A 72,089-nucleotide genomic window follows, 5' to 3' on the forward strand; every position below is an offset into this window, starting at 1 on the left:
CAAAAAGGAAAAATTAAAGATGTCTTATGTTTTTCATGACTACCATTTTACACCTCTGATGAAACTGAATCAAAATGGCCTCATCATTATTAGTCATCATTTGTACACACTCTTACTATGCAAGTGGATTGAAAAGGTGTACGTGTAGAATACTTACTCTAATCCTTCAAGGAATTTATTATACAGAAGGGTAGAGAATTGAGAACTGTCACATATTAGAGTGTTTGTATTGGAAATATCGATACTGGTCTATAATTATCTATTTATCTATCTGTCATCTATCTAGTTGTGCATATGAAAACATATGAACCTATATGGTATTAATAATTATTAAATAATAAGTTATTTGTGCTACATTTTTATTTGAATGGCCTGAAAGAAAGTTCATCATAAACTCACCTGAACTCTAAATAGCAAGAATCTTGGGGACATGAAAATTTTCTCTTTTCAAGTATTCTTTTCATGATTTTGTATACTCATCAAACAATGAAATCATAATTTTAAAACAATTTCATGTGATTTTTTTGCATGAAAAAATTATATCTGAAATATATTGTTACACAGAAATTTAAATATGCATGTATGAGGAATAAAATCATGGTTGAAAAATATAAAGCTGAAGGCTCAGCCTCATATCCTTTTAAGTGTAGTGACACAGAAATGTCTTAGATACACAGAGAAGGACTTAGAGCACTTTTAAAACTTGAGCATATTATTTAAAATATAATTTATTATTACTAAAAAAGAAAGTTATTTCAAATCTTTATTTAAAAAAATCTCCACGGGGGAGGAGCCAAGATGGCCGAATAGGAAAAGCTCCGGTCTACAGCTCCCAGCGTGAGCGACGCAGAAGACGGTGATTTCTGCATTTCCATCTGAGGTACCTGGTTCATCTCACTAGGAAGTGCCAGACAGTGAGCGCAGGTCAGTGGGTGCGCGCACCATGTGCCAGCCGAAGCAGGGCGAGGCACTGCCTCACTTGGGAAGCGCAAGGGGTCAGGGAGTTCCCTTTCCGAGTCAAAGAAAGGGGTGACGGAGGGCACCTGGAAAATCGGGTCACTCCCACTCGAATACTGCGCTTTTCCGACGGGCTTGAAAAATGGCGCACCACGAGATTATATCCCGCACCTGGCTCGGAGGGTCCTACGCCCACGGAGTCTCGCTGATTGCTAGCACAGCAGTCTGAGATCAAACTGCAAGGTGGCAGCGAGGCTGGGGGAGGGGCGCCTGCCACTGCCCAGGCTTGCTTAGGTAAACAAAGCAGCCCGGAAGCTCCAACTGGGTGGAGCCCACCACAGCTCAAGGAGGCCTGCCTGCCTCTGTAGGCTCCACCTCTGGGAGCAGGGCACAGACAAACAAAAAGACAGCAGTAACCTCTGCAGACTTAAATGTCCCTGTCTGACAGCTTTGAAGAGAGCAGTGGTTCTCCCAGCATGCAGCTGGAGATCTGAGAACGGGCAGACTGCCTCCTCAAGTGGGTCCCTGACCCCTGACCCCCGAGCAGCCTAACTGGGAGGCACCCCCTAGCACGGGCACACTGACACCTCACACGGCAGGGTATTCCAACAGACCTGCAGCTGAGGGTCCTGTCTGTTAGAAGGAAAACTAACAAATAGAAAGGACATCCACACCAAAAACCCATCTGTACATCACCATCATCAAAGACCAAAAGTAGATAAAACCACAAAGATGGGGAAAAAACAGAACAGAAAAACTGGAAACTCCAAAAAGCAGAGCGCCTCTCCTCCTCCAAAGGAACGCAGCTCCTCACCAGCAACGGAACAAAGCTGGACAGAGAATGACTTTGACGAGCTGAGAGAAGAAGGCTTCAGACGATCAAATTACTCTGAGCTACGGGAGGACATTCAAACCAAAGGCAAAGAAGTTGAAAACTTTGGAAAAAATTTAGAAGAATGTATAACTAGAATAACCAATACAGAGAAGTTCTTAAAGGAGCTGATGGAGCTGACAACCAAGGCTCGAGAACTACGTGAAGAATGCAGAAGCCTCAGGAGCTGATGTGATCAATTGGAAGAAAGGGTATCAGCGATGGAAGATGAAATGAATGAAACAAAGCGAGAAGGGAAGTTTAGAGAAAAAAGAATAAAAAGAAATGAGCAAAGCCTCCAAGAAATATGGGACTATGTGAAAAGACAAAATCTACATCTGACTGGGGTACCTGAAAGCGATGGGGAGAATAAAACCAAGTTGGAAAACACTCTGCAGGATATTATCCAGGAGAACTTCCCCAATCTAGCAAGGCAGGCCAACGTTCAGATTCAGGAAATACAGAGAATGCCACAAAGATACTCCTCAACAAGAGCAACTCCAAGACATGTAATTGTCAGATTCACCAAAGTTGAAATGAAGGAAAAAATGTTAAGGGCAGCCAGAGAGAAAGGTCAGGTTACCCTCAAAGGGAAGCCCATCAGACTAATAGCGGATCTCTCAGCAGAAACCCTACAAGCCAGAAGAGAGTGGGGGCCAATATTCAACATTCTTAAAGTAAAGAATTTTCAACCCAGAATTTCATATCCAGCCAAACTAAGCTTCATAAGTGAAGGAGAAATAAAATACTTTACAGATAAGCAAATGCTGAGAGATTTTGTCACCACCAGGCCTGCCCTAAAAGAGTTCCTGAAGGAAGCACTAAACATGGAAAGGAACAACTGGCACAAGCCACTGCAAAATCATGCCAAAATGTAAAGACCATCCAGACAAGGAAGAAACTGCATCAACTAACGAGCAAAATAACCAGCTAACATCATAATGACAGGATCAAATTCACACATAACAATATTAACTTTAAATGTAAATGGGCTAAATGCTCCAATTAAAAGACACAGACTGGCAAATTGGATAAAAAGTCAAGACCTATCAGTGTGCTGTATTCAGGAAACCCATCTCACATGCAGAGACACACATAGGCTCAAAACAAAGGGATGGAGGAACATCTACCAAGCAAATGGAAAACAAAAAAAGGCAGGGGTTGCAATCCTAGTCTCTGATAAAACAGACTTTAAACCAACAAAGATCAAAAGAGACAAGGCCATTACATAATGGTAAAGGGATCAATTCAACAAGAAGAGCTAACTATCCTGAATATATATGCACCCAATACAGGAGCACCCAGATTCATAAAGCAAGTCCTGAGCGACCTTCAAAGAGACAGACTCCCACACATTAATAATGGGAGACTTTAACACCCCACTGTCAACATTCGACAGATCAACGAGACAGAAAGTCAACAAGGATACCCAGGAATTGAACTCAGCTCTGCACCAAGCGGACCTAATAGACATCTACAGAACTCTCCACCCCAAATCAACAGAATATACATTTTTTTCAGCACCACAGCACACCTATTCCAAAATTGACCACATACTTGGAAGTAAAGCTCTCCTCAGCAAATGTAAAAGAACAGAAATTATAACAAACTCTCTCTCAGACCACAGTGCAAACAAACTAGAACTCAGGATTAAGAATCTCACTCAAAACCGCTCAACTACATTGAAACTGAACAACCTGCTCCTGAATGACTACTGGGTACATAACGAAATGAAGGCAGAAATAAAGATGTTCTTTGAAACCAATGAGAACAAAGACACAACATACCAGAATCTCTGGGACGCATTCAAAGCAGTGTGTAGAGGGAAATTTATAGCACTAAATGCCCACAAGAGAAAGCAGGAAAGATCCAAAATTGACACCCTAACATCACAATTAAAAGAACTAGAAAAGCAAGAGCAAACATATTCAAAAGCTAGCAGAAGGCAAGAAATAACTAAAATCAGAGCAGAACTGAAGGAAATACAGACACAAAAAACCCTTCAAAAAATTAATGAATCCAGGAGCTGGTTTTTTGAAAGGATCAACAAAATTGATAGACTGCTAGCAAGACTAATAAAGAAAAAAAGAGAGAAGAATCAAATAGACGCAATAAAAAATGATAAAGGGGATATCACCACCGATCCCACAGAAATACAAACTACCATCAGAGAATAGTACAAACACCTTTATGCAAGTAAACTAGAAAATCTAGAAGAAATGGATAAATTCCTCGACACATACACCCTCGCAAGACTAAACCAGGAAGAAGTTGAATTTCTGAATAGACCAATAACAGGATCTGAAATTGTGGCAATAAGCAATAGCTTAGCAACCAAAAAGAGTCCAGGACCAGATGGATTCACAGCCGAATTCTATCAGAGGTACAAGGAGGAACTGGTACCATTCCTTCTGAAACTATTCCAATCAATAGAAAAAGAGGGAATCCTCCCTAACTCATTTTATGAGGCCAGCATCATTCTGATACCAAAGCCTGGCAGAGACACAAGAAAAAAAGAGAATTTTAGACCAATATCCTTGATGAGCATCGATGCAAAAATCCTCAATAAAATACTGGCAAGCCGAATCCAGCAGCACATCAAAAAGCTTATCCACCATGATCAAGTGGGCTTCATCCCTGGGATGCAAGTCTGGTTCAATATACGCAAATCAATAAATGTAATCCAGCATATAAACAGAGCCAAAGACCAAAACCACATGATTATCTCAATAGATGCAGAAAAGGCCTTTGACAAAATTCAACAATCCTTCATGCTAAAAATTCTCAATAAATTAGGTATTGATGGGACGTATCTCAAAATCATAAGAGCTATCTATGACAAACCCACAGCCAATATCATACTGAATGGGCAAAAACTGGAAGCATTCCCTTTGAAAACTGGCACAAGACAGGGTGCCCTCTCTCACCACTCCTATTCAACATAGTGTTGGAAGTTCTGGCCAGGGCAATTAGGCAGGAGAAGGAAATAAAGGGTATTCAATTAGGAGAAGAGGAAGTTAAACTGTCCCTGTTTGCAGATGACATGATTGTATATCTAGAAAACCCCATTGTCTCAGCCCAAAATCTCCTTAAGCTGATAAGCAACTTCAGCAAAGTCTCAGGATACAAAATCAATGTACAAAAATCACAAGCATTCTTATACACCAATAACAGACAGAGAGCCAAATCATGAGTGAACTCCCATTCACAACTGCTTCAAAGAGAATAAATTACCTAGGAATCCATCTTACAAGGGATGTGAAGGACCTCTTCAAGGAGAACTACAAACCACTGCTCAAGGAAATAAAAGAGGATACAAACAAATGGAAGAACATTCCATGCTCATGGGTAGGAAGAATCAATACTGTGAAAATGGCCATACTGCCCAAGGTAATTTATAGATTCAATGCCATCCCCATCAAGCTACCAATGCCTTTCTTCACAGAATTGGAAAAAACTACTTTAAAGTTCATATGGAACCAAAAAAGAGCCCGCATTGCCAAGTCAATCCTAAGCCAAAGGAACAAAACTGGAGGCATCACACTACCTGACTTCAAACTATACTACAAGGCTACGGTAACCAAAACAGCATGGTACTGGTACCAAAACAGAGATATAGATCAATGGAACAGAACAGAGCCCTCAGAAATAATGCCGCATATCTACAACTATCTGATCTTTGACAAACCTGAGAAAAACAAGCAATGGGGAGAGGATTCCCTGTTTCATAAATGGTGCTGGGAAAACTGGCTAGCCATATGTAGAAAGCTGAAACTGGATCCCTTCCTTACACCTTATAGAAAAATCAATTCAAGATGGATTAAAGACTTAAACGTTGGACCTAAAACCTTAAAAACCGTTGAAGAAAACCTAGGCTTTACCATTCAGGACATAGGCATGGGCAAGGACTTCATGTCTCAAACACCAAAAGCAATGGCAACAAAAGACAAAATTGACAAATGGGATCTAATTAAACTAAAGAGCTTCTGCACAGCAAAAGAAACTACCATCAGAGTGAACAGGCAACCTATAAAATGGGAGAAAATTTTCGCAACCAACTCATCTGACAAAGGGCTAATATCCAGAATCTACAATGAACTCAAACAAATTTACAAGAAAAAAACAAACAACCCCATCAAAAAGTGGGTGAAGGACATGAACAGACACTTCTCAAAAGAAGACATTTATGCAGCCAAAAAACACATGAAAAAATGCTCATCATCACTGGCCATCAGAGAAATGCAAATCAAAACCACAATGAGATACCATCTCACACCAGTTAGAATGGCGATCATTAAAAAGTCAGGAAACAACAGGTGCTGGACAGGATGTGGAGAAATAGGAACACTTTTACACTGTTGGTGGGACGGTAAACTAGTTCAACCATTGTGGAAGTCAGTGTGGCGATTCCTCAGGGATCTAGAACTGGAAGTACCATTTGACCCAGCCATCCCATTACTGGGTATATACCCAAAGGACTATAAATCATGCTGCTATAAAGACACATGCACATGTATGTTTATTGCGGCATTATTCACAATACCAAAGACTTGTAACCAACCCAAATGTCCAACAATGATAGACTGGATTAAGAAAATGTGGCACATATACATCATGGAATACTATGCAGCTATAAAAAAGGATGAGTTCATGTCCTTTGTAGGGACATGGATGAAATTGGAAGTCATCATTCTCAGTAAACTATCACAAGAACAAAAAACCAAACACCGCATATTCTCACTCATAAGTGGGAATTGAACAATGAAATCACATGGACACAGGAAGGGGAATATCACACTCTGGGGACTGTTGTGGGGTGGGGGGAGGGGGGAGGGATAGCATTGGGAGATGTACCTAATGCTAGATGTCGAGTTGGTGGGTGCAGCGCACCAGCATGGCACATGTATACATATGTAACTAACCTGCACAATGTGCACATGTACCCTAAAACTTTAATAAAAAAAATAGTGATAACGATTAAACAGTATTTCAAGATGTCTACAAATCTGTAATATGACATGAAAATATCTGCGATACCTGTTGATGACAAAATCAGAGATACTGCCACTGTCTTTTGTTTACATTCATAACTGAAGGAAGTGCTAAATTTCTTTTAGAAGTTAGCGAAAATAAAGGAGTAAATTTGTCTTAACTAAAAAAAAAAAAAACTCCACAAATCCCCCTGCAAAACAGCATTTTAAACATTAAAAAGCATAAAATGGTAAAAGTATTTTTATTTTTAGTATTTTAACATATTCAGTATCAAATACTATTAAATGCCTACTTTGCCACAGCTTTATGATAAATGCTATTCATATACTCATGGACAAAAGAGTTTTTTCATTTTTTCTGGAGCCAGGAGCAAGAGATAAATTAAGCAAGTATAATAAGCAGTCATGTGTTTATATACACATAACATATATGTATATCATAAATTGCAAATTACAGTTATATATTTCTTCTTTAATAATATTTGATTTCCTTAAACATGTTCCAGTTCTGAGTTTTTATGTATAAATTTTATTCATTACTACCTTGATTTGGTAGACATTATTCTATTTCTGTACCTTTTTCCGTAAATTTCTATTTCAGATTCTATTTCAATGGATTTAAAATGTTATAATACCACTAAAATACAATTCTCACTTTCATTGAAGCTATTGTTACCCAAATTTTATATTAATTTCTATTTTGTTACTCCAATATTATAAAAGCTATTTCTTCTGCAATTGAAGCACAAGCCTCACTTCAGAAACACATAAGTAAATTGACTATCGCAAGAACAAAAAAACCAAACACCGCATATTCTCACTCATAGGTGGGAATTGAACAATGAGAACACATGGACACAGGAAGGGGAACATCACACTCTGGAGACTGTTGTGTGGTGGGGGGAGGGGGGAGGGATAGCATTAGGAGATATACCTAATGCTAAATGACCAGTTAATGGGGGCTGCACATCAGCATGGCACATGTATACATATGTAACTAACCTGCACATTGTGCACATGTACCCTAAAACTTAAAGTATAATAATAATAAAATAAAATTAAAAAAAACAAAGAAAATGTCAAACTTCTGCCTATAATACTCAGCCATGGTTTTCTGAAACAACAAAGTTCAAAAAGAGCCATCGACCTGATGGCCTTTTGACACACAATGATGGATGCAATGTATCTACTACTTTACTGCCAGAATGTTCTCCAAGAGAATGAAACAATCAATGAAGAATAATAAATCTAAACTGGGTAGAAGGTTTGCTTGTTTTAAATGTATTAAAAGAGAAACAATGGGTATCTCACTTCTTACCTTAAACAAAAATCAACTTAAACCTGAGACCTGAAACCATAAAAATTATAGAAGATAACATTGGAAAAACCCTTCTAGACATTGGCTTAGGCAAAGACTTCATGACCAAGAACCCTAAAGCAAGTGCGACAACAACAAAATGAAGATAAACAGGTGAGACTTAATTAAACCAAAAAGTTTCTGCACAGCCAGAGAAACAATTAGCAGAGTAAACAGACAACCCACAGAATGGGAGAATATCTTCACAATCTATACATCTGACAAAGGACTAATATCCAGAATCTACAAGGAACTCAGACAAATTAGCAGAAAAAAAAACCTAATCCATTCAAATAATGGTCTAAGGACTTGAATAGACAATTCTCAAAAGAAGATATAAAAAATGGCCGACAAATATATGAAAAAATGCTCAACATCACTAATGATCAGAGATACGTTAATCGAAACCAGAATGCTGGTGCTGGGCCGGGCGTGGTGGCTCCCAGCTCACGCCTGAAGCCCCAGCAGTTTGGGAGGCTGAGATGGGTGGATCCCGAGGTCAAGAGATCAATGACCATCTTGGCCAACACGGTGAAAACCCATCTCTACTAAAAATACAAAAATTAGTCGAGTGTGGTGGCAGGCACCTCTAGTCCCAGCTACTTGGGAGGCTGAGACAGGAGAATCACTTGAACTCAGGGGGCAGAGGTTGCACTCCAACCTGGCAACAAACTCTATCAAAAAAAAAAAAAAAAAAAAGCCATGCCACCTTACTCCTGCAAGAATGGTCATAAGCAAAACATCAAAAAATAATAAATATTGGTGGGCATGTGGTGAAAAGGGAACACTTTTACACTGCTGGTGGGAATGTAAACTAGTACAGCCACTATGGTAAACAGTGTGCAGATTTCTTAAAGAACAAAAGTAGAACTACCATTTAATCCAGCAATTCCATTACTGGGTATCTACCCAGAAGAAAAGAAGTCATTATATAAAAAAGGTGCTTGCACATGCATGTTTATAGCAGCACAATTCACAATTGCAAAAATATGTAACCAGCCCAAATGCCCATCAATAAGTAGATTAAGAAATTGTGATATATATATATATATATATATATATATGAATACTATTCAGCCAAAAAAGGAAAAAAAAAATGGGATTCACAGAAACCTGGGTGGAATCAGAGACTATTATTCTAAGTGAAGTAATAATGTCAGAATGGAAAACCAAACATCGTATGCCCTTGCTCGTAAGTGGGAACTAAGCTATGAGGATGCAAAGGCATTAGAATACTACAATGGACTTTGGGGACTTGGGAGAAAGGGTGTGGGGCATGAGGAATAAAAGCCTACAAATTGGACAGTGTATACTGCACAGGTGTTGGGTGCATCAAAATCTCACTAATCACCTACCTCTAAGGAACTTACTCTTACAATCAAACACCACCTGTTCCCCAAAAACCTATGGAAATAAAATAAAATGAAATTTTGTGTATGCATATCACATATTTTTTAACTTTTTTCACAGGTTCATTGAGATATAATTTATATATTATTTAATTCACTCATATAAAGTATAAAATTCAATTTTTTTAGTGCATTAACTGGGTGGATACGCAATCACCACAATATAATTTTAGAACATTTTCATGCTCCTTAAAAGAAACCTTGCACCCATTAGCAATCTTTCCCCATTTTCCCCACTCTTTCTTTAAACCCCTCCCAGCCCTAGGCAACCATCCATCTACTTCCTAAGGATTTGCCTATTCTGGAAGGATTTGCCTATCCTGGACATTTCATGTAAGTGGAATCATAATAATATATAGTTACGTGTGACTCACTACTTTCACTTACCATGTTTTCAATGTTTATCCTTTTTGCAGCATGTATTAATACCTTTTTCTTTTTCATTGCCAATATAATATTTTATGGACAGACCACATTTCATTAATCTGCTCCTCAGTTGATGAACATTTCTGTTGTTTCCTACTTTTTGTTGCTATAAATACTTGTATGCTACTTTTTGTGTAGGCATTTGTTTTAATTTTTTTTGGTGTATACACAGGAGTGAATTTACTGAGTCACGTGGTAAATCTATATTTAACCTTTTGAAGAACTGTTTCCTTTTTCTGCATGTTGCTTGCCAATTATCCCAGCACCATCCATATATTGAATAGGGTGTCCTTTCCCCACTTTATGTTTTGTTTGCTTTATGAAAGATCAGGTAGTCTGATGCCTCCAGATTTGTTCTTTTTGCTCAAGATTGCTTTGTTTTTTTCAGCGTCTTTTGTGGTTCCATACAGATTTTAGTACTAATTTTTCTGTTTCTGTGGGCATTGGAATTTGATAGTGGTTCCATTTAATCTGTAGATTGTTTTGGGTAGCACTGAAATTTTGACAATATTATTTTTTGAATTCATAAATATGGGATATTTTTCTATTTATTTATGTCACTTTCAACTTCTTTCATCAATGTGCTATAATTTTCAGTATACACATCTTTCACACCCTTCATTAAAATTACTTAGTATTTTAATTACTTATATATTTGTTTTGATGCTATTATAAATGGAATTACTTTATTAATTTATTTTTCAGATAGTTTGTCATGGGTGTATAGAAACAAGAATACTATTTGTATGTTAATTTTGTAACTCTCAACTTTACTGAATATGTTTATCAGCTTTAATGGGTTTTTTTTGGTGGAGTCTAAGATTTTCTTTATGTTAAGATTACAATTTCAGAAAACAGAGACAATCTCACCCCTTCCTTTGCTATTTGGATGCCTTTCATTTCTTTGCCTTGTACAATTACTCTGGCTAGTAGATTACATATAATGTTTTCAGTATTTGTAATTTGACATCAAATCCATCTGTTGTAATACACTGATTTTCACTTTTCAACTTGGAAACCTGGACATGTATCACTACTCTCTCTTTCTCTTGGTCTAGTCCTTATTAAAAAAAAACCTATCAAGGTAAACCAGGATAATTATTTTTCTATAAAACAATTTTAAAGGCATTTAAAAAATTTAACAATTTTTAAACTTTCTATGTCAATGATTTTAAACTTCAGTCTCTCAAAACAAATCCAATACCTTTAGTAGGAAAAATTATGTTAATTCCTACACTATCATTGGGTCTAGCCAAGAGTTGATATTAATAGATATGCTTATTACCTTGTTCTAACAGTTGCAGTGTAAGTCTTGAAAATCAAGTAAAAATTTGTAAAGATTATAATTGCACAAACTCCCTCTCTCATGAGTCACACAGTTAATCCAAAATGTTATTTCTAACTTATAAAGCCAACAAGTTAATATGATGTAGTGTTTAAAAATAACCCTAATAAGTATATTCTATAAATGAAACATTGATACTATTTATTGAATATCTCATATTTATTTACATAGAAACAAAGTAATCAAAAGCATATTATGCAACATTTAAATGACTAAAGATACTTGAGATAGCATTGCTACATAAATGCTGACAAAAGTAAAAATGCCGTTCCCTACATTTGATAAATATATTGTGACACATTATAAGTATTTTAAAGATATATCACTAATGCTTGGGTCAAGTGGGCAAAAATGATTCTAAGTATTTAATTGTGGAAAAATTTAGTACAGGGGATAGTATTCAAGTGATGAAAAAATTTTAAGTGGAACTCAAGAGATTAGAAGCAGCAGGAAGTTTTAATAACGTACCAGGTGCAGCGTATAGGATACAAGACAGAACTGTAGGTAAAGTCTGACTCTTTCCAGCATAGCCAGGAGACATGGCTAATTCCACCTGTCCCCAGGCCTTACCTAGAAATTGAACAGCTCCAAACCAGGTAAACAGAACAATTTTCCAAAGTCAAACAATTTGTGACATTAAAGCACTTCTAAAATTTAACCTCTGACTTAAATTAGACAAAATGGATAAATTTTGATTTTTTTTACCAATGATTTTAACATTGTCTTTATTTCCCAAAGATTACTGAAGTCATGTGAAATAAAAGGCATTAGAGATTCTATTTTTCTGACAAAATATTTAAGAACCTTCCTTTTCTTCTAAGCCAAGTAATTAGGGCTCCTTTATATACACATCACATACACAACATTTCTAGACAGGAAAAGATCTAGCAGTTGTAAGTTTTTCTTTCTCATTTTATGAACCCTAACACAACTTCCACAGACCATCTATGACATGAACTTTCTGACTTTTCCTTTATTTCCCTCTTTCATAATTAGTCATTCTACTTTAGGACAAAAATTTGCCATACAAGATCCTCTCTTATATAACATTTCTTTGCTTCACAACTTTTCTTAACATAAATACATCTTCATATCCACAACTTTCTCTAGATCTCTCTCCCTGACTGATTTCTGATGCCCACCCAAACTTAAAAGGTCAGATAATGCAAAGCAAAACAGAGGAGAGCCTTAGAGTTTGAGAGACCTGTCTGCCTGAAGTTCTTGAGGTTCCATGAGGACAACAGAAGTTTCTCCTAAAATGGGTTTTGTAGCACCTTCTGTTTTTCTTTAAGGAGTCCCAGCCTGTCAGAAATTACCTTAGATCCTCTCATGTGGGCACTGAGTGGCAACAAGACAGACTAGGGAACAGTGGCAACAAGACAGACTAGGGAACAGTGGCAACAAGACAGACTAGGGAACAGCTGGCCACAAGACAGACAACTGAGGAGAAAAACTTAACTACAGTCCCCACTGTAAAGATGGATAAACTGAGGCACCATGCAGTTTAAAAATTCATGTTTACATAGAGTTGGGCTCCACAGCTCACTCTCTTAACCATCCTGTAATTTTGCTGAATCTATGCCCAGTCACTGATGCACCTGTATGGTACCTCATGGCCCCCTTAGAGCTTAGAACCTGGGTTTCATTCCTGCTCTACAGCTATATAATTTAACAATTTTCCTCTGAATTTGTTGGATTCTAACCCTATATTTCTAAAATTTTATTAATATTACTGAATCTTAAAGGGAGCTGTGATGTCTTCAGTCTTTAGAAGTATTAAACCTATAAACAAAGGACTATATGAAGTTAAACTGTGTTCAAATTTCTACATGCTTTAAAACATTGAGGCAACGTATTAAGAGACACACCTAAGAAACTGCAACCAATCTACTCTGGACAAAAATTTAGATACTATCTCTTCAAAATAAGCTACCTAGTGGTATTTATACATATTCTTCCATATATGAACACTATCTTACATGCTCACAGCCTTAAAAATAACTAAAAATGTCAGAATTATAGGCCTTACACATTTCTGTTGGCTTGAAAAATGATACAAAATGCATAAACTTCTAGAGTGGATCAGTTTAAAAAAAGAGTTCATACCAAAGGTAGTAATACTAGGAATCAAAGAGGGCTAAACACTGAAGGTTCTTAAAGGCGAAAGTTAATAAAACCTTGTTTTTGGTTGTGAATCTTTGCCTTACAACGTTATACATGATTCTCCCCCTTTCTTTTTCCTCTTGCAAAGATGTGGTGATAAAACAGGTTTGCTCATGCAGATGACAATACTCTTGAAAATGGTGGCAGAGAAAAAAAATGAAGGGAATATGGTTCACTTAATCATCTCATAAATTAGAACTTATTACCCCTGTGACTCTTCCATAGCTCCAGAAAAAATATGTAAGAGAGATGAAATGGCTGTTTGCTACTAATATTTTATGTGATGCTTCATTTTTTGATTCCTTGAATAACACTTACAATGCATTAGCCCATTTATGCCAGAGGTTGCCATTTTTTGAATTTTTGCAAAAGTGAAAAATCAGACCTTGTTGATGACATTTAGCAGTAGGATATAAGTAATGTCCCAATAATGGAACACTAGGCATAAGTGCGTTAACACAATTATGAAAACATAGCTATTCAAGTAACTAATTATACAACTGACTTTTTTCCTCATTTCTAAAACATAGTAAGGGATCAGTTATTTAAAAAATACAACAGTGACAAGTATTTTATTTTCAACTCAGTTTTGGAGTGTTAAGGCCATTGCTTGGTATTAAAAAAAAAAACAAAAACAGGAGGAGAAACAAGAATACAAACATGAGACAGAAGCAGTAGCAAAAGAAAATGAAGAGGAACAAGAAAATGAGAAGAAAATACACAATGGAAGAAAGGAAAAAGAACAGGTGTGGGAATTAGAAGGCCTATTATGATACCTTTTATCCCCTCCTCGATTCATAAAATTTGAGTAACTCCCAGAGTATCACAACAAAAAACAAGCAAAAGGATACACAAATAGTCACCCCCTAAATTTTGTTAAGAATGAGATAATGCTGCCACTCATGCCTAGCTCAGGCACCAGCAGGAGGAGGGCACCCTCCAGAGACTGCAGGAGAAGGGAGAGGACTCCTCTTTGCCCTAGGTGTACCACCACCACTGCCACCAAAGTCTTCGTTACAGCACCTAAAGTTTCCTCCCCACCCCAGAATGGGATAGGCCCTGCAGTGCTCCTACTCCCCCTTCCCGTTCCCCAGACTTCCTACTGCTACCACCACTAGCACCGATGCCAATACAACCACTGTCACCCTCAATGTATCAGCCCACCCTACCAGACTCCTACCGCCTGGTCCCCGTGGGTGCCCTCCTACTGCTCCAGTTGAGCTGCGGTCTCCATCACCACCACCAAACACATGAGGCAAGCTGCAGAGCCACGTCATCTGCTCGACCGTACCACAGGTGACTCCTCCTTCTCCTCCTTCAGCCTGGCTTGGAGCAGTTGGGCAGGCAAAGCCAGAAAAGCCCAAGACAGGACTCAGGGAGTGGAACCGCTACAGCCTCATCTTGTCACGCTGGTGACTAGGTGGCAGGGATCCGTTTCATTGAAGGCACTCACACCCACCTTCCAAAGTCCAGCCTCTCCTTCTGGCAAAAGCTGGCCAGGAACTGGGGCCTGGGGAGGGAGTGAATGCCTTCACTGAAACTGGCCCCTGGCCAAGTCCAGCTGGCCAGGAATTGCTGGGCCCACCAAGCCTGCCCTTCTCGGGGAACCCAAGTAGGAGAAACTCAGACCCAGCCAGCCCTCCCCACCCAAGGGCTGGTTCCCATTCCTGACACCTCCACCCACAGTGCCCTGTCCCCAACTTCCCCCATGGTGCCTACTAGTCCCTGCCCAGTAGTCCTAGGTGGTCTTTGCAACACAGAGCATGACAGCAGGCTGGGAAACCACAGTGGGTGTGGGGGCCTTGCCGTGCAATCTAGCTCGAGCAGGAGAAAATTGCCTTCTAGAGTCTGGAGTCCGGGAAGAGGAGAACGATCCCTTACTTGGAGACCACCAGAAGAAGGAGACCACTGCTGTCGCTGCTGCTGCCACCTCCTCAGCTCACCAATGCTGCTGGCAGTGTAGCCCCCATAGCACCCCTAATCTGCCCCCTGCCACTAGCAGTGTAGCCCCCGGATAGCACATCCAACACACCCTACAGTTTCAGGCAATGTAACCCCAATGCCCCCCCCCCAAAGCACTCCCCCCACACCTCAGGGAGTGTACCACCCAATAGTGCCCACAATCTGACCCAGCCACGGGTGTTGCTGCATTAGATAGCATCCCAAACCCGCCTCCCCCCACCCCATCATGGGCAGTTCAGCTCCTGATGGCGCACCCCCCAGTCACAGGCAGTGCAGCACCCAACAACGCCCCTAAACCACCCCCCACTGCCAGCATTGTAGACCCGGAAACTCCACCCAACCCACCCCCTGCTGTGGGCAGTGCAGCAGAAGATAGTGCCCCTAATCTTTCACCAGCCACCAGCAGTACACATTACTGTACACAATCTGCCTCCCCCCACCACCCCTGCCACCGCGGGCAGTATAGCCCCAGATAGCCAGCCAACCTGCCCCACTACCAGCAATGCAACCCTGGAGAGTGCCCCCAACCAGACCACTGCCACAGGCAGGGTGGCGTCTAGCAGTGATCCCCAAAAGGACACCCAACCCTTGCCCCCAGAAGCATACAGGGCAGCCCCAGAAAACTCACCTACCCCGTCACATTTCTACCACTGTGGCCCAGCTGCAGTCTCCAACGTCACCACCAACCACAGCGAGGCGAGCCATGGTGGCACAGACTCCAGGCTTCAGCCTCCAGTATGTGGTGGTGCCTCTTCCTTCTCCTAGTCCTCCAGCCCAGCAGGACAAGCTCCTGCTGCCAGCCGCCCTCTTACTGGTCTGTCGCCACCACCAACCACAGCGAGGTAGTGTCCCAGGCTCCAGGCTCCATCCATCCTCCAGCCTCCAGCAGGCAGAAGGTTGCGGCCTCTTCCAGTTCTCTAAGCTGAGCAAAGAGCAGCTCCCCGACTTGACACAGCAGAGCCTGAAATGACCTGATGCGACCTCACCATGCTTTATATACCGAGGTTATGCAAATGCCGTTCCTGGACTACATATTCTGATTGGATGAGAGAAAAACCTCTAGGCCTACTCTGATTGGACTTTATTTTCATGCTGTGATTGGTTGTGTTAAGACTTGCTCTCATCCAATCAGAACATGATCATAAAGTCCAATCAGAGTAAGCCTGGAGGTTTTTTCTCATCCAATCAAAACATGCAGTCCAGGAACCTCCGTGGGCATAACCGCAGTATATAAATGATGCTGAAGAGCAGTCAGGTTTTTTCAGGTTCCTGTGTCTTCCTGTTGAGTTGCTCGCTCCCCGGCATAGAGGACTAGGAATCAGGAGTCAGTGGCCGTATGCTGGAGGCTGGAGCCGCGGGAGCGCGGCTCGCCTCGCTGCGGTTGTTGGCAGCGACGGAGATAGGAGTGCGGCTGGAGCGGTAGGAGAAGGAAAACAGTTTTGGGATAGATGGAGGGGAGTAAAGAGGGTAGTTAGTGCCAAAGGCAGAAAAGGATAGCTTAGCCGGAGAAGGGGCGTTGCAAAAAGATGGCGGCGAAAAGATGGTGGGGAAAAAAGTTTTTGGGTAGATGGAGGCAGAAACACAGGGTGGGGAGCGGGAGGGAAGGAAGGTTTTGCAGAAAGACAGTGGGTAAAAAGTTTCAGGGTAGATGGAGGGGGAAAAGAGGGTGGCAAGTGGGAGGAGGAAAGAGAGGAAGGTGATGGGGGAAAGGGGGCGAGCAGTAGAGAGAGAAGGCTTTGTGAAAAGACAGTGGGGAGAAAATACAGTGTGGGGGAAAGTTTTTGGGTAGAGGAGCAAAAGAGGGTAGCAAGTGGGAGAAGGAAAAAGAGGGTAGCCAGCAGGAGGAAGACAAGGTTTTGTGAAAAGACAGTGGCAGAAAAGAAAGATGGTGGAGAAAGGAAAAACAGTGGGTAAAAAGTGTTTTGATAGATGGTGGGGGGAAAGAGGGTGATGAGGAGGAGGAAAGAGGGTGGCCAGAGGGAGCAGGCACAGAGGGTTGGGAAAACGATGGAAACATAGTTTGGTGTAGATGGAGGGCAAAAAAGAGGGTGGCAAGCAGGATAGGGAAAAGAAGAGCATGAGTGGTAAAGGGGGGAGACTTTGAAAAGATGGTGGGAAAAGTTTTGGGGGGTAGATGGAGAAGGAAGTGAGGGAGGTAGGCAGGAATAGGGAGAAGGCTTTGTGAAAAGATGGGGGGAAATGTTTTTGGGTTGATGGAAAAGGGAAAGAGAATAGCAAGGAGGAACAGGGGGAAAGATGATGAAGAAAAGAGTTTTTGGGTAGATGAAGGGGGAAAAGAGGGTGGCGAGCAGTAGGAGTGGGGAGAAGGTTTTGGGAAAAGATGGGGGAAAATGTTTTTGCTTAGATGAAGGAGCAAAAGAGGGTGATGAGAGCAGGAGGGGGAAAAAGGGTGGCCAGGGATAAGGGGAAAAGATGGTGGGAAGAAACAGTGGGGAAAGGGTTTGGGTAAATGGATGGGGAAAAGGTGTTGAGCAGGAGAGTAGAGAAGGCTTTGTGAACTGATGGTGGGGAAAAAATGGTGAAGAAGTTTGGGGGCAGATGGAAGAAAAAGGGTGGCAAGAGGAAGGGGGCCAAAGGTGGTCGGGAAAAGAAGGTAGGGAAATAATGGTGGGGGATTTGAGTAGATTTTTAAAATAAGATCATTTGTATTTTTGTTTTTGAGTAGTTTGAGTTCTTCATATATTTTGTGCATGAATCCCTTGCCTGATGCATAGTTTGCAAATACTTGCTTCCATTCTCTGGGTTGTTTCTTCATTTTTAAAAATTTTTAATTTAATTTAATTTTTTTTAGATGGAGTCTCATTCTGTCGCCCAGGTTGGAGTGCAGTGGCACAATCTCAGCTCACTGCAAGCTCTGCCTCCTGGGTTCACACCATTTTCCTGCCTTGGTCTCCTGAATAGCTGGGACTGCAGGTGCCTGCCACCACGCCTGGACAATTTTTTTGTATTTTTAGTAGAGACAGGGTTTCACTGTATTAGCCAAGATGGTCTCGATCTCCTGGCCTTGTGATCGGCGTGCCTCAGCCTCCCAAAGTGCTGAGTGTACAGGCGTAAGCCACTGCACCCAGCCTGTTTCTTCATCCTACTGATTGCTTCCTCTGCTTTGCAGCAGCCTTTTTCTTTTTGAGACGGAGTCTCGCTCTGTTGCCCAGGCTGGAATGCAGTGGCGTGGTGTTGGCTCACTGCAAGCTCCAACTCCTGGGTTCACGCCATTCTCCTGCCTCAGCCTCCTGAATAGCTGGGCACACAGCTAATAACAGGTGCACACTACCACGCCCAGCTAATTTGTTGTATTTTTAGTAGAGACAGGGTTTTACCATGTTAGCCAGGATGGTCTCAATCTCCTGACATCGTGATCTGCCCGTCTCGGCCTCCCAAAGTGCGAGGATTACAGGCATGAGCCACCGCACCCAGCCTGCAGAAGCTTTTAAGTTTAATGTAATTACATGTTTGCTGTTGTTTGTGCTTTTGATGTCTATTTGAAAATTCCTCGTCTTCTCCAGTTTCATGAAGCATTTATCCTATGTTTTCTTCTCTAGTAGTTTCATAGTTTCAGGCCCTACATTTAAATCTTTATTTTGAGTAGATGTTTGTATATGGTAAGATAACGGCCTAGATAGATTCTTGTACATGTGGGTGTTGGGTTTTCCTAGCACAGTTTATTGAAGAGATTGTCCTTCCCAAATGTGTGTTCTTGGTGCCTTTGTTAAAAATAGGTTGACAATAAATGCATGAATTTATTCCTGATTTGTGTGTTGTGCTTCACTCGTCTGTCATTTGTTCATCTCTGTCTCTCCCCCGCCCCTTTTATTGATAGTACCATGCTGTTTTGATAGTACCATGCGTTGTAGATTTGTAGCATATTTTGAAATCAGGTAGTGTGATGCTTCCAGCTTTTCATTTTATTCCAGATTCTTTTGTCTGTCTGAGTTATTTTGCATTTCCGTATGAATTTTAGGATGGTTTTATCTATTTCTATTAAGAATGTCTTTTGTAATTTGAGATGGATTGCATTGATTCTGTAGGTCCCATTGGTTGATATAGATATTTTAACAATATTCTTCTAGTGCATGGACATGGGATATCTTTCCATTTACTTACGTCTGCTTTAATATCTTTCATCTATGTTTTATAGTTTTCATTGTGGTATCTTTTGCCTTTTTGGTTAAGTTTATCCCTAGATAAATATTTTTTTGAAATGAAATAGCTTTCTTGATTTCTTTCTTAGGTATTTCGCTATTGGTGCATGGGCATGCTACTCATTTTTATATATTGATACTGTATCTTGCAACTTGACTAAATTTATTATTTCTAGTAGGATTTTTGTGGAATTTTTAGGGTTCTCTCTCTCTCTAGATATGTATAAGTTTATGTCACCTGCAAACACGAAATTTGACTTCCTTTTTTTCCAATTTGGATGCCTTTTATTGCACTCTCTTGTCTAATTGCTGTAGCTAGGACTTCCAGTACTATGATGAATGAAAGTGGTGTAAAAGTAGCCATACTTGTTCCAGATCTTGGAGGAAGAGCTTTTAACTTTTCTCCATTGATTATGATGTTAGCTGTGGGTTTGTCATATATGGCCTTTATTGCACTGAGACATGTTCCTTCTGTACTCATGTTGAGTTTCTATGAAGAAATGATTTTTTTTTCAGCATCTACTTAAATGATTTATATGGTTTTCTTGATTCACTGAATGTGATGTTACACATTTATTTGTGTTTATTGAATCATCCTCATATTGCCGGGATGAATCTCACTTGATCATGGCACATGATCATTTTATTGTGTTGTCAAATGCAATTTTCAAGTATTTTGTTGAGGACTTTTTGCATCTGTGTTCATCAGGGTTATTTAAAATGTCTGTGGTTGTCTTTGTGTGTTGTGTCCTGCTCCGGTTTTTGTACTAGGGTCATGCTGTCCTCATAGAACGAGTTTCGAAGCCTTCTCTCCTGTTCATTTTATGGGGAACATTTTGAGTAGAATTGGTATTAGCTCTTTAAAAAATGCTTGGTAACTCAGCAGTAAAACCGTGATTCTTGTGTTTTTCTTTGCCGGGAGACTTTTTATTACTGCTTTAATTGCATTACTCATTATTGGTCTGTTCAGGTTTTTTGTTTATCATTCTATCTTGGGAATTCATTATGTGTCTAGAAATTGAAGCACTTCTAGATTTTTCAGTTTGTATATAAACGTCTTTAGTAATCATTTACAATCCTTTGTATTTTTGTGTTTAATTGTAATGTTTGCTTTTTCATCTATGGTTTTGTTTCTTCTTCTTATCCTTAGTCTAGCTAAAGCTTGTCAATTTTGATTTTTTTTTCTAAATCACCCCAGCTCTTTGTTCCATTGACTTTTTGTATGTTTTGTTTCTGTTTTTAAAATTTCCTCCCTAATCTTTATGATATTTTTTCTACTGATTCTAACATTTGAATTTTTTTTGTTTTTCTCATTACTGGAGGTGTACTGTCAGGTTGGCTATTTGAGATGTTTCTACTTTTCTGATGAAGGCATTTATAGCTATGCCCTTTTCCTCTTAGAACTGCCTTTGCTGCATCCCACAGGATTTGTTATGTTGTGTTTCTATTCTTGTTTCAATAAACATTTAATTTCCTTTTTTTTCATTGGTTGTTCATGACCCTGTATTTTAATTTCCATATATTTGTACAGGTTTTAAAGTTTCTCCTGTTACTGATTTCTAACACTATTCTACTGTGGTTAGAAAAGATACTTGATATGAATTCAGTTTTTGAAATTGTGCTGAGACTTGTTTTTTGGCCTAACACATAGTCTGTGTTGGAGAATAATTCATGTGCTACTGAACTAATGATGTCTGTCTGGATGATCTGTCCATTGACAATAGTGGGGTGTTGATTATAGTGGAGTGTTGAGGTATTCTATTGTATTGCATTCCATCTATCCTTTAAGGCCTGTGAATATTTGCTTCTGTATTTAGATGCTTCAGTGTTGGTTGCATATTCATTTATAGTTGTTAGGCTGCTGTTTACTTCTTTCTCATACAATTATCTTTTTTTAATCTTAAAGTTTATTTTATCTAAGTATTATAGCTACTCCTGCTTTTTTGTTTCCATTTGCATGGGATATCTTTTATCATCCCTTCACTTTCAGTCTATGTATGTCTTCATAGATGAACTGAGTTTCTTGTAGGCAAGAAACTACTTGACACATCCGTGCACTGCTGCTCCAACCAGAGGAGTTGCTGGCTCACCAAGAGTCAGCCTTGCTCCCAAACCGGTTTGTTAATTGTAACTGGTACTTACTATTGTGATAATATTACATCATCCATAATTGATGAAACAGGAATAAAAAAAAACAGGAAATAGTTGTCATTAAGAAGTTGAATGTTGTTTCCACCTGCAAGCGCCCTTCCTCTGCTGCACGCTCGGGCTCCTGGTCCCCGTTTCTTGGTTCTGGGGGCAAGAGTATGACCACAATGGCGGCTGCCACCTTGCTGCGCGTGACGCCTCACTTCAGCGGTCTCGCTGCCGGCCGGACCTTCCTGCTGCAGGGTCTGTTGCCGCTGCTGAAAGCCCTGGCATTGCCTCTCTTGTACCGTGGCCTGGCTGTGGGGGCCAAGAAGACTTAACGTGTGTGAGAAGCCACATGTGAATGTGGGTACCATCAGCCATGTGGACCACGGCAAGACCACGCTGATTGCAGCTATCACAAAGATTCTAGCCGAGGGAGGTGGGGCTAAGTTCAAGAAGTACAAGGAGATTGACAATGCCCCCAGAAGAGCAAGCTCCAGGTATCACCATCAATGCGGCTCATGTGGAGTATAGCACTGTCGCCCACCACTATGCCCACACAGACAGCCCGGGTCATGCAGATTATGTTAAGTATATGATCACGGGCACCGCACCCCTCGACGGCTGCCTCCTGGTGGTAGCAGCCAATGACAGCCCCATGCCCTAGATCCGAGAGCACTTATTACTGGCCAAATAGATTGGGGTGGAGCATGTGGTGGTGTATGTGAACAAGGCTGATGCTGTCCAGGACTCTGAGATGGTGGAGCTGGTGGAACTGGAGATTCAGGAGCTGTTCACTGAGTTTGGCTATAAAGGGGAGGAGACCCCAGTCATTGTAGGCTCTGCTGTCTGCCCTTGAGGGTCGGGACCCTGAGTTAGGTCTGAAGTCTGTGCAGAAGCTACTGGATGCTGTGGACACTTACATCCCAGTGCCCGCCCGCGACCTGGAGAAGCCTTTCCTGCTGACTGTAGAGGCAGTGTACTCCGTGTCTGGCCGTGGCACCATGGTGACAGGTACGCTAGAGCATGACATTTTAAAGAAGGGAGACGAGTGTGAGCTCCTAGGACATAATAAGAACATCTGCACTGTGCTGACAGGCATTGAGATGTTCCACAAGAGCCTGGAGAGGGCCAAGGCTGGAGCTAACCTCAGGGCCCTGGTCTGAGGGAGGACTTGTGGCGGGGTCTGGTCATGGTCAAGCCGGGTTCCATCAAGCCCCACCAGAAGGTGGAGGCCCAGGTTTACATCCTCAGCAAGGAGGAAGGTGGCCACCACAAGCCCTTTGTGTCCTACTTCATGCCAGTCATGTTCTCCCTGACTTGGGACATGGCCTGTTGGATTATCCTGCCCCCAGAGAAGTAGCTTGCCATGCCCGGGGAGAACCTGAAGTTCAACCTAATCTTGCGGCAGCCAGTGATCTTAGAGAAAGGCCAGTGTTTCACCCTGAGAGATGGCAACTGGATTATTGGCACCGGTCTAGTCACCAACACGCTGGCCATGACTGAGGAGGAGAAGAACATCAAGTGGGGTTGAGTGTGCAAACCTCTGCTCAGCTTCCCTTGCGTTTAAGGTCTGCCCTAGCCAGAACTCCCTCCTGCTTCCAGTGCCCCCTCATGGAACAGGCTGCAACCCAGCAGAGGGCAGGTAGAAGGACATTTCCCCTGGTCGGAAAGGTTGGCCTGCCTGGCTGGGGAGGTGCCGGGGAGGTCAGTAAACTTCTGTGAATAGTAAAAAAACAAACAAACAAAAAACAAGAAAAGAAGTTGAATGTTTTAGAAAGACTCAATGAAGTGAGTCTGTAAGAAACTGGTTTTCATCAGGTGTGGGATTGAGAGTCTGTTCCATTCACCCCTTCCTTTCCCACCCTCCATGGGAGAGCCTTACTGGGCAACCCCAAGGGCAGGAGCAGAATCTAAGCAGCAGGCTCCCTGGCACCTCTCACCTACGGTCTGTGCCTTCCCATGTTCTACCATTTCTTCTAAACAGGCATGTGAGTGAGTGGAGAGGCAGAGGCAAGCCTTTTTAGATAGGATTTATTTCCTTCACTGACTCAACGAGAGTCAACAGGAGAGGCAGAATGCCTGCAGTATACAAGAAGTTCTCAGACACTATAGGCTCCAACTTACATCTTAACCCAGAGCTAAAACTGTTTCTTTGATTCTCTCCCTTTATTCCATTTGGTATCTCCCTTGGGGTAGTTTCTCACTGAAGAGGATGGTATTAAGCTGGTCTGTTTGCTTTCATTCTCTTGAACCTTTGGTTTGTCATCTAGGGAGAGGATGTTTTTCCTGTTTTTCTCTTTTTTCATTTTCTTTCTTATTTTTTTCTTTGAGACATGGTCTTGCTCCATTGCCGAAGCTGGAGTGCAGTGGTGCAATCACAGCTCACGGCAGCCTGGACCTCCCAGGCTCAAGCGATGCTTCCATCTCAGCCTCCAGTAGCTGGGACCACATGTACACACCACCACACCTGGATAATTATTTTATTTATTTGTAGAAGCAGGTCTGGCTATGTTGCCCAGGCTGGTCTTTAACTCATAGGCTCAAGCTATCCTCCCTCCTCTGCTTACCCAGTATTACAGAGATTCAGGTGTGAGCCACTGTGCCTGGCCTGTTTTTCTTATAAATAGTATTTAGACTAATGTATTTAACTTTTAATATTGAAATGTGCCATATTTGACTGAAGTTGAGTGTACACTATAATAAGCCCTGTGTCCTCATCACTCAGCTTCAACCAGTGTCCACTCCTGGCCAATCTTCTGTTTGTCCTTTTCACTTCTGCCCCTCCACAGAGCCATAAGCAAAAGGCCTTGGGCCTTAAAGATCGGTGAGTAAAGGTCATTTACAAGTTTTAAGTTAAAAATGTTGAAGATGTGAAATTATTGTTTTAAAAATGGTTACCCACTTTAACGAGGTTTCATTTGAGGAACCAATAGATACAGGTCCCAGTTGTCTCAGACTAGTAGATTGAATTTTAAAGCTGACAGCATTTTCAGTACTAATTTGATGGTGTGACATTGCATTTCGTCCAGCTAGTAAGCCATGATTCAGGTGGAAAGACTCCTCTTAAACATAGTGAGCAGCATGATTATGAAAATAAACACTGAAAGTTTTATCCATAAGCTTCAATTTAAGGCATATTCTTTGCAATATAAGTTAGTAAACCAATTACTATCATAGAGATACTGTTTATTTTAGATTGAGAAAGAGCTAAGGGGAAATGTATTGCTATTTTAAAACAAATTATATATATATACACAAATATATATATATATACACAAATATATATATATACACAAATATATATATATACACAAATATATATATATACACAAATATATATATATATATATATACACATATATATATATGAAATGGAATCTCGCTTTGTTGCCCAGGCTGGATTGCAGTGATATGATCTCAGTTCATTGCAACCTCTGCCTCCCAGGTTCAAGTGATTCTCCTGCCTTGGCCTCCCGAGTAGCTGGGACTACAGGTGCGTGCCATCATGCCCGGCTAATTTTTTGTATTTTTAGTAGATACAGGGTTTCACCATGTTAGCCAGGATGGTCTTGATCTCCTGACCTTGTGATCTGCCCACCTTCGTCTCCCAAAGTGCTAGGATTACAGGCATGAGCCACTGCACCTGGCCTAAAATAGAAAAGATATTTAACTTCTGTGCTTTATTCCTCCAGAGACTGATTAAGATCTTTGAATGGAAAATCCACAGAAACAGATTTTAGTTCAATGTGTATCATTAGTATATTAACATAATTTCATTTGCCATTTTTGGAGTTGTGGCTTTAAACCAGAGAACAACATACATGTATTTAACTCTATTATTTCATCTGGCCATCGCTGTAAACCTTCAGGTACGTATTATTATTCTCATCTTACAGATGAAGAAACTGACGTTCAAAGAGTTTCAAGGTCACTTACTGAGCTGATAAGAGCTCCTGCGTCTTACTACGCAATTATTAAACTGTTGTACTGTACTCAGTTACTTCAAATTAAAATTAGGATTAGTCATTTCAAATTGTAATTAGGAATGTTTAAACTTGACTCAATACAAGCTTTTCAAAAAAAAAGAAAAACACTTGGCAGGCTAAACCACATTTTCCTGCTGATAACTATTTGACCTTCTCTTGGACCCTGGTCCACATGCATTTTGAATGTTTGATTTGGGGGTTCAAGCCACCTTCCCTGAAAGTCACACTGAAGCTCTTATTTTAGAAGTGGGAGGTTATCATTCACTCAGCCTCCTTAATGGCTTTTACGTTACAAAAAGCATGTTTATAATTTCAATGGAAAAAGCATGTATATAATTTACCTGTGAAAAAATGCTTTGAGATGCTGATTTGGGATGCTGTCTCACGGCAGATAGTCGTTACCTGTATACTACTAACTCAGTTGGAAGAGGAGTAAGCAAATTGGGGTCTGGATTATGTGATACTCTCAGGTCAGTTGCCTGGAACTTCCTAAATGATTTAGATGGAACATTTTCCTCCTTACATAAATCTCTGTGAAGAAGAGACTGGGGGGTACATTCCAACTCCCCATAGACAAGTAACTAAATAACAAGTCTGAACTAACTCAAATAATTCCAGTCTTCTCTTACTGCCACCTCTCCCATCTTGTTTTGTTAATGCATTCTAGCTTTATTTTGGCTCTGAAGACTTTGGTAGCCCTAAGATCATTGTTTCCAGCCAGAAAGTCCTCTGTGATCAGGATCTTTATAACTATCAGTGATTTCTCCCTGTTGATAAGTCTACGTAAGTCTCTTTGAACTTGGATTTGACATTAGATTAGCAAGTGATTTTCAGCTGGGATATAAGATCTATAAATTGCTGACAAAAGAAACTACAGTTTGACAGCCTTGTCTAAATTTAGGTCTTTTCCCCCAACATTTTGTTGGTGAATTTCAATAACCCCTCATGTGCTAAGTTAGGATCTGTCATGGACCTTCATATTTTTTACTTGTTTTTCCCTCTCCCTCTTCTCAGCTTTCCCTCTTGACTTTCTTTGGCTGTCTTTTTTCCTTCTTTCCATATTCATTAAATAACTTTGAGTTAGCCTTTGCATTGGATATAATGCAAAGGATATATAAAGATGAATAAGACAATTTTTGTCCTTTAAACAAAATTAATGATCTTAAATTCATTTACTAAAGAAATTTCAGGAAGTGCTGTTTCTGTAAAACTTTGCTTTAATAAGTGTTAGATACAACACATATACATAATGATTCAAAGTGTTTAGCAAATACTTTTTCCTATTAAAAAGTAATTTGAATTAACAAGAAACTTTTCATCTGTTGGATGGCCATTCATATTTATTCTATTGCCCATTGTATGAACTTTTATATTTTTGCCATATAATTTGTGTACATTATTCTTAGAGATATGTATCCGTCTTATTTTCATCAGGAAGCCTAGTGAATTCTCATGTCAGGCATAATAGCATTAACGAGAGCTTGATAGGATTAATGAAATTTATATATTTGTGTCTCTAATGGAGATTTCCTCCCTTTTAATGCCCAGGTGTGCCAGGTGGTGCCAGTGCCAGCTAATCACCTGCCTGTTGGCAGCACCGTGAACACTGTGCACCTGTCTTCAGATGGCACTTAAAGCAGAGAAGCCTGCTGTGTGGCTGTGGGAGTCATCAGAGAGGTGGTAGTGGAGGTGAGAAATGGCAAGACCCTTGAGCTACGTTGAAGGTAGAGCCAGTAGGATTTGCTGGCAGATTGGCTATGGGGTGCAGGAGGGAGAGGAGGGGTCAGGGATGCTGAGGAGAAGACAGGTGGAGCAAATTGGGGTAGGGGCTAGGGAGGAAATGAGGAGTTCATTGTTAGGTGTGTGAAGCTTTAAATATATATTAGCCTTCCCACTGGAGGTGTTGAGCAGGCAGTGGGTATGCATGAAGATTTCCAGGAAAAGGTCTGGCCTAGAAACAATAACATAGGATTCATCATGTACAGACAAGCTTCAAGGCCATGGGACTGGAGGAGCTCACCCAGAGAGTGAAAACAGATGGGGGAAAAGTCCAAGAACCAGGCCTTCCACATCAAGTTGAAAAGAAAGAACCAGCCAGTGAAACTGAGAACAAGTGGCCAGGGAGGTAGGTAGGAAGAAAACCAGTGAAGACAGTATTTTAAGGGGATTGATCTTACTCATGCTGCCAATGGCCAAGTAGATGAGGACTGAGTTCAGCAACACAGGCCACTGTGGACTCTGGGTCACTTCAACATCAGATGAGTCCCTCCTATCTACTTGGGGACCTTGCTAGGCATTCTGATGTATAGTGTGGATAAGTCAAAGTTCCTTGTGGGACTTACCAGCCGACGAGAAATGAGTGATGGTTTAAAGAGTTCTATTTAATATTGGTCATGGTTCTATAATTTGAGACCTACAGCAAGTCAACTGGATAAAAGAATGTTTGCTTTTGTTGTTCATTGTTTTCTACTTGCTTTTAAGAGCAAAATAATCGAACACATGCATTTAAGTTATCTGACAAATCTGAGTTTTCTGTTCAAGTTTTTTTTTTTTCCTGTTTTCCAGCCAGCTTTGGGCACAGTATATTTTGGGTAATCTCGGGGCAGAAATAGAAAGTATTAAGCTCCATGGTGATATGTTATTGGGTGTAATTTTCTCTGAGTTGAGATTTTGTTTTATCTTTCCCAGATACTTACCCTACATTTTTTTGTTTCTTCCTCCTCTTCTTTTCTTTCTTTTCTTTTTTTTTCAAATATTCTCTTTTATTTACTTTGTCATCCAGGCTGAAGTGCAGTGGTGCAATCTTGGCTTATTGCAGCCTTGAGCCCCAGGGCTCATGCAAGTCTCCTGCCTCAGGCCCTCAAGTAGGTGGGACTGCAGGTGCATGCCACTACACCTGGCTCATTTTTGTATTTTTTGTAGCAGTGGGATTTCACCATGTTGCCCAGGCTGGTCTCAAACTCCTAAGCTCAAGCCATCTGCCAGCCTCAGCCTCCCCAAAGTGTGCTAGGATTACAGGCATGAGCCACCATACCTGGCCCCTTTTTTCTTTGGTTCCAATGTTTATCTGTCTCATTTCTTACAGGGTCATGATAAAAGGAAGGGGGTCTTTCAGAATTTCTGCCTCCTTAAATTCCTGGCCCTTGTGCAGTACCATGTCATGGTATTAGCAGTGTTTAAGAATGGTTTCAAGGATCACTATTGACATAACTGTCTATATTAATAGAATATGTGTTAAACCATTGGCACATTGCCAATAACATTCCAAACACAAATGAAATTCTGTTGCAAATTCTCCGCCTGTTTGCACTTTATAAGAGTAATGCTCATGTTATTTCTGAGAATCCATGTTGTTAGTGTTTCTTGCTCATCCATCATCTCATAGCCAGTTATGATTAAGTTACCCACACCTTTGGTATGGGCATCAGAACTCTTGTATTTGATGCACCTTCACTTATTAAGAGAAACTCAGTGGTGCTGGGTCTGCCAATTTCACTTTGAGGTGATGCAGTTGTTGGTGTTCATGTACACATTCATTTTGGCAAAGTTAGCATGTGACTTTTCTGCTGTTTGTTGATTTTATGTTTTTCAAATATTCTCTTTTATTTACTTTTAGGTTTGTTATCGACCCAATCATTACATCGCTACCCAAGGTAAGTTTATTTCTGCTTTGATGTCTTTTTTTGTTTCTTTTGCCCACTTCCTATCATTTTGTACCCACTTCACCCTCCCCCAGGAAGACACTGCACATTTATTGCAATTCTAGCCATCAACAAGTACACTTCTGTCTTCCCATCAGATGTTTTGGTCATGTAATTGTTTAGTTAGAACTTCATGTTGAGATTATTAGGAGAAATGTGCCCATCAATTCTTTATTGAATTCAATCTGTCTACCTTAGAAGTAAGTCTGACATTTGCAAAAGTAGATACATAGATAGCCATTCAGTCAATATGCACCAGCTACTCTCTACACAGGGAACTGTGCTGGTGGCTGCTGGGGAGCCAGGCTGAATCTGGCAAGCACCCCCTTCTTGCAGTGGTTGTGTTTAGTGGGGAAGATGTGCAGTCACCTATATGTACTTCAGTAGGTACAGTGCCCGGTGACATCTGTGAGAGGAACAGATACAGATAAAATGTTAGGGAAATTTGGAGCAGGAAGGGGTTGCTTTGAGGTGGGATGACCCAAAACCAGTTTTGTGGCAGAGGTGAGATTGGAAAGAGGCCTTCCGAATGGAGAAACATCATGAACGAAGATCTGGGAGCAGGAAATTAGTACTCCCAGGTGGAGAGCAGCTGACAGGTCACCTTGGCTAAAGGAAACAGGAGAAAGCCAGAGGAAATGTTGAGGAAGCTCATGGCAACGGTTTTTGGGTGATTTTCCCAACCTATGAAGTGGGTCATCTGCAGAGGGTGGGGGTCATGAGGGAGCTGAGGTTTTAGAGAATGAGGCATCCTAAGGGATGAGTTAGTGAGTCAATATGGGATGAACTGAAGGAATAAGAAGCAGATAACACCCAGTTAAGGCTGACTAGCACACGTTCTTCCCATTCTATTATTTTATCATTATTTCCAGCAATAGGCTACATCCCAGGAACAGTCGCAGGAAAGTCAAAAGGATGTGACCTGCCAAAGGTTAGGCATGGAGCGAGGGGTGTGTACACAAAGTCAGTGACCAAGGGAATCAAGGATGCCAAGGTAATTGGGGTTGGAAAGTCCAGGCTTGGAAGAAGGGCAATCAGAGGTGTCCACTGGATGATGAGGAGAGGGAAGGAGCTAACATAGTGAGGCTGGGCCCCACTGATGAGTCGTAATTTAGGAGAAAAGGCCTTTGTAGCCAGAGAGCAGAATTCCAACACTTGGATCTGCCCATGTACTGAAACTTTCTGCAGTGGTGGGAATAATCTCTGCGCTGTGCAATATCGTAGCTACAAGTCACATGTGACTCCTGCATACTTGAAATACAGCTATTACAAGTGAGGAACTGAATTTTAATATTGATAGAAATAGCTATATTTGGTTATTCCCTGTGGTAGCATTGGACAGCAAAGCTTTGGGGTGGAAAAGCTCCAGCTGTGGCTGAAATGGAGCCACTGTGGAAGCTGATCCAGTCCCATGCCCACAGCTGCCCCAGGAACCTGGGTGACATCACACAGAGTCAGCAGTCTCACATCACCACTAGGGTACTCTGCACTCCGGTCTAGATGACCTGCTGGAGCCCCCACTGTCTTTCCTCGGGTATGACATGAAGTTGGTAATGGCTCCTTCCAAGGTCACTTTGCTAGCCAGATGCAAAGTCGTCTGTAGACTTTCCAGTGTGAACCTGGCACAAAGCAGGCGCCATTACATAGGGTTTGCTGAGGTCTTCAGGAAGCCAGGCTCAGCTTGAGCTCTTACACGTGGGACAGAACAAGGACACATGTCGGAGTCCAGTTCTAGACACCTCCTAACCCTGCTGCTACCAAATGGAATTCATCAATCTTTAGAGGAACCTGTTGTTATGGGTTTGAAATTCATCCTAATGGCTTTCCAAATGTTCTAAACTAAGTGTCATAACATGAGATTTAATACCTTTTATGATAATTTGAAATTAAGTTTTTGTAAATGCATGAGAAAATTCGATTGTAAAATACCCAAAATACTCCCGAGCTTATCTTCCCAATAACTTGATTAGCAGCCTATATTTTCATAGATAGCAAGAACATTAAGTTGCTCCTACTTGTATTTTCAATATTGAGGACCTCTAGATTAACGGGACTAAACAGACCACTAAAGTAGAGACTGAAATTGCCAAAGTCTAGACATGGCCCCTCACCAGGCTACCTTCCCTTTGTCTGTTCTCTCTGCTCCTCTCCCCCTGCAGGAGATTATTCTTTAAAGAGAAATGCCATTAGAGAAGTCACTTTCTGCAGAATTAGTGTGACTGATACTTAATAGCTCAGTAACCCTCTCAGGTAGCATTCTAGTGTTAATGAGCAAATGTATTTGTAAGCAGATAAGAAATGGCAAATGTTATCAGTTTGCAGTAGACAACTGGTCTGCCCTTAATGGAGAAGGGCACTGGCTAATGCCCTGTTTACCAGGTCATGGCAGCCTTTCCCTGGTACAAGATGGGCTGCAGATTGGACTTCTCAAACTGGTAGGACTAACATCACTGCTGGTGGTGGTGCAGGGAGAGGAGGGAAAATGAATGAATATTTTTCATCTACCATGCAGTCAAGACTATACATACCATATTAAGAATAATACATTCAGACCATGATGTTCCAGTGAGAAAGCTAGAATCTTCTATTATATACCACAAGCATAATGGACTAATAGCCTTTCATCACCACTAATCAAGATTGCTGATAATCTGCACTAAGTGGGATGGACAGGTAGAATATGTTCAAGGATCACCTTCATTGAAAAACAAACAGAAAAAACATTAACACCTTCAAGAGGCCAAGAAAATGGGTGATGAAGACCAACAGGCAGATGCAATCTTTAAATGTCTTCTTGCCCTATTTTTTCTCTGTTTTGCACTAATACAGTTCTTTAAAGTATATTCACAGCAGGAACCTATGAAACTATGTAAATGGTCTAATATGCTGACAACTAATTTTATTTCCAAAAGTTAGTAACGCACAGTTGTTCACCAAGTTCCTTTGATACAGAGGACATACTATAAATTTACGTATTGGGTCTCTTCCTCCCATCCACCCTTAATTTTATTGATTTTTCTAGCAGTAACTGACTTTGACCTTTGATAATAATGGGTGATGTTTCTGCAAATTGAAGGCATCCCATTTAAGCCAGATCTGTTCCTTTTTTGGTATTAATATGTTCTTCCTATCTCTCCTCAGTTTGTTTTCTGTCTGGCCATTAATATATGATGACCTGATATTAACTTCATGTTGTCTGAATGACCAGACATTAGTACAATGGTAACATTCAAGATTTATGATTCAGCAAACAAGGGGCTCAAAGGAGAGGAAGTTGTATCTGCTATTGCATGTTTGTAGTTAGAGATAGGGCAGAGTGGAGATTTCAAAAGCAGGTTAAAGTGAAAGACAGAAGAGCATGCAGGTGGGTAGGATTCCCCAGAAGTGATAATATTTTGCAATCAAAATACAACCTTGGAGACTACTCAGGCTGCAAGCTGGATGAAGGCACTCACACATTACTGACTGGAGAGAACACCGGCTGGCCTCATGGTGGCAGCCATGGGGGCCCTGGATAAGTGTTCTTTTGATTTTTATTTGGTTTTGGTTTTGTTTAGAGACACGATCTCACTCTGTCACCCACACTGGAGTGCAGTTACTGGGATCATAGCTCTCTGAAGCATCGAACCCCTGGGCTCATGTAATTCTCCCACCTCAGCCTCCAAAGCAGCTAGGAACACAGTTGCACACCACCACGCCTGGCTAATATATTTTATTTTGTTTTTTGTAGAGTTGGAAACTTCCTGTGTTGCCCACGCTGGTCTCAAACTCCTGGACTCATGGGATCCTCCCACCTTGGCCTCCCAAAGCAGTGGTATTACAGGCATGAGCCATTGCACTGGGCTCCTGTTTAGTTTTAATTTTAAAACACCTCAAGAGTCAGATAATTTAGGGAAAGACCATGCAAGGCTGTTACTGAAGAAAGTGCTACAAGTCTGTTCTAGACATGGCTTGCCTAGCACTGAGCATCCTTCCTCACTTCTAAGTGAGAATTTTCCAGATCTGTGCATTGGGGTCCCCCAAGAAAGAGGCTCAGTCCTGATGTACTGTTTCCTGTATACTGCATGCTCACCCCCCAAAACCACATGGTTAATCCAGATCCAGCCCCTGCTTTCTTAGTTATGAGGCTTCTCATGGCAAAGCAATAAAAAGCAAGTTTTCAATGATACAGTCATGTCTGAAAACATGTTAATTGTCATCATCTTTGATGTTGTAACCTGAGCTATAGATTGTTGGGATGCACACATTACTCTTTTAAGCTTATGTGCCTTGATTCTGTCTACATCATTTCTTTCTTTCTGAACTGTGAACTGCGCTAATTTGACGGGGTTTGCTACCTGATTGGGGTCCTGACCTTAGCCTTCATCTTGCCATATACAGTTTGTTTTTGTCTCCATCAGCGTTAGCTCTGTTCAACGCCCTTGTGGAGTCCAGGACTAGAGAGAGGATCTCCAAGCAGAAGCCCCCAGCCCACGTGAGAACAGGGAGACCCTTGTGCCCTTAACTGTTTTCCATAGTACTGCCCAGCCTTGTACACTCTGGCCCAAATGTTCCTCACCTTTGGAAGACACAGAACTTCTTTCAAAACCATTGAAATATCGAGATCATTTCCGCAGAAAGAAAATGTAATTTAAGGTAATTCGTGGACTTACCCCCACCCCCCCAATTTTATTCATGAATCATAGTAATTCTATGGACCTCAGGTTACAAACTTCACTTTGGTCAGAAACCTTAAAAGCTATTTTGGGGTAAGACAGAAACCATAGGTTAAATCTTCTTTTTTTTTTAAACATACTTCTTAGGGGTTAACAAAATGTCATAGATTGTTTATAACTATATGAAATACGTTCCTGAAAGCATCAAAATCTTTATTAACAAACTAGTACTAAAATGCTTACTAGCCTAACCTTGTACTAAAAGACCCTGGAGTATTGTTATAATCATTAGTATTTTGAACCATGGTCAGTTTGGGTTTTACTCTTCATTTCAGGCTTGGTTTCTGCCTATATGTTATTTTGCATTTGTGCCTCAAAAGTTTATGCCTTTGCTCACTTCTCAACAACTTTAGCATTTACAATATATTAGAAAATGCTATCAATGACCAGAGACTAGAGCAGCAGGTCCCATAGCTGATGTTTATTTTGTAAAAGCAGGATGTAGTAGAAATAACACATGTACCACAGCCAGAAGGCTGGGGTCGAAATTCTTGTGCTGTAGCAGAAAATGTATTTGAACCTCCTAAACTTATTTAAGGTAGAGTCCTGGTGTTTGGCAAATAGTAATAATAGTCAGGACCTTACCATGTGCCAGACAGCATTCCCAGAACTCACACATACAGAGCTCATTTCATCTTTACCACAAATATGGGGGATGTATGTGATTGTCCACAATTTATAAATGAGAGGAAGGGAGACAGAGAGACTTGAAATAACATGTTCGAATCACAGACCTAAAAGTGCAAAGGCCAGACTCAAGTGCAGCCACTGAACTCCAGCATCAAAGCTCCTCCCCACCTCACTATACTGCCTCCCATGGGTGACCTCGGGTGTTACATTAACTCATGTATGTATCAGTGCTTAGAGCAATTCCTGGCATGGAGCAAATGCCATGTATGTGTGATCTGTTACTATTTTTGAGAAACAGCACAGCATAGCTTAATGATCAGGAACATGGACTCTAGAACTACATTGTCTGAACTCAACCCCCAATGCTGGTTCCTCCATCAGTAACTTGTGTGACCTTGGACAAATTACTTGTCATCTCTGTGATCATCAGAAATGAAGATGAAAATAGTCTACCTTGTAGGGTTATTGTACAGATTAAGTAAGATAATATTCCTAAAGCACTTAAGGCACTTTTTTTTTTTTGGAGGGGGCTTTTTATTTTTTAACTTTTAGGTTCAGGGGTACATGCGCAGGTTTGTTACATAGAAAAAATGCATGTCATGAGGGTTCGGTGTACAGATTATTTTGTCACCCAGATAATAAGCATATAGTACCTGATAAGGCAGTTTTTTAATCCTCTCCTTCCTCCCACCTCCCACCCTCAAGTAGGCCCCAGTGTCTGTTGCTGCCTTCTTTGTGCCCATGTGTTCTCAATGTTTTAACTCTTACTACTAAGTGAGAAAGTACAATATGTGATTTTCTGATCTTACAGTTATTTGCTTAGGATAATGGTCTCCAGCTTTATCCATGTTGCTGCAAAGGACATGATCTCATTCTTTTTTATGGCTGCATAGTATTCCATGGTGTATGTGTACTACATTTTCTTTATCCAGTCTACTGTTCATGGCCATTTTGGTTGATTCTATATCTTTGCCAATGTGAGTAGTGCTGTGATTAACACACATGTATGTAACTGAATCATGCATGAATCATGTAGAATGATTTATTTTCCTTTGGGTATACAGACAGTAATGGGATTGCTAGGTCAAATGGTACTTCTGTTGTAAGTTCTTTGATAAACACCCACACTGCTTTCCACAATGGCTGAACTAATTTACATTTTCACCAGCACTCTGTAAGCATTGCATCATCTTCGTGACCTCTCCAGCATCTGTTATTTTTTCTTTTTTGTAATAGCCATTCTGATTGGTGTGAGATGTTGGGGCTATTTGGTTTTTGCTTAATTTAAGTTCCTTATAGACTGGATGTTAGACCTTTGTTGGAGGCATAATTTGAAAAGATTTTCTCCCAATCTGTAGGTTTGTCTGTTTATTGTCTTGTTAGTTTTTCTTGTGCAGAAGCTCTTTGATTAGATCTTATTTGTCAATTTTTGTATTTGTTGCAGTTGATTTTGGCATCTGAGGAGGTGTACGATCTCTACAATAAGAACTGCAAAAACACTGCTCAAAGAAATCAGAGATGATACAAACAGTGAAAAAATATCCCATGCTCATGGATAGGAAGAAGCAATATTATTTAAATGGCCATACTACTCAAAGCAATTTACAGATTCAGTGCTATCCCTATCAAACTACCAATGACATTCTTCACGGAATTAGAAAAAACTATTTTAAAATTCATACAGAACCATAAAAGCCCAAATAGCCAAGGCAATCAATTCTAAGCAAAAAGAACAAAACTTGGAGGCATCAATTTATGTGACTTGAAACTACACTACAGGGCTACCGTAACCAAAACAGCCTGGTACTGGTACAAAAGCATACACATAGACCAACAGAACAGAATAGAGAGCCTAGAAATAATGCCACACACCTATAATCATCTGATCTTTGACAAAGTTGACAAAAGCAATGGGGAAAGGACTCCCTATTCAATAAATGGTGCTGGGATAACTGGGTAGCCACATGCAAAAGATTGAAACTGGACCCCTTCCTTACACCATATACAAAAATCAACTCAAGAGGAATTAAAGAATTAAATGTGAAACCTCAAACTATAAAAATCCTTCAATATAACCTAGGAATTAGCATTTTTGACATAGGCCCCAGCAAAGATACTTTCTTCTTAATACCTAGGAAGTGCCCATTTACAAAAATAATGTTCTTCTTTGCTGACTTTGAAAATATACTTGGATAAAACAGAGTAGGTCTTATTAATTGCATATGTTCACATTTCAGAATGTAAGTAGCCTTATGTAAACCCCTAAATAGCTAGTGACATGAATTTTTCATTTCTTACATGTGAATAAACTTAAGCTGTACATAGTTAAGAAGGCTTGGAACAATTCATAGAGATTATGACCTGTGAAGAATTGGCCATCCAGATAGGTCCCCACCACATGCCACTGACCTTATCTCCACCATCACTGACTTCTTTTTATGTTTAGAGGATCCAGATGCTCAGTGTCATCTTCGAAGATGCCAGGTCACATTGGCAAAGGCCACAAGAACTGATATAAAAAACCAGATGCAATGAAAACCGTAACTGTACATCAGACAGAACTGCCCAAGGTCAAGCTGGGGCATTCTGTGTGAAGAGGAAGATGCCTTGGCAGAAGATCACTTCATCATGACCAGGGCATCAGAAGAAGGGGTCGCAGAATGTATTCATGATTCAATAAGTATGCACCACCTGTCTGGAAGTGAGTTAGCATAAAACATAAGTTCAGTAAGAATACAAGAATGAGTGAGTGAATTAAGAAATGAATGGATTGGGAGTTACCATGGGCCACACACCGCTTAGACAGTAGAATATCTCAGCCAGGTAGAAAGAATGGATCATGGTGGCCCAGCAAAGCATGTACTTCCTGGGGCAGATTGTGGCATCATTATCTCCAACATCTCTGACAATTTCTGTTTCAAGTTAAGGGCTGGTCAGCTTCTATTCTTAGAAACACTTTCTTTACACATGTCAGTAAATCAAATCTTGTCTTTAGAGACAATCCATCTTGTTAAACTAACTTTGTTTGGGTCTACCCTGACCCTGTTTGTGCCACCCCTGCCCCCATACATATAATCAGTTTTGTCTGTAGTTATAATTTGTCCATAATTTGGAAAAGAGAAGCCTAAAAAAGTTCACTCTAGACACTTTCAGCTAGGAACAAACTTATATGTGAAAATAATTAAAATGTGGGGAGTGAAGGTTTATAGTGGAAATATTTACAGACCCTCAAACACTGCACAACAGTTGAAACTTTGCTGTAGTGACTTCATTCTCTTAGTTGTCAATCTGTTTTTCTTCTACATTTCTTCCACATACTTCTGGTATATTTTTAATAAAGATTTTTCAAAAAGATAAATATGGTTTATATTTTCCCAGCTCAAAATTCCCCTGAAGGCCTCCGAAGCAGTAAATAATAGTGCTTTGAATACTGCTCTTTCTTTTCCTGGGCAAGCCATTCTTGTAGTGGGTTCTCAGAGCCTCAGTGTAACTTCTGCATGCTCTGTAAAGTAGCTTTTGTCTCTTACATTCTGGCCTCCAGATGGATATGAACACCTGAAATTATTTCTCAGTAGAATTGAAAGAATTTTTGTAAAAATCAAAAGCTCAGCCTTCAGTAAACTTTTGTTTTCATTCTTCCAAGCACCAGTGCAGCTTGCACTTAAAGCGTGCATTCTGTGTTAGCTAACACTGCTTCCTGGCAAAGTTGTTCTTGCATTGTCAGTGAGTTGTAGGTTATGTTTTGGATTCATTTGTTATGTCCTATTTGAGACTAATTTAAAAGTATTACCTAGTGAAGTGGAGTATTTTCCTTTCCAAATTTAAATAGGGAGGCTATGAGAAAATGTGATTTATGTACAGGCAAACAGTGACTTCGCATGAAAGTCACTGTCATAAGTATTCCAACTACCCAGGACCAAGTTTATACAGAACCTGCCTGCATTTTATCAACCATCTACGGTTCTTCAAGAGAGAATAAATAATTGCAATTAACAGCTTATCCAGAAACTTCCTTTTAAAAAATAGTTTCTCTTCACTAGATTAATTTCATAAGATAGTGGCCAATTAGCCAAATGGTCACTTTCATATACATTTCTCATCCCTGTGCTCTAAATAAACTTGCTCATTAGCAATGAGAACATTTAAAGAAAGAGTTAAAAGATGAAGTCAAAAATAGAGCATGTTAGATAACATCCACCTATGTTATAGATGCCATAAGGAAAATGTGGCCCTCTAATAGAACCAAAGTTAATACAGAATAATTTGAAAATAAATGATGTCCTGTTAAGCAGGCACCCAGACTTAAGGTGTCTTAAATGATTTTTAAACCTTGAAGAATAATTTAGAGGTGTTCATTTGAAGTCTAAAATTTATAGAATCTTTTAGAGCTGATAGAATCATCACAGTCCAGTTTCCTTGTTCTGTAATTAAAATAGTTGACACTTAAAGCAGAATTATATTTAAGTGACCTTCATCCACATAAGTTCAAGTAAGTCATATATGCAGAAGTGTTTGCAAACTGCATGGACTAATGTTCATATTTTAATAGAGTGCATGCAAAGTTCAACCTAGGAGAAACCTCATATGTTAAGACAGACCTGTTCCCCCATAGGGACTTTTATTCAGCAGGAGGAAAAATTGTGAGGTTATGTCTTTCTCCCAGGTTCAGCCCTTTAAAAGGAGAGAGCTGAAACTAATATCCATGTACTCTGCAAAGTGCTGGCTTCCTTGAGCCTCTGGCACCATGAACCCTTGGCAAAGCAAAGCTACTCCTTTACAGCCTGGTTAATTCAAAATTGAACAAAGGTTTTTGTGCACCTGTCACTTGCCAGGATCAGCACAGAATCAGGAAAGCAGCAGTGACCTCAGAATTACAGTGTGGAGGCATAAATAAATGACACCCAACTCTTGGTAATTTATATATATATATATATATATATATATATATATATATATATATATATACATATTTTTTTTTTTTTTTTTTTTGGAGACGGAGTCTTGCTCTGTCACCAAGGCTGGAGTGCAGTGGAGAGATCTTGACTCACTGCAACCTCTGCCTCCTTGGTTCAAACAATTCTCTGCTTCAGCCTCCCAAGTAGCTGGGATTACGGGTGCCTACCACCATGCCAGGCTAATTTTTGTATGTTTAGTAGAGATGGGGTTTCACCATCTTGGCCAGGCTGGTCTGGAACTCCTGACTTGTGATCCACCCGCCTTGGCCTCCCAAAGTGTTGGGATTACAGGCCTGAGCCATCGAGCCCAGCCCTAATTTGAGATTTTAAGGCACCCACAGATTTGGGGACTTCTTTTTGATTTTTAATTTTTAAGATTTTTTTTCAAGAGACATGGTCTCCATCACCCAGGCAGGAGTGTAGTGGCATGATCATAGCTCACTGCAGCCTTCAACTCCTGGGCTCAAGGGATCCTCCTGCCTCAGCCTCCTGAGTAGCTAGAACTACAGGCATCAGCAACCACGCCTGGCTAATTGTTGTTTTATTTTTTGTAGAGATAGGGTCTTGCCATGTTGTTCAGGTCTCAAACTCCTGGCTTCAAGCAGTCCTCCCACCTCGGCCTCCCAGATTGCTGGGATTACAGGCATGAGGCACTGCGCCTGAGCTGGGAACTTCTTTAAGCCATTTCTATTCTCCACCTGTACCCCGCATTTTGCAGATGAAAAAATAAGGCCCAGTGCAGACCTAGAACCACTTCTCCAGAAATCTGGGCAGCGGGTTTTATTTTCACCCATGGGCACAGTTTAGGACTTTTTCCACCCATGGGCACAGTTTTTCAAGGCAGCAAAGAATTCAGGAAGTTTGTGGCTATAACCAGTGACTTTTGTTTCTTGCCTTCTCAAAAGGAAGCTGCTGGAAATTTCCTGATGCAACACCCTTCACTGCCATGGAAAATTTGAGACTGCCTGTACTGAGCTATGTCTAGGGAGCCGATTTATCTCTATATCATTCATGTACTAGATTTGTTCTATTTTTTTATATGAAAGAGGATTCCACTTGGTACTGAGAAGAGGCTTAATTAAGGAAGATAGAGACTAAGGAAAGCTCTTATTTCTCTGGCAGTAGCCCCTGAAGCATAGGAATATAGGCTTTTCCCTTCACTTTACTTCTCCTTGACAGAAGGCAGCCAGATCCTTTGGGTTGCCAAACCCCTCCATTCTGAAGGCTGCCATTTGTTTTTTTCTGTCCTTGATTGCCTTCTCTGTTACCCTCTTTACAGCACACACAAGTACCCAAGCTCAGTTTCTGAGCGTTCTCTTTGGAGACCGACACTGACGAATGCTCTGTACCTCTGCCAGCAGGATGCTTCTGTGCTGTGGACATCTGTCATGGTCCTTCCTTCCGAGGCCACAGCACTTTCTCCTGCACCTCTTTTCAGCTCCCCACACACACCACCGTTCAGCCTGTCCCAGGGATCAGGGACTGAAAGTCCCTCTGGAAGCAGTGTCTCTGTCACTGCATTGCAGAGCAAGCATATTGTTGCCACACACTACCTACCCCCATTTTATTCTTTTCTATGTTAGAGATCCTCTTTGGAGCCCGAATCTGTATCCTGTTACTAAAATCTGATGTGTCTGCCTTTCTCAGCCTGCTTTCCATGTCAAGAATAATAGAAACCTTTGCATTCCCTTTCACAGTGGTACCCCTGCAACCTGAAAAGGTTTACATAACTGCTAGCGAGGTCTGATTCTAGAAGAGGACTGAATATCATTCCAAAAGAACAAAATTCAAATAATGGTTTCTTTAGCTAGATGGAGTTTCCAGAAATGCTTTGGAACATTTCAATTCCAAGAGGAAGTCATGCTAGGCTGCAAACCACCCAATTATTAGTTTCACCCATAGTTATTTCTTTGCTGCAACATAGTCACAATTGAATCTCTTCAACTTGGCCTTAAAATTTCTTCCATATACAACCATGTTTTATGTCAGTAACTAGGCCAGGACTGTCCACTCTCCACTAAAGGACAGTAGACAGAATGGTTAATGAAAGCATAGACTCTAGAGTGGCACAGCCTAGGCTCAGATACCAGCTCTGCAAGCAGCCTCTCAATAAATATTAGCTACAGTTGTTGTTATCATTATCATGTTGTATGTTCTGCAAGACACATCTCTTAATAGCAGAAAGGCAGTTCAGGTTTTAACCCTAGTATAGTGTGTGCTAGTATACTTTTCATAAAAGCTGATACATTATACACCTGTTAATGCTTCCTTCCAGAAGAATTTATCAAATGGAGCTACTTAAGTATGCACTAAGATCCTCTACTCCCTCCAGAGTACAAAGAGTTCCGTCATTGTTCACTGTTAAACTGAAGACAAACATAGGTTGGAAAGACAACAGCTGTATCATAAGCTGGAAAAGCATATTTTCCTTCTGTTTTTGAAATTGAGCAGCTCTGATAACAGTTGCCAGCTCCACATCTTGGTATTCTGAAGGCTTCCCTGGTGCACACTTAGAAGTCAGATGACATGTGAGTGAAAGCAGCTTAATTCCAAAGACCAGACAAGTTCCTTCCTAACAGGCTTCATTGAAAGGAGTTCCTGAGATAAGAATTACACAGGGATGTTTTAGAGAGGAGCTTTGGAAGGCTCTGAAGCCACTGGATATCAAAATAGGGTTGAGACATGATCTTCAGGGGAGGAGAATAATAATGGCAGAGGAGCAGAGGCAGTGGGGAATAAGAGGGAGACCAAGGGAAAGGTGTGTGCTCTTGGCCTACTCCTGTAACCTGTGTGTGTTGGATGGGGCTGGCCATGCAGTTTCCATCTTCTGCATGGCCAGAGGTTGACCAGCTGCCAAAAATGGCAGATGCTCTGTACCAAGGAGGCAGCAGATAGAGTGGGCTGAACTGAAGGAAATGTCTCAGGGCCACTTCTGAAAGCAACTTCATTTATTGCAGTGGCTTTTATTTATTGCAGGTGGCTCCCCACCCTTACCCACACCCAGAATCTCACCCACTGCTGACACAGGGAAAGAAAAGTGGACATTCAGAATTTTAACCAAGAATTTAATAACAAGTTTCCAAATAGATTGCACTGCTAGGAAATGTTTATGATTGCCGGCATGTAAAAACTATCATGTGATTGAGCAATCTCACGTCTAAGTAAATATCCAAAGAACATAAAATCACTATCTTGAAGAGATGTTTTCACTCGTATGTTTATTGAAGCATTATTAACTACAGATAAGGGGCTGGACACGGTGGCTCATGCCTGTAATCCCAGCACTTTTGGAGGCCAAGGTGTGTGAATTACGAGGTCAGGAGTTCGAGACCAGCCTGGCCAATATGGTGAAACCCCATCTCTACTCAAAATACAAAAATTAGTTGGGTGATAGCGGGCACCTGTAGCCCCAGCCACTCGAGAGGCTGAGGCAGGAGAATTGCTTGAACCTGGGAGGTGGAGGTTGCAGTGAGCCTAGATCATGCCACTGCACTCCAGCCTGGGCAACAGAGTGAAACTCCGTAGGCTGGGTAACATAGCAAGACCGTGTCCCTACAAATTAGCTAGGCATGGTGGTGTATTGCTGTGGTCCTTGCTACTTTGGAGGCTGAGGTGGGAGAATAATTTATACCCAAAATTTAGAGGTTACAGTGAGCTATAATCATGCCACTGCACTCCAGTCTGTTTTATCTAACAACAAGAAAAAGGAGATTTTACATATATGTATTGTATGCATGTGCATGTGTGTGTCTGTGTGTGTGTGTGTGAGACACAATTCAGGCCTTGAAAAAAAACTTGACATTTGCAACCACACAGATCATCTTGAGGGCGTTATGCTAAGTGAAATAAGCCAGACACAGAAAGATGAATACTGCATTATCTCAATTATATGTGGAATCTAAAAAAGGTCTTGAATTTGTAGTTACAGAGAGTAGAATGGTAGTGACCAAGGGCTGTGGCTTGGGGGAATGAGATATTGGTTGAATGGTGCAAACCTGTTTTTATAAGATGAATAAATACTGGAGACCTAATGCACAGCATGGAGGCTACAGTTAATGCATAGGTAAGTTTTATTAATGAAGAAGATCTCAAATATTCTTATCACACCAGTAACTATGGGAAGTGATGAATATGTTATTTAGCTTGAGTGTGGTAATTTTATTATATATATTTACATACACATAAACATCACATTGTATACCTTAAATATATACAATTTGTATTTGTCAATTATAGCACATGTGGGAAAATATTGTGTAAACGTATAATATCTAATTATGTAAATATTTAAAACCCTTTAAAATAAATTCTAGGTTAAATGTAAAATCCAATATTTACAGCCAGGGAGGTTCCAATGAACAAGCATGGTATAAAAGTTAAAACTGGGTATTTAGCTAAACTACCTTTCATAAATAAGAGTAAATTAAAATGTTTTCAAAAGTAAAAACACTGAGAAATTTTATTACTAATAGAAGACTGTTAAGCAATATTAACAATCAAGGTAGGGTGTGGTGGCTCACATCTGTAATCCCAGCACTTTGGGAGGCTGAGGCGGGCAGAACACGAGGTCAAGAGTTCAAGACCAGCCTGACCAACATGGAGAAACCCCATCTCTACTAAAAATACAAAAATTAGCTGGGCGTGGTGGTGCTTGTCTGTAATCCCAGCTGCTCAGGAAGCTGAGGCAGGAGAATTGCTTGAACCCAGGAGGTGGAGGTTGCAGTGAGCTGAGATTGCACCACTGCCTTCCAGCCTCGGCTACAGAGTGAAACTCTGTCTCAAAAGAAAAATAATTATGGTATAATAGTATACTTTGAGAGAAACCTTTTCTGCTACCAAGATAAAATGAAAATAAAAATGTAAGAAACTTGATACAGAAATGTCAACCCATGGTAGACACTGAATTAAAGAAATTACATGGTCCTCGGATGCATCCATTTTGAAAGCATGTAACTATAATAAAAGTGTAATTCCATGCATTTTATTAAATAAGATAAAAGGAACTTCAGGGCTACTGGAACATTTAACTATAGGAGAAGTCTATTTTTTAGGAATGTTTTTTCATCGCCAACTTGTTAAAGCTTTATAGCACTTGGCATATTTTGGAGAATGTCAACTAGCTTTTTGTCAGAGCTGACTTGTACCAGTGGAACAACAGTGGCATAGACCTCAATAAATTAGGTATTGATGGGACGTATCTCAAAATAATAAGAGCTATCTATGACAGTACCACAGCCAATACCATACTGAATGGGCAAAAACTGGAAGCATTCCCTTTGAAAACTGGCACAAGACAGGGATGCCCTCTCTCACCACTCCTACTCAATACAGTGTTGGAAGTTCTGGCCAGGGTAATTAAGCAGGAGAAGGAAATAAAGGGTATTCAATTAGGAAAAGAGGAAGTCAAATTGTCCGTGTTTGCAGATGACATGATTGTATATCTAGAAAACCCCATTGTCTCAGCCCAAAATCTCTTTAAGCTGATAAGTAACTTCAGCAAAGTCTCAGGATACAAAATCAATGTACAAAAATCACAAGCATTCTTATACACCAATAACAGACAAACAGCCAAATCATGAGTGAACTCCCATTCACAACTGCTTCAAAGAGAATAAAATACCTAGGAATCCAACTTACAAGGGACGTGAAGGACCTCTTCAAGGAGAACTACAAACCACCGCTCAATGAAAACAGGATACAAACAAATGGAAGAACATTCCATGCTCATGGGTAGGAAGAATCAATATCGTGAAAATGGCCATACTGCCCAAGGTAATTTACAGATTCAATACCATCCCCATCAAGCTACCAATGACTTTCTTCACAGAATTGGAAAAAACTACTTTAAAGTTCATATGGAACCAAAAAAGAGCCTGCATCACCAAGTCAATCCTAAGCCAAAAGGACAAAACTGGAGGCATTACGCTACCTGACTTCAAACTATATAAGGCTACAGTAACCAAAACAGCATGGTACTGGTACCAACACAGAGATATAGATCAATGGAACAGAACAGAGCCCTCAGAAATAACGCTGCATATCTACAACTATTTGATCTTTGACAAACCTGAGAAAAACAAGCAATGGGGAAAGGATTCCCTATTTAATCAATGGTGCTGGGAAAACTGGCTAGCCATATGTAGAAAGCTGAAACTGGATTCCTTCCTTACACCTCATAGAAAAATTAATTCAAGATGGATTAAAGACTTAAATGTTAGACCTAAAACCATAAAAACCCTAGAAGAAAACCTAAGCATTACCATTCAGGACATAGGCATGGGCAAGGACTTCATGTCTCAAACACCAAAAGCAATGGCAAGAAAAGCCAAAATTGACAAATGGGATCTAATTAAACTAAAGAGCTTCTCCACAGCAAAAGAAACTACCATCAGAGTGAACAGGCAACCTACAAAATGGGAGAATATTTTCGCAACCTACTCATCTGACAAAGGGCTAATATCCAGAATCTACAATGAACTCAAACAAATTTACAAGAAAAAAACAACCCCATCAAAAAGTGGGCAAAGGATATGAACAGACACTTCTCAAAAGAAGACATTTATGCAGCCAAAAGACACGTGAAAAAATGCTCGTCATCACTGGCCATCAGAGAAATGCAAATCAAAACCACAATGAGATACCATCTCACACCAGTTAGAATGGTGATCATTAAAAAGTCAGGAAACAACGCGTGCTGGAGAGGATGTGGAGAAATAGGAACACTTTTACACTGTTGGTGGGACGGTAAACTAGTTCAACCATTGTGGAAGTCAGTGTGGCGATTCCTCAAGGATCTAGAACTAGAAATACCATTTGACCCAGCCATCCCATTACTGGGTGTATACCCAAAGGACTATAAATCATGTTGCTATAAAGACACATGCACACGTATGTTTATTGCGGCAGTATTCACAATAGCGACGACTTGGAACCAACCCAAATATCCAACCATGATAGACTGGATTAAGAAAATGTGGCACATGTACACCATGGAATACTATGCAGCCATAAAAAATGATGAGTTCATGTCCTTTGTAGGGACATGGATGAAATCGGAAATCATCATTCTCAGTAAACTTTCGCAAGGAGAAAAAACCAAACACCATATGTTCTCACTCATAGATGGGAATTGAACAATGAGAACACTTGGACACAGGAAGGGGAACATCACACTCTGGGGACTGTTGTGGAGGGGGAGGGGGGAGGGATAGCATTAGGAGATATACCTAATGCTAAATGACGAGTTAATGGGTGCAGCACATCAGCATGGCACATGTATACATATGTAACTAACCTGCACATTGTGCACATGTACCCTAAAACTTAAAGTATAATAATAATAAAAAAATAAAAATAAATAAAACTTAAAAACAAACAAACAAAGAACAGTGGCATAGACATTGACCACAAGGTTCTGCACACTCAGGATGACTGGGTTACACATCCACAGCAGTGTTGAAAAGGATGAGATGATGAGTTCCACCCAGCACATGACCAGAAAGTAGCTCACTTAACAGCTGGATGGTCTGAGTGGCCCTTTTCTCTGGGAAGGCTCATGGAGAGAAACTGGTGCTGTGAAGTTGCTGAGATTGCCTCTGATGCCTGGACAGAAGAATCACCATGTGTGCAATTGAATGCAGTGTAATTCCTATAATGAAGACATCCCTAGATAATGTCAGGAATAAAAAATACTTTCCTCGTGAAGGACTTCATGGGAGAAAGTGAACAGTATTTGCTGACCTTAAGTAGACTGGTCTGGGTCACATTGGAAGAAGCCACAGTGAAGAATATTATGTTATGACTGAAAGAAAAATTGACGGACCAAAAAAAAAATGACACTGATAACGTTATTTGTGAATTTCTGTTTAAGCCTTGCCAAACAGCAGTTGCTGGGGCTGATGGTGCTGGCCTGGTGTACACTCAGGAGACAGGTGTTACACAGGCCCGTCGTCACTCTGTTTATGTAGGACGAGGACTTACATTTGAACTCATTCCCTAGGTGCAGTGATTCAAGCATATCTGGAGGCCGTCTACCACGGTGAGGAACATCACTACATGAATGAAGGCCGAGTTACAGCTGATGAGGTCATGGGGCTTCGATTTCTGATTCTGAAGAAATGTGAAGATGTTGAAGAAGAGGAAAAAGGTGTTGGCTAAAAGTCCAATGGCAGCTTGGGAAAAAAGGTTTTTTGTTTTTGAGATGGAGTCTCGCTCTGTTGCCCAGGCTGGAGTGCAGTGGCACCATCTCAGCTCACTGCAAGCTCTGCCTCCTGGGGTCAGGCCATTCTCCTGCCTCAGCCTCCCAAGTAGCTGGGACTACAGGCACCCACCACCACGCCCGGCTAAGTTTTTGTATTTTTAGTAGAGACAAGGTTTCACCTTATTAGCCAGGATGGTCTTGATCTGACCTTGTGATCTGCCCACCTCGGCCTCCCAAGGTGCTGGGATTACAAGCGTGAGCCACCACGGCCCGCTAACAAAAGGTATTTTTAAGCATAACAGAAGCATTATGCTTAAAGTATGTTCATCTTAATAACAAAGAAATGTGTTTCATGTATCTGGGAAAAAACAACAGATCTCACATTATCAATGTTTGTTCTTTAGTGCTCTAAATAATTACCATGATCATTTTAATTTTACCCACTCCTTGGTTAACTCTGATTATCTCATATACATTGTGGCTAATCTAGCCTCTTCACTCATTTCCACATCAACCCACCCTAGCTGCTTCTCTCATTTCCACTCTTACACACCCTAGCTTCTAGTAATCACCAGTCTACTCTCTACTTCTATGAGATCAACTTTATTAGATTCTATATATTAGTGAGAATGTGCAGTATTTTTTTTATGCCTGGCTTATTTTACTTAACACAATGACCTCCAGGTTCATCCCTGTTGCTACAAAGGACGGAATTTTATCTTTTTATGGCTGAATACTGTTTCATTGCATGCGTGTATATATATAAAATGAAATATATATACAATGAAATACGATTGTGTATATTATTGTGTAATATACATCTATATTACATTATATATAATGAAATATATACACAATGAAATTGTATATACAATGAAATATATAGAATGAAGTTGTATATACACAATGAAATTATATATATACACACACACACACACACACCACATTTGCAAAATCCATTTATTTATTGAAGGACATCTGATGATTCCATGTCTTTGCTATTGTAAGTAGTACTATGTACTAGTACAGCTGTACTAGTACTTAGTGCTATTGTAAGTAGTACTGTGTACTAGTACAGCTGTACTAGTACTTAGTGCTATTGTAAGTAGTACTGTGTACTAGTACAGCAGTACTAGTACTTAGTGCTATTGTAAATAGTACTGTGTACTAGTACAGTAGTACTAGTACTTGTACTATTGTAAATAGTATTGTAATAGTACTGTGATTAACATAAGCATGTATGTGTCTTTACAGTTGAATGATTTCTATTTTGGGGCTATATACCAAATAATGGAATTGCTGGGTCATATGGTAGTTTTGTTTTAAATTCTTTGAGAAATCTCCAGAGTACTTTCCACAGTGGCTGGAAAAATTTACATTCCATCTAGCAGTGTATAAGCTTTCTCTTCACTGCCCACTAGCATCTATTATTCTTTGCCTTTTTAATATGGCTACTGTGACTGATGTGAGATGGTATCTTGTGGTTTTGATTTGCATTTTTCTAATGGTTAGTGATATTGAGCATTTTAATATGCATGTTGGATGCATGTGTGTCTTCTTTTCAGAAGTGTTCATGTTCTTTTTTCATTTTTAATAAAGTTTGTTTTTTGCTAAGTGAATTATGATTTTTTAAATAGAGTCTACATATTAAACCTTTGCTGAAAAACATAGTTTGCAAGTTTTTTTTCTCATTCTGTTGGTTGTGTGTTTACTCTGTTGGTAGTTTCTTTTGCTGTGCTGAAGCTCTTTAGCTTAATCCGGTCTCATTTATCAACTTCTTGTTGTTTTAGTTGCTTTTAGAGTCTTTGAAGTCTTTGCCAGGGCCAATGTACAGCATGGTATTTCTTAGGTTTTCTTCTAGGGTTTTTACACTTTTAGGTTTTATATTTAAGTCTTTAATCCATCTTGAGTTAATTTTTGTATATGGTATAAATGAAGCGGTCCATCTTCAATCTTCTGCATATGACTAGCCAGTTATCCCAGCACTATTTATTGAACAGGGAGTCTTTTCCTTCCTTCCTTTTTTTTTTTTTTTTTTGAGATGGAGTTTGACTCATTGCCCAGGCTGGAGTGCAATGGTATGATCTCAGTTTACTGCAACCTCCCCCAGGTTCAAGTGATCAAGTGATTCTCCTGCCTCAGCCTCCAGAGTAGCTGAGATTACAGGCACCCTCCACCACGCCCGGCTAATTTCTGTAATTTTAGTATAGATGGCATTTTATCATATTGGCCAGGCTGGTCTCAAACTCCTGACCTGAGGTGGTCCACCCGCTTTGGCCTCCCAAAGTGCTGGGATTACAGGCATGAGCCACCATGCCTGATGGGCAGTCCTTTCCTTATTGTTTGTTATTGTTGGCTTTGTGAAAAATCAGATGGTTTTAGATGTGTGGTTTTATTTCTGGGTTCTCTAGCCTATTCCTTTGGTCTGTGAGTCTATTTTTGTACCAGTATCCATGCTCTTTTAGGTATTGTAGCCTTGTAGTATAGTTTGAAGTTGGGTAGTATGATGACTCCAGCTTTGTTCCTTTGCATAGAATAGCTTTGAGTATTCAGGCTCTTTTTTTTTTGTTTCAAATAAGTTTTTTCATTTTTAAAAAATTCCATAAAAAATGTTGTTGGTAGTTTGTTAGGAATAACATGGAATTCAAAAGTAAATTTCTTTTGGTAGTATGGCCATCTTAGCAATATTCATTCTTCCTATCCGTGAGCATGGAATGTTTTTCTGTTTGCTTTTGTCATCTCTAATTTTTTTTTTAACAATAGCTCATAATTCTCTTTGTAGAGATCATTTGCCTTCCTGGTTAGCTGTGTTTCCAGGTATTTTATTCTTTTGGTGACTATTGTGAATAGAATTGTATTTTCAATCAGATGTTATTGGTGTATAGAAATGTTACTGATTTTCATACATTTATTTTGTATGCTGAAACTCTACTGAAGTTCTTTATCAGATCTAGGAGTCTTTGGGCAGAGACTGTGGGCTTTTCTAAGTATGGAATTATATCATTTGTGAAATGAAATCATTTGACTTCCACTCTTCCTATTTGGATGACTTTTATTTCTTTCCTCTGCTTGATTGCTTTGGCTGGGACTTCCAGTATTTAATAGGAATAGTGAGTGTGAGTATCCTTGTTTTGTTCTGGTTCTCAAAAGGAATGTTTCAAGCTTTTGCCCTTTCAGTATGATGTTGACTGTGGGTTTGTTATACATGGTTGTTATTATCTTGAGGTACGTACCTTTGATGCCTAGTTTTTGAGGGTGTTTGACCATGCATCCCAGGAATAAAGCCTACCTGATCATGGTGGATTAGTTTTTCTGATGTGATGCTGGATTCAGTTTATATATATTTACATTTATAGTTACATAAATATATTTATATATATATATTTTTTTGAGATGGAGTTTCACTCGTGTTGCCCAGGCTGGAGTGCAATGGCATGATCTCGGCTCACTGTAACCTCCACTCCCGTGTTCAACGGATTCTCCTGTCTTAGCCTCCCGAGTAGATGGGACTACAGGCCTGTGCCACCAAGCCCAGCTAATTTTTTGTATTTTTAGTAGAAACAGAGTTTCACCATGTTAGCCGGGCTGGTCTCGAACTCCTGATCTCAGGTGATCTGCCTGCCTCTGCCTCCCAAAGTGCTGGGATTACAGGCATGAGCCACCATGCCCAGCCCAATTTGCTTTTTTGGTGTTGTTGTTCCATATCTGCTAGGTTTTGGTGTCAGAATGATGCTGGCCTCATAGAATGAGTTAAGAGGAAGTCTCTCCTCCTCCTTTTTATGGAATAGTTTCAGTAGAGCTGGTACTAGCTGTTCTTTATATGTCTGGTAGAATTTGGCTGTGAATCCATCTGGTCCAGAGTGTTTTCTCGTAAGCTTTTTATTATTTATTCAATTTCAGAAGTCAGTATTGTTCTTTTCATGGTTTTAATTTCTTCCTGGCTCAGTTTTGGGAGTTTATATGTTTCCAGGTATTTATCCATTTCTTCTGTGTTTTCTAGTTTGTGTGCATAAAGGTGTTCATAATAGTCTCTAATGGTTTCATGTATTTCTGTGGCATCAGTGATAGTATTTCCTTTGTCACTTTTTATCATGTTTAGGTAGATCATCTTTTTTCCTTTAGCTAGCAGTCTATCAATCTTATTTATTCTTTCAGAAATAAGTTTCACTGGATTTTTGTCCAGTTTTTTAAATCTCCATTACATTCTGTTTGATATTTTTTGTCTTCTAGCTTTGAGGTTGATTTGTGGTTACATTTCTGTTTCTGCTAGATAGCGCCTGGTGCAGGGGCTCACGCCTGTAATCCCAGCACTTTGAGAGGCCGAGGCAGGTGGATCACCTGAGGTCAGGAGTTCGAGACCAGCCTGACCAATATGGTGAAACCCCATCACTACTAAAAATAAAATAATTAGTTGGGCATGGTGGTACACGCCTGTAGTCTCAGCTAGGCTGAGACAGGAGAGTTGCTTGAACCAGGGAGATGGAGGTTGCAGTGAGCTGAGATTGCTCCACTGCACTCCAGCCTGTGCAACAGGGCAAGACTCTGTCTCAAAAATAAATAAATAAATAAAAAGATACAATATTAGGTTCTTAATCTGATATCTTTCTAACTTTTTAATGTGGGTGTTTAGTGCTACAAACTTTCCCTTTAACACTTTTTTTAAAATAGTTTCTCAGTGATTTAGGTATGTTGTATTTTTGTTTCTATTAGTTTCATATAATTTCTTGATTCCAGCCTTTATTTTATTCTTTACCCAAAAGTCATCCAGCAGCTACTTATTTAATTTTTTATTAAATTGTATGGTTTTGAGAGGTCTTCTTGGTATTGATATCTATTTTTATTGCACTGTGGTCCGATAGTGTGGTTGGTATGATTTTGATTCTTTAGAATATGTTGTGAGTTGCCTTATGGCCAAGTGTGTGGTGGTCAATTGTAGAGTATGTGTCATGTGGAGATAAGGAGAATGTATATTCTGGTTTTGCTGGCTGGAGTGTTCTGTAGATGACTGTTAGGTCCATTTGGTTAAGTGTCAAGTTTAGGTCCTAAATATCTTTGTAAGTACTCTGCCTTGGTGATCTGTCCAGTATTTTTGGTGGGGTTTTAAAGTCTCACAGTATTATTGTGTGGTTATCTAAGTCTCTTCATAAGTCTCTAGGAATTTGTTTTATGAATCTGCGTGCTCCAGTGTTGGGTGTATATAATTAACATTTAGGATAGTTAAGTCTTCTTACTGAATTGAACCCCTTATCATGAAATGCCCTTTGTCTTTTTTGATCATTGTTAATTTAAACTCTGTTTTGTCTGAAAAAAGAATAGTAACTTCTGCTCTTTTTTGTTTTCTATTTGCTTGGTAGATCTTTCTCCATCTGTTTTCTTTGAGCCTGTGGATGTTGTTGCATGTGAGATGGGTCTCTTGAAGACAGCATACACTTGGGTCTTGCTTCTTTATTTAACTTGTCACTCTGTGCCTTTTCAGTGGGGTATTTAGCACATTCTTTTTCAAGGTTAATATTGATATGTGGAGATTTGATCCTGACATTGTGTTGTTAGCTGTTTGTTATGTAAACTTGATTGTGTATTTACATTGTAGTGTAAATAGCCCATGTACTTCAGTGTGTTTTTTGTGGTGGCCAGTAATAGTCTTTCCTTTCCATGTTTAACACACCCATAAGAATCTCTTTTAAGGCAGGTTTGGTGGTAATGAATTATCTTGCTTGTCTGAAAGGATATCTTTTATCTTTTGTTTATGAAGCTTAGTTTGGTGTGATTAGATTCTTGGTTGGAGTTTGTTTTCTTTGAGAATGCTGAATATAGGTCCCCCAATTGCTTTTGTCTTGCTTGTATGGTTTCTGCTGGAATGTCTGCTCATAACCTGATGGAGTTCCCTTTGTAAGTGACCTGACCCTTGTCTCTAGCTGCCTTTAATATTTTTTCTTTCACATTGACCTTGGAGAATCTGATGACTGAATGTCTTGGGGATGGTTATCTTGTGTACTATCTCCCAGGGGTCCCCTGAATTTTCTGAATTTGAATTTCAACCTCTCTAGGAAAGTTAAGAAAATTCTCATGGATAGTATCCTAAAAAATGTTTTCCAGGTTACTTGTTCTCTCTTCCTTTCTTTTAGAGATGCCAATGAGTTGTAGATTCGGTGTCATCACATAATCCCATATTTCTCAAAGGTTTTTTTTCATGAAAAACAATCTTTTTCAGTTATTTTTGTCTGACTGAATTAATTCAAAGAACTGGTCTTTGAGCTCTGAGATTCTTCCCTCAGCTTGGTCTCATCTGGTGTTAATATTTCTGATTGTATTACAAAATTATTTTTGTGAGTTTTTCAGCTCCATCAGATCAGTTTTGTTCCTTCTTAAGAAGGCTATTTCATCTCTCACCTCTTGAATAGTTTTACTGAATTTTTTAGATTCCTTGAAATGGGTTTCAACTTTCTTCAAAATCTTGATGATCTTCATTGGCATCCAGGTTCTGAATTCTCTGTCATTTCAGTGATTTTATGCTGGTCCTCCACTTAAGCCATAGGTCTTGGCTTGGCAGTCCTATCCCATAGCCTTGTGCACCATAGCTCTGGGGTGAACTCAGGCTTTTCATTTTCTCCGCAGCTTGGGAACAGCAGCACTGGGGAACTTGGCAATGGCAATGGCAGAAAGCCTTTCACTTGTCTCTTAGGGTACCATGTCAGAGACATGCAGAGCTGCTGCCAATCAGAATGATCAGTCAGAAATGGAGCAGCTGCATTGTGGGCCCAAGCTGGGACCCCTGCCTGGTGAAGAGCAGGGCATTTGGGGCCATCTGGGAAGAGAGACTGGGCTTCCCTCCATATGGTGGCTGTGGCCTGCTGGAGGTGTGAGCAAAGCACTCAGGCACTTTGTTTCTTCCCCAGCCTGGGGGCAGCAAGGGCAGTATCACTGCAGTAGTAATGGCAGAAGGGCTGCCTCTGGGAACTCCACCCCAGAGAGATGCAGAGCCACTGCCAATGAGAATGTTCAGCCAAGGGTGAGGTGGCCGAACCGTGGGCTTAAACCTGGGGCTCCATCTGGTGAAAAGCAGGGAGCCAGAATCTCACAGAAAAGAGAAACTGGACTTCTCTCCATCTGGTGGCTGTGGTACACTGGAGGTGCTGGCAAAGCAATCAGGGTCTTTATTCTTTGCCCATACCAAGGGCAGCAATGGTGGTATTGCTAAAGTGGCAATGGCAGAGAGCCTGTGGGTTACCCCTGAAAGCTCCATCTCAGAGAGATGCAGAGATGCCACTGACTGAAGCAATCCCTCCGGGTGGAAGGGGCAGGATGGCTGTGCTGGGAGCCCAGGTCAGGAAACCCTACCCAGTGAGGTGCAGCAGGGAGGGGGACCCACGTGGAAAACAGTTTGCCCACTTTCTGCAAGGCAGCTGTGGTGTGCTAGAAGCCTATGATAGTTCTTGGGCTCTTCAGTCCCTCCCTAGCCTGAGAGAGGTAGAGGCACAGGGGTCATGACAATTGCAGAAACAGCAGGCCTGACAGTTACTTCTAGGAGGTCTGTCTGCAGAGTTGCAATTAGCCTGAGTGCTCAGGCAGCGGGTAAGTGGCTGCACTGGGACCCAGGCCAGTGGGCATTACCAGGCAAGGTGTAGTGGAGGTGACGCCTCTACAGGAGGTGAGTCGGTCTACTCCTCAGCACTGTAGATATGGCCCCTATCCCGGGGGCATGTGAGAGAGTCTGGCCTCTTCTGGTGGCAGAGCTATAGCAGCTGGCACTGTGGTGCTCAGGGGTCCAAGGCCCTTAGGGTTTTATGTGGGCCTGACTGGAGGCTCTGCCCAGACTCCATGCAGCTCTCTGTGTCAGTTGGGGAGCCCTGTGGGGAGGATGTCAGGGGATTTTCTGTGCCCAGGATTTCAAAAGTCGATGGCAGAAGGGTGAGTCACCAGTGGCTCTTGCTTACTCACTATTTTCCTCGGGTGGGGAGCCCCCCTTGGCTCCTCACCAATTCAGAGGTTGGTGGCTTTTCTGTCTCCTCTCTGTGGGTCGTGTTTCTTCCTTGATGAATTCCCCATTTTAAAACAACCTTGCATACATTTGTGGAGTATAAGTGCAATTTTGTTGCATGCATAGATTGCATAGTGCTTTCAAGGTTCATCTATAGCATTATCAGAATTTTCTTAAAAAAAAAAAACTTACAGAAACGAGGTCTTGCTATTTTGCCCAGGCTCGCCTGGAACTTCTGGGCTCAAGTGATCTGCCTGCCTCGGCCTCCCAAAGTGCTGAGATTATAGGGGTAAGTCACCGAACCTGGCCAGAATTGTTTTTTCTTTACACAGGTGAATAATATTCCATGTTTGTGTGTATAATTTTGCTTCTCCATTTACCTGTTGATAGGCATTAGGGTTGGTTGTACTTTTTGGCCATTGTAAATAATGTTGCTATGAACATGAGTGTACAAATACCCATTTGAGTCCTTGCTCTCAATTCTTTTGGGTATATACCCTGAAAGGCAGTTGTTGGATTATGTGATAATTCTGTGCTTAATATTTTAAGGAGCTGCCAAACCGTTTTCCACAAGGGCTGCACCAGTTTCCATTCCAAACAGCGGTGCATAAAGGGTCCAGTTTTTCGATATCCTTGCTGACAGTTAATGTTTTCTGTGTATGTGTTGAATATTTATAGTGTTTGAAATTCATTTGAGGGTCTTTGTTGTTACCAAAATATTACAAAAAGTTTTTCAAATACAGCCATATGCTGTAATAATAAATAATCTTACTTGTTTCTTGATGCTTGTGATCTATTTTCTCGGTAAGAAGAGAAACTTCTCTCCACCCAGCCTCAGTCCACTGCACCCACCCTTTGCTGTATCAGGATGTGCAGGGGAGAGAGGGAGCTTGGCAGCTCTGTCCTGCCTTGGTCTGTGATAGTCCATCACTGGGTTGTAAAGCATCTCTCCTCCTCCTCCTTCTTGAGAGAAATTTCACTGATTCTGAGTGCCATCTGCATTTATTTTGGGTGTTTATATTAACCCAATTTTATTGAAATAACACTAGATAGAAAGTTAGGGGATAGATTCTCTATCCGATGAGAGTTTTGGGCAAATCATGTAGTTTTTGAGTCTTGTTTGTTTTCTTAGGCAAGAAAACAGTAAATTAGGCAGCCAGTGGGAGATCCTCAGAGCTCTGAATGTGGGTCTGGAACACCATATTTCTACCACTCACTTTCTTATTGCTTGTCTTGCACAAAGATCATGGCCCAAGTAACAATGTCCGCCCTGGCCATTGAAGATGAGGAGTCCTCAGCAGGATGGTGGTGACATTCCTCATGTCAGCTCTTGAGTCCATGGTGAGACCTTTTATTCTGACATTCCATAGTTGGGTAGAACTGGGCTGTAGTTAAGGTTGATTTGTTTTTGTAGAAGATATAATTGTACATTTTTTTTGGTTTTAAGGAGTATTTTTTTTTCTTGAATAGCAGTTATGCCTTTCAAATCACATTTTATTACCATGCTTCAGAATGTTTAATTTTTACATTGAATGTCAAATAATTTTCTACCATTATTTTAGGCAATCATTTGTTTTGCAAGTGTTTTGAAATTATGTATAATATTTGTGGTTACTCAGAATGAGTTTGTATCCTAGAGTATGGTGCTGGAGTTTTATTGTATCCATATGTAGAAGACTCCCAGAATTCGGGGTCATTAAGGCATCTTTACTATTGTGTATGTATATTTCTTCTGCTTACACATTCTCTATTGCACTAACCACCTCTTTCTAAATTGTTTAGTGTTAGCTGTTTATTTTATTTTATTTGACAGAGTCTCACTCTGTCACCCAGGGTGGAGTGCAGTGGTGCGATCCTAGCTCACTGCAACCTCCGCTTCCCAGGCTCAAGTGATTCTCCTGACAGCCTTTCTAGTAGCTGGGGCTGCAGATGTGTGCCACCACACTCAGCTAATTTTTGTATTTTTTGCTAAAGATGGGGTTTCACAATGTTGGTGAGGCTTGTCTTGAACTGCTGAGCTCAAGTGATCTGTCTGCCTTGGACTCCCAAATTGCTGGGATTGCAGGTGAGAACCACCGCACCTGGCCAGCTGTTTTTAAAAAAAAGCCTATCATATGCATAATTATAGTGAAATATTGAGTACCAATTATGTAGTTTTGTATTTTTATATTACTATCATGGTATTTATATAATTATTTTCTATTTTTATAGGTATGTAGCTGGAAATAGTATTTATTATAAAAAGTATCAGGCTTAGGTATTTTCTATTTTTTATTTACCTTTTTTTTTGGAGAAAGGGTCTTACCCTTTTGTCCAGATTGGAATGCAGTTGTGTAATCATGGCTCACTGCAGCCTGGACATCCTGGGTCCAAGTGGTCTTCCCACCTCCGCCTTGGAGTAGCTGGGAGTGTATGCATGTACTACTACATCTGGCTACTTTGTTTCGCTTTTTAGTGGAGATGAAGTCTTAATATATTGCCCAGGCTGGTCTCTCTTTTTTTTTTTTTTGAGATGGAGTCTCGCTCTGTTGCCCAGGCTGGAGTGCAGTGGTGCGATCTTGGCTCACTGCAAGCTCCACCTCCTGGGTTCACACCATTCTCCTGCTTCAGCCTCCCGAGTAGCTGGGACTACAGGGGCCCACCACCATGCCCGGCTAATTTTTTTTTGTATTTTTAGTAGAGACGGGGTTTCACAGTGTTAGCCAGGATGGTCTCGATCTCCTGACCTCGTGATCCACCCGCCTTGGCCTCCCAAAGTGCTGGGATTACAGGCGTGAGCTACCATGCCTGGCCGACAATAAAATAATTTTTTAAAATATTGATCTCTGCAAAGAGTACCATAGGGCCACGTAAGACCCATTCACTTCCTTAGAATTTCTTTATAGTTCTCTCATGTTTGGCATAGTCATTTCACTATTCTCAGCCTTTATTTCTTCCTTCCCAGCATTAGTAAGACCATTTCTCCTTCTATTCCTAGTTGTATATTACACAGTATAATTAAAGGTGTAGAAACTGCTGAGTTCTTCACTGGCTTGTCAGAGTGCTAAGCAGATCCAGGCTGACTTTGTCCCTTCCTTGGCTGGTAGACTTCTTTAATCTATGGATAGTACATGAATCTTGCTTACTCTTTCATAACCATTGCCTTTGTTGACAGGGTTGTTTTAGAGTGTGGATAGTGAAGCAAGAATGTACCCTCATTTACTCAAGGTAAGTAAATAATAGTTCCTTACAGGAGAGTAGCCACATCACATGTCAAGTAAGTGCAATGGAAGGAAATTACCAAGGCCCATCATGCTTCACTCTGGGGTAGCTCTCGGCCCACCTCCAGGTCAGAAGTTCTCTACCATGACTTTATTATAACTCAAAAGATTTCGATCACCTCACCAGTTGCTAAATTAGTTACTGAAGATAACATTTTAAAGCAATATTATGCAGAAATAATCTCCAGTTAAGAAATTAGAGGGCGATTATTGTACAAATCAAAAATAAATAGTGGAAAGCTTATGGTTTTCAACAAATGATACTGAGAAAATAGGCTATTTGGTAAAAAATAAAAATTTTGGTAAAAACAAGCTTCAAGGATGAAGGCAGAAGATGGCCGAATAGGAACAGCTCTGGTCTACAGCACCCAGCGTGAGTGACACAGAAGACGGGTGATTTCTGCATTTCCATCTGAGGTACCGGGTTCATCTCACTAGGGAGTGCCAGAGAGTGGGCGCAGGTAAGTGGGTGCACGCACCGTGTGCGAGTCGAAGCAGGGCGAGGCATTGTCTCACTTGGGAAGCGCAAGGGGTCAGGGAGTTCCCTTTCCGAGTCAAAGAAAGGGGTGACGGACGCACCTGGAAAATTGGGTCACTCCCACCCGAATACTGCGCTTTTCCGACCAGCTTAAAAAACGGTGCACCGGCCGGGCGCGGTGGCTCACGCTTGTAATCCCAGCACTTTGGGAGGCCGAGGCGGGCGGATCACGAGGTCAGGAGATCGAGACCATCCTGGCTAACACGGTGAAACCCCGTCTCTACTAAAAATACAAAAAAATTAGCCGGGCGTGATGGCGGGCGCCTGTAGTCCCAGCTACTTGGGAGGCTGAGGCAGGAGAATGGCATGAACCCGGGAGGCGGAGCTTGCAGTGAGCCGAGATTGCGCCACTGCACTCCCGCCTGGGCCACAGAGCGAGACTCCGTCTCAAAAAAAAAAAAACAAAAACAAAAAAAAACAAAAAAAAACGGTGCACCACGAGATTATATCCTGCACCTGGCTGGGAAGGTCCTACGCCTGGAGTCTCACTGATTGGTAGCACAGCAGTCTGAGATCAAACTGCAAGGCGGCAGCGAGGCTGGGGGAGGGGAGCCATTGCCCAGGCTTGCTTAGGTAAACAAAGCAGCCCGGAAGCTCCAACTGGGTGGAGCCCATCACAGCTCAAGGAGGCCTGCCTGCCTCTGTAGGCTCCACCTCTGGGAGCAGGGCACAGACAAACAAAAAGACAGCAGTAACCTCTGCAGACTTAAATGTCCCTGTCTGACAGCTTTGAAGAGAGCAGTGGTTCTCCCAGCACGCAGCTGGAGATCTGAGAACGGGCAGACCGCCTCCTCAAGTGGGTCCCTGACCCCTGACCCCTGAGTAGCCTAACTGGGAGGCATCCCCCAGCAGGGGCACACTGACACCTCACACAGCAGGATATTCCAACAGACCTGCAGCTGAGGGTCCTGTCTGTTAGAAGGAAAACTAACAAACAGAAAGGACATCCACACCAAAAACCCATCTGTACATCACCATCATCAAAGACCAAAAGTAGATAAAACCACAAAGATGGGGAGAAAACAGAACAGAAAAACTGGAAACTCTAAAACGCAGAGCGCCTCTCCTCCTCCAAAGGAACGCAGTTCCTCACCAGCAACGGAACAAAGCTGGATGGAGAATGACTTTGACGAGCTGAGAGAAGAAGGCTTCAGACGATCAAATTACTCTGAGCTACGGGAGGACATTCAAACCAAAGGCAAAGAAGTTGAAAACTTTGAAAAAAATTTAGAAGAATGTATAAGAAGATGGAGCTGAAAACCAAGGCTCGAGAACTACATGAAGAATGCAGAAGCCTCAGGAGCCGATGTGATCAACTGGAAGAAAGGGTATCAGCAATGGAAGATGAAATGAATGAAATGAAGCGAGAAGGGAAGTTTAGAGAAAAAAGAATAAAAAGAAATGAGCAAAGCCTCCAAGAAATATGGGACTATGTGAAAAGACCAAATCTACGTCTGACTGGGGTACCTGAAAGTGATGGGGAGAATGGAACCAAGTTGGAAAACACTCTGCAGGATATTATCCAGGAGAACTTCCCCAATCTAGCAAGGCAGGCCAACGTTCAGATTCAGGAAATACAGAGAACGCCACAAAGATACTCCTCAAGAAGAGCAACTCCAAGACACATAATTGTCAGATTCACCAAAGTTGAAATGAAGGAAAAAATGTTAAGGGCAGCCACAGAGAAAGGTCCGGTTACCCACAAAGGGAAGCCCATCAGACTAACAGCGGATCTCTCAGCAGAAACTCTACAAGCCAGAAGAGAGTGGGGGCCAATATTCAACATTCTTAAAGAAAAGAATTTTCAACCCAGAATTTCATATCCAGCCAAACTAAGCTTCATAAGTGAAGGAGAAATAAAATACTTTACAGACAAGCAAATGTTGAGTGATTTTGTCACCACCAGGCCTGCCCTAAAAGAGCTCCTGAAGGAAGCACTAAACATGGAAAGGAACAACCGGTACCAGCCACTGCAAAATCATGCCAAAATGTAAAGGCCATCAAGGCTAGGAAGAAACTGCATCAACTAACGAGCAAAATAACCAGCTAACATCATAATGACAGGATCAAATTCACACATAAAAATATTAACTTTAAATGTAAATGGACTAAATGCTCCAGTTAAAAGACACAGACTGGCAAATTGGATAAAGAGTCAAGACCTATCAGTGTGCTGTATTCAGGAAACCCATCTCACATGCAGAGACACACATAGGCTCCGAATAAAAGGATGGAGGAAGATCTACCAAGCAAATGGAAAACAAAAAAAGGCAGGGGTTGCAATCCTAGTCTCTGATAAAACAGCCTTTAAACCAACAAAGATCAAAAGAGACAAAGAAGGCCATTACATAATGGTAAAGGGATCAATTCAACTAGAAGAGCTAACTATCCTAAATATATATGCACCCAATACAGGAGCACCCAGATTCATAAAGCAAGTGCTTAGTGACCTACAAAGAGACTTAGATTCCCACACATTAATAATGGGAGACTTTAACACCCCACTGTCAACATTCGACAGATCAACGAGACAGAAAGTCAACAAGGATACCCAGGAATTGAACTCAGCTCTGCACCAAGCGGACCTAATAGACATCTACAGAACTCTCCACCCCAAATCAACAGAATATACATTTTTTTCAGCACCATACAACACCTATTCCAAAATTGACCACATACTTGGAAGTAAAGCTCTCCTCAGCAAATGTAAAAGAACAGAGATGATAACAAAGTATCTCTCAGACCACAGTGCAATCAAACTAGAACTCAGGATTAAGAATCTCACTCAAAACCGCTCAACTACATGGAAACTGAACAACCTGCTCCTGAATGACTACTGGGTACATAACGAAATAAAGGCAGAAATAAAGATGTTCTTTGAAACCAAGGAGAACAAAGACACAACATACCAGAATCTCTGGGATGCATTCAAAGCAGTGTGTAGAGGGAAATTTATAGCACTAAATGCCCCCAAGAGAAAGCAGGAAAGATCCAAAATTGACACCCTAACATCACAATTAAAAGAACTAGAAAAGCAAGAGCAAACACATTCAAAAGCTAGCAGAAGGCAAGAAATAACTAAAATCAGAGCAGAACTGAAGGAAATAGAGACACAAAAAACCCTTCAAAAAATTAATGAATCCAGGAGCTGGTTTTTTGAAAGGATCAACAAAATTGATAGACCGCTAGCAAGACTAATAAAGAAAAAGAGAAGAATCAAATAGACACAATAAAAAATGATAAAGGGGATATCACCACCGATCCCACAGAAATACAAACTACCATCAGAGAATACTACAAACACCTCTACACAAATAAACTGGAAAATCTAGAAGAAATGGATAAATTCCTTGACACATACACTCTCCCAAGACTAAACCAGGGAGAAGTTGAATCTCTGAATAGACAAATTACAGGATCTGAAATTGTGGCAATAATCAATAGCTTACCAACTAAAAAGAGTCCAGGACCAGATGGATTCACAGCTGAATTCTACCAGAGGTACAAGGAGGAACTGGTACCATTCCTTCTGAAACTATTCCAATCAATAGAAAAAGAGGGAATCCTCCCTAACTCATTTTATGAGGCCAGCATCATCCTGATACCAAAGCCGGGCAGAGACACAACCAAAAAAGAGAATTTTAGACCAATATCCTTGATGAACATTGATGCAAAAATCCTCAATAAAATACTGGCAAAACGAATCCAGCAGCACATAAAAAAGCTTATCCACCATGATCAAGTGGACTTCATCCCTGGGATGCAAGGCTGGTTCAATATACACAAATCAATAAATGTAATCCAGCATATAAACAGAGCCAAAGACCAAAACCACATGATTATCTCAATAGATGCAGAAAAAGCCTTTGACAAAATTCAACAACCATTCATGCTAAAAACTCTCAATAAATTTGGTGTTCATGGGACGTATCTCAAAATCATAAGAGCTATCTATGACAAACCCACAGCCAATATCATACTGAATGGGCAAAAACTGGAAGCATTCCCTTTGAAAACTGGCACAAGACAGGGATGCCCTCTCTCACCACTCCTATTCAAAAAAGTGTTGGAAGTTCTGGCCAGGGAAATTCGGCAAGAGAAGGAAATAAAGGGTATTCAATTAGGAAAAGAGGAAGTCAAATTGTCCCTGTTTGCAGATGACATGATTGTATATCTAGAAAACCCCATTGTCTCAGCCCAAAATCTCCTTAAGCTGATAAGCAACTTCAGCAAAGTCTCAGGATACAAAATCAATGTACAAAAATCACAAGCATTCTTATACACCAACAACAGACAAACAGAGAGCCAAATCATGAGTGAACTCCCATGCACAATTGCTTCAAAGAGAATAAAATACTTAGGAATCCAACTTACAAGGGATGTGAAGGACCTCTTCAAGGAGAACTACAAACCACTGCTCAAGGAAATAAAAGAGGATACAAACAAATGGAAGAACATTCCATGCTCATGGGTAGGAAGAATCAATATCGTGAAAATGGCCATACTGCCCAAGGTAATTTACAGATTCAATGCCATCCCCATCAAGCTACCAATGCCTTTCTTCACAGAATTGGAAAAAACTACTTTAAAGTTCATATGGAATCAAAAAAGAGCCCACATCACCAAGTCAATCCTAAGCCAAAGGAACAAAGCTGGAGGCATCACACTACCTGACTTCAAACTATACTACAAGGCTACAGTAACCAAAACAGCATGGTACTGGTACCAAAACAGAGATATAGATCAATGGAACAGAACAGAGCCCTCAGAAATAATGCCGCATATCTACAACCATCTGATCTTTGACAAATCCGACAAAAACAAGCAATGGGGAAAGGATTCTCTATTTAATAAATGGTGCTGGGAAAACTGGCTAGCCATATGTAGAAAGCTGAAACTGGATCCCTTCCTTACACCTTATACAAAAATCAATTCAAGATTGATTAAAGACTTAAACATTAGACCTAAAACCATAAAAACCCTAGAAGAAAACCTAGGCATTACCATTCAGGACATAGGCATGGGCAAGGACTTCATGTCTAAAACACCAAAAGCAATGGCAACAAAAGACAAAATTGACAAATGGGATCTCAGTAAACTAAAGAGCTTCTGCAAAGCAAAAGAAACTACCATCAGACTGAACAGGCAACCTACAAAATGGGAGAATATTTTCACAACCTACTCATCTGACACAGGGCTAATATCCAGAATCTACAATGAACTCAAACAAATTTACAAGAAAAAAACAAACAACCCCATCAAAAAGTGGGCAAAGGACATGAACAGGCACTTCTCAAAAGAAGACATTTATGCAGCCAAAAAACACATGAAAAAATGCTCATCATCACTGGCCATCAGAGAAATGCAAATCAAAACCACAATGAGATACCATCTTACACCAGTTAGAATGGCAATCATTAAAAAGTCAGGAAACAACAGGTGCTGGAGAGGATGTGGAGAAATAGGAACACTTTTACACTGTTGGTGGGACTGTAAACTAGTTCAGTCATTGTGGAAGTCAGTGTGGTGATTCCTCAGGGATCTAGAACTAGAAATACCATTTGACCCAGCCATCCCATTACTGGGTATATACCCAATGGACTATAAATCATGCTGCTATAAAGACACATGCACACATATGTTTATTGCAGCATTATTCACAATAGCAAAGACTTGGAACCAATCCAAATGTCCAACAATGATAGACTGGATTAAGAAAATGTGGCACATATACACCATGGAATACTATGCAACCATAAAAAATGATGAGTTCATGTCCTTTGTAGGGACATGGATGAAATTGGAAATCATCATTCTCAGTAAACTATCGCAAGAACAAAAAACCAAACACTGCATATTCTCACTCATAGGTGGGAATTGAACAATGAGATCACATGGACACAGGAAGGGGAATATCTCACTCTGGGGACTGTGGTGGGGTGGGGGGAGTGGGGAGGGATAGCATTGGGAGATACACCTAATTCTAGATGACGAGTTAGTGGGTGCAGCGCACCAGCATGGCACACGTATACATATGTAACTAACCTGCACAATGTGCACATGGACCCTAAAACTTAAAGTATAAAAAAAAAAAAGCTTCAACGTATAGTTTTCATCATGTGATGAGTTATATTATAGATAAGCAAAAATAGGTATACTAAGACAAATTTTAAAACCAAAACAAAATATATGTAATTATTATATAATTATTTAATTCCATAAATGGCTTTTCTATGCCTTAAATAAGTGATGTAATTTTATTGGTTAGTCAGAGATACACTAACACATTTGAAAAATAGGCAAAGGATATGGTAATTGGCAGAAAATTATGCTACGATACTCTTTAATTTTAACACCAATCAGTGGAGTATTTTAATGAATCTAAGATACCCTTTTTCAAGGTTTCTGGAAAAGTCACATGGTAACATTTGCTAGGATATTATGAACCTTATTAGAAAGCAAATTTCAGTAGATTTTGAGTATTTGGAGTATTGACTCTCAATGGTTGTTTTTCTTGACTTTCATGTCTTTTTTGAGAAAATCATTGAATATGTACATAAATATTTTCTTCCCAGGTTATTACAGTAGTGTTATTTTTAAGAGGGAAAATTGGAATCACTGACCTTTGAAATAATGTAAGCACTAAAGGAATTATGGTGTATCCATGAAATGGAGTACTATGTACTCTATAATGTTTTTAAAGAATATTGACTCTCAGAGAAATATACTTAGTGAAATTCAGTAAATAATCATCTAAATGTGATTCTGGCTATGTGTAGATGGGACAATATTTCTGGAGGAGGGGATTATGTACTGAATGCTATAGTGTGGGCTTCATCTGGGTTTCAGCAGATGGCGCTAAGTTCCCCAGCTGCTGTGAGTGAAATCGAGTCACCTTGTCCACCTTTTCCCTGGGGAGGACCACACTGGCTTCTGAGCTGTTGGTGCAGCTGCATCCCTGTTCAGCACTTTGCCTGTTCATCCATGCCTGCCTCCCACCTCCTGGGTGCTGTTATTGATAGTGCTCCCCAGCAAGCCTGTGTGAAATCTCAGTCTCTTTCTTGGAGAATCTGACCAATAATAGATTATAAGGGATTTCTGCATTTTTTTCTTATAAATTTTGTGCTGTCTTTTGTTTAAAATCAGGCAAAAATCTATTTAGAAAGAGTAGTAACTTTAAAAAATGGTGTTAGGTTTTTTTTTTTTTTTTTTTTTGAGACAGAGTCCTGCACTGTCACCCAGGCTGGAGTGCACTGGCACAATTTCGACTCATTGCAACCTCTTCCTCCCAGGTTCAAGTGATTCTCCTGCCTCAGCCTCCCAAGTAGCTGGGATTACAGGCGTGAGCTACCACACCCAGCCTTTTATTTATTTATTTATTTATTTATTATTAGTAGTATTATTATTTTTGCATTTTTAGTAGAGACAGGGTTTCACTATGTTGGCCAGCCTGGTCTCAAACTGCTGACCTCATGATCTTCCCACCTTGGCCTCCGAAAGTGCTGGGACTACAGGCGTGAGGCGCTGTGCCCAGCCTTGTGCTAGATTTTTTTTCATTCACCTAGCAAAAATGGTGATTTTAAATATCTGCCTTTAACATAATATTTGCTGTTCTTATTGTAGTTGAAAGAACTGGCCAAGTTTAAGGCCAAAGGGGCCTGCATCACTGAGTATAAAGCAGATGTCTTTGCCTTCAGAACTGAAGGACAGAGGACACAATTTTTTCAATACCAGAAAGGATTTTCAAACAGATTTTGTAAAATATTGCAAGCATTGTATTTTTATCATTTTTATTTCATTGATTTTCAACCTAAATATTTATAGATAAGACTAGTCATATTTTCTTCTAAAGCAGAATGAGGTTTAAACTATAAAAAAAAATTTTTTTTTGAGATGGAGTCTCATTATGTTGTCTAGGCTGGAGTGCAGTGGCAAGGTCTCGGCTCACGCAACCTCTGCTTCCTGAGTTCAAGCAAATCCTCTGTCTCAGCCTCCTGAGTAGCTGGGGTTACAGGCACGTGGCACCACGCCCAGCTAATTTTTTTTTTGGTTTGTATTTTTAGTAGAGATGGGCTTTCACCATGTTGGTCAAACTGGTATTGAACTCCTGACTTCAAATGATCCACTCGGCCTCCCAAAGTGCTGGGATTACAGGTGTGAGCCACTGTGCACGGCCTAAACTATGAATGATTTTCTGAAATGTTTATGCAGACATTTCAAAATGCTCAAAAGGAATCACCGAAGTCGTAATATGTCACGGTGGATACTGAAGAGTTAAGAACAATGGCAAGTGTTGATTGTATGGGGCTCCTTGCTTGGCTTCACTCTGGATTAATGAGATGCATTAGAGAGAAGGTAATGAAGGGAGAGAATTTTTGAATAGTTCTTACTCAGATAAGGAATTCTAGATAAAGTTGGTGAACTGAAAACAAGAAATTCACTGTGCAGAGAAGTTCGTTTAAGCATGATGCAGAATTAAACAGTTCTCCTCAACTCGCTCAGTGGAATCACCTTATCTGAATCTTCAGTGGGTTGTGCAATCCTTGTTTAGAGCAGTGAGCTTATCTGACATTGGAACAGAGTATTAAAATTTACTGTAGGGTGTTAATACTTATGGCCTTTTCACAGTATGACAACTTTCATATCTGTGTGTAACCTAACACTATCGATAGGTTTCATGTTAACTGAGAGAAACACTGAAAGGGAACAAAAAAGGCAGGGTGTCTATAGGCACAGAATACATACAGGCATAACTCAACTTTTTTGAGCCCTGCAGATACTGCAGTTTTTACAAATTGAAGATTTGTGGCAATCTTGTGTCAAGCAAGTCCGTTGTGCCATTTTTCCAACAGCATGTGCTCTCTTTGGTTCTCTGTGTCACATTTGGTTACTCTTAGAATATTTCAAACTTTTTCATGATTATTATATGTGCTGTGGTGACCTGAGATCAGTGAGCTTTGATGTTACTGTTGTAATTGTTTTGGACTCCATGAACACACCCGTGTAAGATGGCAAACCTCATTGGTAAATGTTGTCTGCTCTGACTGCTCCACCAATGAGGTGATTTCCCATTGCTTCCTCTCCTAAGGCCTCCCTAGTCCCTGAGACACAATATTGAAGTGAGGCCAGTTAATAGCCCTCCAGTGGCCTCTAATTGTTCATGTAAAAGAAGGAGTTGCAGTCTGTTCACTTTAAATCAAGTTAAAAATGAAGAAGCTTAGTGAGGAAGACATGTTGGCAGCTGAAAGCTAGGCCAAACAGTTGGCCAGGTGGTGAATGCACAGGAAAAGTTATCGAAGGAAATGAGAAGTGCTGCTCCAGTGAACCCACAAATGATAAAAAAGCAAAACAGCCTTGTTGCTGATACCGAGAAACTTTGGTCTGAATAGAAGATCAAACCGGCCATAACATTCCTGTAAGTCAAAGCTTAATCCAGAACAAGGCCCTAACTCTCTTCAGTTCTGTGATGGCTGAGAGGAGGTGAGTAAGCTACAAAAGAAAAGCTGAAAGCTAGCCGAGGTTGGCTCATGAGGTTTAAAGAAAGACACAGTCTCTATAATATAAAAGTGCAAGGTGAAGCAGCAAGTGCTTGATGTAAGAACTGTGAGTTCTTCAGAAGATCTCGCTGAGATAATTCATGAAGATGGCTACACTCAAAAAACAGATTATTAATGTAGACAAAACAGCCTTATATTGGAAGATGCCATCTAGGACTTTGCTAGCTAGAGAGAATTCCATTACTGGCTTCAAAGCTTCAAAGGACAGGCTGAGACTCTTGTTAGAGGCTAATGCAGCTGGTGACTTTAATAGAAGCCAATGCTCATTTACCATTCCAAAAATTCTAGGGCCCTTAAGAGCTACGCTAAATCTGCTCTGCATGTGTTCTATCAACAGAAGAATAAAGCCTGGATGACAGCACATCTCTTTATAGCATTGTTCACTGAATTTTTTTATTATTATTACACTTTAAGTTTTAGGGTACATGTGCACAACGTGCAGGTCTGTTACATACGTATACATGTGCCATGTTGGTGTGCTGCACCCATTAACTCATCATTTAACATTAGGTATCTATCTTCTAATGCTATCCCTCCCTGTTTGTTTTGTTAATGCTATCCTGTTTGTTTTTTCTTGTAAATTTGTTTGAGTTCATTGTAGATTCTGGATATTAGCTCTTTGTCAGATGAGTAGATTGCAAAAACTTCCTTCCATTCTGTAGGTTGCCTGTTCACTCTGATGGTAGTTTCTTCTGCTGTGCAGAAGCTCTTTAGTTTAATGAGATCCCATTTGTCAATTTTGGCTTTTGTTGCCATTGCTTTTGGTGTTTTAGACATGAAGTCCTTGCCCGTGCCTATGTCCTGAATGGTATTGCCTAGGTTTTCTTCTAGGGTTTTTATGATTTTAGGTCTAACGTTTAAGTCTTTAATCAATCTTGAATTAATTTTTGTATAAGATGTAAGGAAGGGATCCAGTTTCAGCTTTCTACATATGGCTAGTCAGTTTTCCCAGCACCATTTATTAAATATGGAATCCTTTCCCTATTTCTTGTTTTTGTCAGGTTTGTCAAAGATCAGATAGTTGTAGATATGTGGCATTATTTCTGAGGGCTCTATCTGTTCCATTGGTCTATATCTCTGTTTTGGTACCAGTTTTGGTTACTGTAGCCTTGTTGTATAGTTTGAAGTCAGGTAGTTTGATGCCTCCAGCTTTGTTCTTTTGGCTTAGGATTGACTTGGTGATGCAGGCTCTTTTTTGGTTCCATATGAACTGTAAAGTAGTTTTTTCCAATTCTGTGAAGAAAGTCATTGGTACCTTGATGGGGATGGCATTGAATCTATAAATTACCTTGGGCAGTATGGCCATTTCCACGATGTTGATTCTTCCTACCCATGAGCATGGAACATTCTTCCATTTGTTTGTATCCTCTTTTATTTCCTTGAGGAGTGGTTTGTAGTTCTCCTTGAAGAGGTCCTTCACGTCCCTTGTAAGTTGGATTCCTAAGTATTTTATTCTCTTTGAAGCAATTGTGCATGGGAGTTCACTCATGATTTGGCTCTCTGTCTGTTATTGGTATATAAGAATGCTTGTGATTTTTGTACATTGATTTTATATTCTGAGACTTTGCTGAAGTTGCTTATCAGCTTGAGATTTTGGGCTGAGACAATGGGGTTTTCTAGATATACAATCATGTCATCTGCAAACAGGGACAATTTGACTTCCTCTTTTCCTAATTGAATGCCCTTTATTTCTTTCTCCTGCCTGATTGCCCTGGCCAGAACTTCCAACACTATGTTGAATAGGAGTGGTGAGAGAGGGCATCCCTGTCTTCTGCCAGTTTTCAGAGGGAATGCTTCCAGTTTTTGCCCATTTAGTATGATATTGGCTGTGGGTTTGTCATAAATAGCATATTATTTTGAGATACGTCCCATCAGTACCTAATTTACTGAGATTTTTTAGCATGAAGGGCTGTTGAATTTTGTCAAAGGCCTTTTCTGCATTTATTGAGAGAATCGTGGTTTTTGTCTTTGGTTCTGTTTATATGCTGGATTACATTTATTGATTTGTGTATGTTGAACCTGCCTTGAATCACAGGGGTGAAGCCCACTTGATGATGGGTGGATAAGCTTTTTGATGTGCTGCTGGATTCGTTTTGCCAGTATTTTATTGAGGATTTTTGCATCGATGTTCATCAGGGGTATTGGCAGTCTCTTCCTAGCCTCGATGGTCTTTACAATTTGGCATGTTTTTGCAGTGGCTTGTGCCAGTTGTTCCTTTCCATGTTTAGTGCTTCCTTCAGGAGCTCTTTTAGGGCAGACCTGGTGGTGACAAAATCAGCATTTGGTTGTCCGTAAAGTGTTTTATTTCCCCTTCACTTATGAAGCTTAGTTTGGCTGAATATGAAATTCTGGGTTGAAAATTCTTTTCTTTAAGAATGTTGAATATTGGCCCCCACTCTTCTGGGTTGTAGAGTTTCTGTGGAGAGATCAGCTGTTAGTCTGATGGGCTTCCGTTTGTGGGTAACCCGACCTTTCTCTCTGGCTGCCTTTAACATTTTTTCCTTCATTTCAACTTTGGTGAATCTGACAATTACGTGTCTTGGAGTTGCTCTTGTTGAGGAGTATCTTTGTGTCATTCTCTGTATTTCCTGAATTTGAATGTTGGCCTGCCTTGCTAGATTGGGGAAGTTCTCCTGGATAATATCCTGCAGAGTGTTTTCCAACTTGGTTCCATTCTCTCTGTCGCTTTCAGGTACACCAGTCAGACGTAGATTTGGTCTTTTCACATAGTCCCATATTTCTTGGAGGCTTTGTTCATTTCTTTTTATTCTTTTTTCTCTAAATTTCTCTTCTTG

At 40.5% G+C, this 72,089-nt stretch overlaps 1 long non-coding RNA gene and 2 pseudogenes across 1 annotated transcript; all 3 read left to right on the forward strand.

Moving 5' to 3' along the window:
• Positions 1-16,752: 16,752 nt before the first annotated feature.
• Positions 16,753-33,629, forward strand: LOC130540921 (uncharacterized). Its single transcript, XR_008954955.1, has 4 exons — positions 16,753-16,900; positions 27,309-27,449; positions 29,377-29,413; positions 33,192-33,629. It is a non-coding gene; the product is annotated as an uncharacterized LOC130540921 (long non-coding RNA).
• Positions 21,948-24,513, forward strand: LOC100974523 (elongation factor Tu, mitochondrial-like; annotated as a pseudogene).
• Positions 33,630-57,185: 23,556 nt separating the features above from the next.
• The window catches only part of LOC100970749 (general transcription factor II-I-like), a 20,653-nt pseudogene continuing 5,749 nt past the window's right edge, over positions 57,186-72,089 (forward strand).

This window comes from Pan paniscus, chromosome 19 (genome assembly GCF_029289425.2).
Source record: "Pan paniscus chromosome 19, NHGRI_mPanPan1-v2.0_pri, whole genome shotgun sequence".
Classification (NCBI taxonomy): Eukaryota; Metazoa; Chordata; class Mammalia; order Primates; family Hominidae; genus Pan; species Pan paniscus.